Source organism: Lynx rufus, unplaced genomic scaffold (assembly GCF_022079265.1).
Source record: "Lynx rufus isolate CCGP_SWC_20201006 ecotype Redwood Valley unplaced genomic scaffold, mLynRuf1.p SCAF_32, whole genome shotgun sequence".
Classification (NCBI taxonomy): Eukaryota; Metazoa; Chordata; class Mammalia; order Carnivora; family Felidae; genus Lynx; species Lynx rufus.
The window spans coordinates 1,975,785-2,047,873 of NW_025814848.1; positions in this window are offsets into that span (position 1 = coordinate 1,975,785).

Here is a 72,089-nt window from a genome sequence, read left to right on the forward strand (position 1 = left end):
AGGTTTCTAACGTTTTTAACTTAAAAAAATTAAATACGGAGAGCATTTGTTCTAAAATCTCTTAAAATTTAAATAAGACAAGAACACTACAAAACAAGATATAAAGGATGGAAACTTTTTAAAATCCAATTTTCAATGAGAAAAGGGATTGGTACATCAAAAGAAAGTCTTGCCTTAACAATTCACAGTGGCATAAAGAATAAAGGAGACAATTTATGAATGCAGAAAAATATGTCAGAGACAAAGTGATCATGTGTGGCTGGAATTCACAGGAGAAGAAGGAAATATAAACAATTAAGAAAGATGACAGGTATAGAGAAGAAATAATAGGGAAAAACAAAAATAAATATAAAGACGATAATATAGATAGAAACTGGTGAGAATGTTAAGACAATGAGAGTCTACAGGGGCGCCTGGGTGGCGCAGTCGGTTAAGCGTCCGACTTCAGCCAGGTCACGATCTCGCGGTCCGCGAGTTCGAGCCCCGCGTCGGGCTCTGGGCTGATGGCTCAGAGCCTGCTTCCGATTCTGTGTCTCCCTCTCTCTCTGCCCCTCCCCCGTTCATGCTCTGTCTCTCTCTGTCCCAAAAATAAATAAAACGTTGAAAAAAAAAAATTTTTAAAAAAGACAATGAGAGTCTACCTAGAAAGTTCAGGAGAATCCACTGAAAAACTACCTTTACAATAAATGGTCTGGGACAAGATGAAAATATAAATATCATACGTCAGCAAACAACAATTATAAAATATAATGGTAAGAATATAAACAAAAGAATATAAAATAAAATACCTAGAAAGTAACAAAACAGTAGACCACTTTTGATAAGAAAATTAGCAATATTACTAAAGATATACAGGTAGCCTGAATTACTAGAAATATTATGTCCGTGGCACAGAGTCAACATGGCAAAGATGTCCAATCTCCAAAGTTAATTAATAAATACCGCACGATTACAGGCAAAGCTTTAACAAGAGTTTTTCATAGAACCTGACAAAATGATACTAAAATGTATATAATGCAATATTTGCACAAGAAGAGCCAAGGCTGTTGTGGAAAATAATGAATGGAGAGCTTTCCCTTTAAGATACAGAAACATATTTTACATTTCAAGTTACTAAAACAGTGTACGATTTGTATTAAATAAACAATATAGAAACGAAGTATGGAAATGAAGATGTATACTCTTCCATGAAGTTGTAAGGGACTGTGTCTGAATGTGTCCCCACAAAATTCATACCCTGAAATCTTGATGTCCAACATGATAGTTTTGGGGGGTAGTAGGCCTTTGAGAGGTGATAAGGTCCTGAAGGTGGATCCTGAGTGTTGGGATTAGTGCCCTTCTGAAAGAGACCCAGGGAGCTCCCTTGCCCCTTCCATCCTGTGAGGACACAATGAGAAGTCTGCATCCCGGCCCTCACCAGAACCCTGGAACCCTGCCTGAACCAGGACTTACAGCCTCCAGATGGTGAGAAATAAATCCCTGCTATTTATCAGCCCCCCAGTCTGTAGTAGTTTGTTAGAGCAGTCCAAATGGGCTAAGACAGCGAGTGAAATGCTCATAAAGAAGACCCTAAAACAAAGCCCAGCAAAGACTGATAGATGCTCTCCATCACAAGGAAATAATGTTTTATGTCCTTAAAAGCAAAGTTAAAAGATAAAGACCTGTAGAATATATTTCCTACATATATAACCTAGGAAGAATCTGGTGAAAAACAATAAAATTATTTATTTGTTTGTTTGTTTGTTTATTTATTTGTTTATAAAATATTTTTTTTTAGAGACAACCCCTCAAAAACAAAAACAAGGTAACAAAGGAGGAAATAAAATACCTGATAGTAATGAATACTCCTTGACCTTCACTAGTATTATGGAATATGCAAACAAAACCAGACTTAATATTTGCGTTCGTTAGGCTGGTGAAATTTATAGTTTTACGCCACTGTTGGAAAGTGTGAGGAAATGTATATCCTTGTGCTCTTGTGGTTGATTGCCATTTTAGGCAGACCTTGAAAGGAATAAGAAAAAAAAAAAACACCTGTCAATCTGGATTCTACACCCTGAGACTTCACTCAGTCCCAGAGGCATACTTAGGTGTGTTACAAAAAAAATGAGAAGACCTGAAAAACATTAGAGTGTTAGCACAGATTACATTGTTGCAATTTATTGGAATGATCTCAATATACAGTGCAACTCTCCAATTTGAGTTGAAGATCATTCTTTTTGGTCTTAAATGTAATGTGGTTGCCATAGAAACTATTTTTTAAAAGAAATTCCTTAAAAGAGCACCTGTGTCGATAAGCATACATCTGAAATATGTAAGTTCTGACAACTCAATGCACTCTAATTTCTTGTACGTTAATTCTTGCAATTCACCTAAATGATAAAGATGAATAATTTGCCTCATAACTGTATGACTTTGGGCCAAAATGTCTCCAATTTATGCACAACTACACTTTTCATGATTTTCTGGGAAAACAAAACAAAAATTCAGAACGGATACTTTTCAAAATGATAATTTTTTTTTCTGTAAATAGCAGGGAAGGGAAAGGAAAGAGACTGCAGATTTGAAGGAAGACAGAGGCTGCAAGGAAACCTTGATTATTGAAAGTATTTTAAAGAAATTGAAAATCTACCTGGTCCTCAGATATAAAAAGCAATGAAGATTGAGCTGTTTCACTGACATTTCCTTGTGGGATCGCAGGGGATTGTAATGACTCACTCTTCTTTGCTATGCCAGTCTCTCTTTCCAGCACAAGGCTTCATTAAGGTTAAAACAAATGTAAAAGCAAAATGCAAGGCTAGTGTTAGTGTGGTACCGGCATATTTCGGTGACCTGTCATAGTGACATAAACCCCGATGTGCCCAACTGGAAGCTTCACTGGCAGTGTGTCTAAGGATAGGGACTTCGGGAAGAATCTATATAGAAATGAAATTGGAAGTCTCTCTAATGTTACCTGACAGCATGTAGACTGACCTTCGCAAGCATAAAGGATGCCTGAGTAACCAGGCACAGAGAAATATAATTGGCAAAGTAAGGGATTTTAATAGAGTGTATAAAAGTGTGTGTGGAGACAGATAGGTACTGTCTCTTCTATACAATTTTCTGGTAATGGTAATTGTATGCGTGTTAAACGAAAGCATGGGTGATTCCAATGCAGCCTTTAGAGAACAGCGGCAAAATTAAATAGAGAATGATCATCAAATACTATTTGTGTGTGCGTCCAGGTAAATTTCTCACATATGAAAGTTGTCAGGTTGAAAGTCGAGATTTATCCTGAGAACTGGAACAAGCTGAGGCTACTGGAAATATATTCCTGATTCTGCTGTAGGAAGGTAGCACAGTGTTCTCTTCAAGGGGCATGCTGTGTATATGCGTGTGTGTGTGCGTGCGTGTGCACGTACATGTGTGTGCAAGAGAAGAAGGAATGGCTGGATCAGGAATGAAAACCAGAAATACTGTTGTTGTGCATTTTTCATATTGCACATCAGTACTGGCTCCTAAATTTCTCCATAAGGGGGACCTGAGGGAGGAAGTTTTCTTTGTAGAACTTTACTTGAAGCTGCATATCAGGTGTCTTAAATCGCATGTTTATTTAGGGTGGTTTGAGGTACTAATTAAGGTTTCATTATCGAAAGGGCACCTGGGTGGCTCAGTAGGTTCAAGTGTTTGACCTTTGATTTTGGTTCAGGCGGTAATCTTATGATTCATGAGATTGAGCCCTGCATCGGGCTCTGTTCTGACACTGCGGAGCCTGCTTGGGGTTCTCTCTCTCCCTCTCTCTCTGCCGTGCCACCCCCCCCCACACCCTCCCACCCCCGCTTGTGCACCTGCACACGCGGACACGCGCGTGCTCTCTCTCAAAATAAATAAACATTTACAAAAGATTTCCTAGTAGCTAAAGCCCCTCAAGGCTCTCCCTTGCATATTCATCACTGCTGATGTTGTGACATTCCTCAATACTTAATCCTAATGTGATGCAAATGACCATGAGATTATGAGGACAGAGCAGGACATTATGATTTTATTTTTTTTTAATTTTTTTTAACGTTTATTTATTTTTGAGACAGAGAGAGACAGAGCATGAACGGGGGAGGGTCAGAGAGAGGGAGACACAGAATCTGAAACAGGCTCCAGGATCTGAGCTGTCAGCACAGAGCCCGACGCGGGGCTCGAACTCACGGACCGTGAAATCATGACCTGAGCCGAAGCCGGCCGCTCAACCTCAACCGACTGAGCCACCCAGGCGCCCCAGGACATTATGATTTTAAATTACTCCTTTGTTCTCAGTACTCTTCTCTTTCCATTATAGAATCTCTAACCTGTACCTGTTCTCACCCCCAAGCTGAAAGCAATGAACGATGCAGACAAAGTCGTCTTGTACTATTTAGTTGTGTTCACTAATATAGTTAGAAAGATAACAGTGACTAGATTATCTGGCATGTAGGCAGTGAGTAGGTGGAAAAGTTATTTTGCAGGGTTTTGAGTTTTTAATTTCTCCCTTCATGTCCCTTGCACATGGCAGGCCACCTGTGCCCAGCAGAACTCAAGAACAATGGCAAAGTAACCGATTTACCACTTGCTACCTGTATGACTTTAGATGAGTTATTTAACTTGCATTTCCTCACCTGTAAGTCAGGATCCTAGTAAGATCTTTCTTATAGGATATCATAAACATTAATTGAAAATACAGAAGTGACATATAAAGAAAACCTGATAAAAAGGAAGCACTCGGGGCGCCTGGGTGGCGCAGTCGGTTAAGCGTCCGACTTCAGCCAGGTCACGATCTCGCGGTCCGTGAGTTCGAGCCCCGCGTCAGGCTCTGGGCTGATGGCTCAGAGCCTGGAGCCTGTTTCCGATTCTGTGTCTCCCTCTCTCTCTGCCCCTCCCCCGTTCATGCTCTGTCTCGCTCTGTCCCAAAAATAAATAAACGTTGAAAAAAAAAATTAAAAAAAAAAATAAAAAAAAAAAGGAAGCACTCAATAAATGCCAGCCATTGTTCTTCTTATTACAGAGTAATGGCTTAAAAAAAAAAAACCTGCCAGAGTGGGGCGCCTGGGTGGTTCAGTCAGTTGGGTGACCCAATTCGCCCAGGTCATGATTTCACGGATCGTGATTTTGAGCCCCACATCAGGCTCTGTGCTGACAGCTCAGAGGCTGAAGCCTGCCTCGGATGCTCTGCCCCTTCCCCGCTCAGGTTCTAACTCTCTGTCTCTCTCTCTCAAAAATAAACACTAAAAAAAATTTTTAAACAAAAAATCTGCCAGAGCTATACACACACATGGTCATGCTAACTGTTCAGGCAGCCTTTTGGGAGATGCCTAAACTTATCCAGTGAGATGCTTTTATGTATTTGCAATGAGACATCGTTATAGGACTTTGAATTCTTCATTTTGAATAGCTTTGAAAGCCTACAGAATTTGTTTTGAACATTCTGGACCATGGCAATTCAATAAAAAGCATGATTTCTGTTGCATTTTTACTCCTCCGAAAATGAAAAATGGAGTATACTAAGTGGCAGACAAAATGGGAGGTCTATTGAACGAGTAAGGACCTTTCCCAGCCTGCCATCATGGCGATTTTAAGTTCGAGCCCAGATTGATATAAAATGGTCTGCTACAATGCCCCTTTTCTGATAAAAATCAAAGGAATAATTACTCGTATTTTATGGCTCATACAGAGCCAATGATTCATTTCCAATGAAGTTTGAAAAGTATGTTGATTCTGAAAATAGAGTCATTTTTACAAGACCTGGATCACCCCCAGGTTCCGATCTGGGTACCTGGGATGGTCCCATTGTCATATAAGACAGGGAGTGGATCTATAGGGATAAAGACCAAACTTTGTTCCCTTTACATCTGTAAGTCCAGTAGTAAGCACAACCCTGGCATATAGTTAAGCAAAGACTTGACCGTGACTAGGACACTTAAATAAACCATGTGAGTAAGCCTAGAATAGCATGGGAAAATGGATAGAGGAAAAAAGACTTACAGGAAATGATTTCCTAGAAGTCTACTAGAAGCCACATGACTAAATAAAGACATTGAGATATCCTCTCCTAAGAATGTCATCATAGATCTGTATAGAGGCCAGAAATGGAAGTGATGAGGAAATTCAGCTATCTAGAACTCCGATTAATAAAAAAAATAAATGTATATTTTTTCATGCAGGTTTTGAGCTATAATTTACAGAGTAAATTTCACCCTTCCTAGGTGTACAGTCTATGGACATTGGCAAGCACAAACAATCATGTTACCACCACCAAAATCAAGATACAGAACATTTCCATATCCACAAATATTCCCTTGTGCCCCTTAGCTGTCAATCCCGCTTCTCACACCACAGTCCCTGGTAAACATGGATGAACTTTCTATTTTTGAAGATTGCATATGTCAGCATGTCTTTTAAATCAAATACATTCTGTGGCCTTTGAGTCTGGCTTGGTTCATTTATCATCATGTATCTAAGAGCATCATTGGTGTTGCACGACTGGTTGTTCAGTCCTGCTCTTTGTTTGTTTGTTTTATTTTAATTAAACGTTTGAAAAGGTTGTACATTTCCAAAGAGTTGTATATAATGATATCAGTGTTCTATTACTTTTAGTTGTGTGCAATTCTTACTTCCATTTAACTTCTTTTACCTCTCCCACTTATAAATATCATTGTCTTAAGTATCAGATGACATTATAACTCTTGTATTAACCATCACATACAGTCTTTAAAAACTCATGAGGATAAGGATAGTCTATTGCATTTACCAGTTTTTCTGCCCTTTCCTACTGGCTTCCACCTGATTCTCCAAGATTTCTTCCTTAACATTTCTTTTCTGTCTAAAGAACTTATGTTAGCCATTCTTTACAAGTAGGCCTCTCAGTGACAAATAATTTTAGTTTTACTTCATCTGACAATGTCTTTACTTCCCTATTATTCCTGAAGGACAGTTTCACCTGATATAGAATCCATGGTTGACGTTTCTTTTATCATTTGAAAAATGTGCTACTTCCTTCTGACCTCCAAGGTTTCAGATGAGAAATCTGCTGTCATTTGAACTGGTGTTCCCTATAGATAATGTGTCTTTTCTCTCTGTTGCTAAGATTTTTTCCTTCATCTTTAGTTTTCAGTAATCACAATGTATCTTTGCATGGATTTCTCTGAGTTTATCCTATTTTGGATTCATTCAGCTTCTTTGTGGTGTGGGTTTATCTTTCATCACATTTAGGATATATTCAGCCATTATTTTTTCAAACACCATTTCAGCCCCATTCTCTTTCTCTTCTCCTATTGGACACAGATGACACAAAGGTTGGATCTTTTGTTATTGTCTCATAGGTCCCTCAGCTCTGCTTATTAATTGTTTTTCAGTCTATTTTCTCTCTGTTTTCAGAGTTCTTCCCAGGATGGATGTTTGTTGTGGCAGGACCCCTCTTGTCAGTTTCCCAAGATGGGCATTTTTCTCTGGCTGGAAAATCTCAGCTGAGTGGAGATGTTGAGTGCTTCCCCTGTGCACTTCTTGGCAGTGAAGCTTCTGGCTGAAACCTCTCGCTGATCCTGCTGTGGTCTCCTGGTCTTGTCACCAGACTCCCATTCGATCCGGTGGATGGCTGGTCATACATTGGACACATTCTGTGCTTACTTGCAGGTCAGAATCACCAGATCTGAACCATGTTCTTCTTGTTGGATAGGGTGGGGATGCTAAGAAGAATGACCCCTGTGTTTCTCCTCCTGTCTTGGTATTTCTAACTAATTCACCTTCCTCTTTCTGTTTTTCAGAGTTCTAATTTGATTATCTTTTGTGTTATGTCTCTTGCATGTAGATATACTTACTGGATGGAGAAGGGAAAGTTGAGTCTACATCAACTTCTCTGGTCAGATGGTTCCACTCTTTTTTATTGATTAATTGTGTGCCATTATATGGCTATACTAACTTGGTGTTTTGTTTATTTGTTTTTTGGTTTTGTTTTTTACCATTCACAAGTTGAAGATTATTTGAGCTGTTTCCAGTTTAGGGAGATGATTTTTTAAAGCCCTTAAGATATTCACATACATTTAACCTTGTGGATATTCATTATTCATTACTCTTTAGTAAATACCTAGGAGTGAGATTATTGTGACAAAAGTGCAAACTTAGCTCAATAAGAAAAATGCTGAAGAAGGTTCTGGGAAGATGTCAGAATAAGAAGCACCAGAAAGCTGTCTCCCCACCTTGACAATAACTGTACTGGCAGCATCTGTCTGTGGTAACTATTTCAGAAATTGCACCTACTTGAAGGCTTCCAGCTTCCAGAGAAGGCTTGGATGGTAAGTCATGGTTAGTTTGAGTCAATTTCAGTTCTTAGTACAGCATCAGCTATCACTTACCACTCCTAGGTCCCTGGCAGCCAGCTGTTCATGTGTTCTGGGAGCAATGTACACACACCTCGCAGAAGCCAATGGAACAAAAAGGACCTTGCCCTCCACATATTGGGGATTTGCGCTCTGTGTTTGTTTGTTTGTTTTTTTTTTTTATTGATTGAGTGATTGATTGATGCCTGTGATCACAGAGGTGCAGATGCAGAGATGGGTAGCCATCATTTCACAATCCCCCATCCTATTGTTGAAAGCCTTACATTTGGCTGAAGTGACTTCTAGAGAATTTAAAGGGCTGACACATTTTTTTTCTCCTCATTTTTCTTTTTTTCTCTGTTGGGACCTTGACTTTTAAGGACTGGAACATTCAAAAGCAACTGGGAAAAATAGAAAATCATTGTTCATGCCCAAAAGGTTGGGGAAAAAAGTGAACAGAGCCTAAGGGTCTGTGGGGTACCATTAAGTGGGTCAAAATATGTACTGTGGGAGTCCCCTAAGAAGACAGAAAGAGACAGAAAGATTATTTGAACAAAGCATCTCAAATTTGATGAAATAAATGAACATAAACATCTAAAGAGCTCAACAAACTCCACATTGGGTGTATTTATTTATTTATTATTATTTTTAAATTTTTGTTTAATGTTTATTTTTGACAGAGAGAGAGACAGAGCATGAGCAGGGGAGGAGCAGAGAAAGAGGGAGACACAGAATCCGAAGCAGGCTCCGGGCTCCAAGCTGTCAGCACAGAGCCCGACGCGGGGCTCGAACTCGCAGACCGCGAGATCATGACCTGAGCCGAAGTTGGACGCTCAACCGACTGAGCCACCCAGATGCCCCACATTGGGTGTATTTAAAGAGACCCACACAAAGACGCATTATAGTTAGACTGTCAAAAGACAAAGAGAGTTTTGAAAGCAGCAAGAGAGAAGCAACCCGTCACATACAAGGGATTCTCAGTAAGATTATCAGTAGACATCTCACCAGAAATCTTGGAGGCCAGAAAGAAATGGGCTGATATTTTCAAAGTGCTTAAAGAAAAACGTCAACTAAAAAGTCTTTATCTGGCAAAACTGATCTTTGAAAGTGAGGAAGGTATGAGGATATTTTCAGATAAACAAAAGCTAAGGAAGTCTTACTACTAGATCTGTCCTGAAAGAAAGTCTAAAGGGAGTTTTACCACTTGAAACGAAAGGGCACTGAACAGTAACTGAAAGTCATATGAAGAAGCAAAGATTGCTGGGTAAGGTAATTACTTGGGCAATTATGAAAGTCAGCATATTTGTAATATAGTTTTGGTTTATTACTCCACTTTTTCCTTTCCAAATGATTTAACGAACTAATGCAACAAAATATTAATCTGTGTTTTGAGGCACACAATTTATAGAGACGTACTTCTGTGACATTAATAACTAAAAAAAAGGTGCAGATTTTTCTATGTTATTGAAGTTAAGCTGGAATCAACTCAGAGTGTGATAACTTTGGATGTTAAACACAATTCCCACTGCAATTGAAAAGAAAATAGCTGAAGAATATACACAAAAGGAAATTAAAACAGAAATAAAATATTTCACTCTAAAAATGTCAACTAAATACAAGGAAGACAATAATGCAGAAAATAAGGGGCAAAAAAGGTATTTAGAAAACAAATAGCAAAATGATGGAAGTGAAGTCTCTGCTTATTAGTAATTTCGTTAAATGTATGTGGATTAAAGTTTTGAATGAAAAGACTAAGATTTGCTGAATGGGAGTGGGGGTTCAAAATAAAACAAAACATGGTTGAACTGTATACTGTCTACAGGAAACTCATATTAGATCCAAAGACAAACACAGGTTGAAAGCGAAGGGATAGAAGATATTTCATGTAAATAGTGACAAAAAGAAACCAGGGCGACTATACTAATACCAGACAAAATAGACTTTAAATTTTTTTTTTCAACGTTTATTTATTTTTGGGACAGAGAGAGACAGAGCATGAACGGGCGAGGGGCAGAGAGAGAGGGAGACACAGCATCGGAAACAGGCTCCAGGCTCTGAGCCATCAGCCCAGAGCCCGACGCGGGGCTCAAACCCACGGACCGCGAGATCGTGACCTGGCTGAAGTCGGACGCTTAACCGACTGCGCCACCCAGGCACCCCAGACAAAATAGACTTTAAATAAAAAGGGTTATAAGAGACAAAGAGGGTATATTAACAAACGTTTCAATACAGCAAGAAATATAGCAATTTAGACATTTTTGCACATAATAACAGAACCAAAACACATGAAGAAAAAATTGAAAAAACTGAAAGGAGAAATAGTTCTACAACACTAGTTGGAGACTTTAATACCACAATCTCAATGAATAGAACCTAACAAATAGAATAGAAGAAAAGTCAGAAATAGAGAACTTGGACAACGTAATAAATATACTAAATCTAACAGACCTTTCAAGGACACCATACTCAACGACAACAGAGTAAACATTCTTCTCAAGTGCACATGGGGCATTCTCCAAGACAGATGACGTGTTACGCCACAAATTGAGTCTACTATAAAACAAACAAACAAACACATAAACAAAACAGAAAACAGTAAGTGTTGACAAGGATATGAAGAAAATAGAACAGTTGTACACTGGTGGTATGAATGAAAAATGGTGCTGTCACCATGGAAAATGGGATGATCCTTCCTCAGAAAACTAAAAATATACTTAGTATGTTATCCACTTCTGAATATGTACCCACAATAACTGAAAACAGGATCTCAAAGAGATTTTGGACACCTATGTTTACAGAGGAATTATCCACAATATCCTAAAGGTGGAAACAACCCAAGTTCCATCAAAGGATGCACAGATAAGGACAATATGCTGTATATACACAACAGGATACCATTCAGACTCAAAGAAGAAAATTTTAATACAACTACAATATTAATGAAATTTGAGGGTATATAAAATATAAAAATATTTTATAATTTCACTTTTATGAGGTTCATCAATTGGTCACATCATGGAGACGGAAAGTAGAATGTTGGTTTCCAGGGCATATGGGGAGAAAGGCATGGGCAGTTATTGCTCAGTGGGTGTAGTTTCTGTACAGCAAGATGGGAAGAGTTTGGAAGATGGATGGCAGTGAAGGCTGCACAATATGAATGTACTTACTACCACTCAACTATAAGTTTAAAAAATGGTTCAGATGGTAAATTTCATGTTTTGTGTTCTTAACCACAATTTTCGAAGTAAAAGTAAAGCAAATTAAGGGACCGCCAAACTATTTCTCAAAATTTATATCCCATTGTTAATTCTACAAGAAATTGATGAGTCCACGTTGCCTCACTTCATTGCTAGTATTTGATGTTATAAGAGGTTAAATTTTTGTTTTAACCATTCAAATATTTAGAAATATCTCAGTGTAGCTTTACTTTGCATTTCCATGATGACAAACAAGTTTGAATGACTTTTCATATCTCACTTTCCATTCATGTCTTTTCTTTGGCTAAGTATGCACGTCCATACGTTTTGCCAATTTTTTCTTTTATTTTTAAGTTTATTTATTCATTTTGAGAGAGACAGAGAGGACGAGTGGGGGAGGAGCAGAGAGAGAGGGAGAAAGAGAATCCCAAGCAGGTTCCACCCTGTCAGCGCCCGATTCAGGGCTCAAATTTACGAAATGAGAGATCATGACCTGAGCTGAAACCAAGAGTCTGACACCCAACCAACTGAGCCACCTGGGTGCTCCATATTTTGCCAATTTTTAAAATTTGCTTTATTAATGAATTGTAAGAGTCCTTTATGTATTTTAGAGACCAGTCCTTTGTAAAACATATGCTATACATATGTTGTCTCCAAGTCTGTAGATTATCTTTGAAATTAACAGTGTTTCTCAAGGCACAGAAGTTTTAATTTTGACGATGTACAATTTATCAATTTTTCTTTTGTGATTTGAGCATTTTGTGTTGTATCTAATAAATGTCTTTACTTAAATCAGTGTTGCAAAGATTTGATAGTACTTTGGCTGCTTTTAGGGGGGATTCCCTTCAGAAATTCTATGCTTTCAGTTTTACGATTAGGTCATGGTCCATTTTGGGGTAATTTTTGTAGCTGGTATCAGGTAGTAGTTATTGTTTTCTAAAGATGCCCAATTGCTTTGGTATTATTTCTTGTAAAATTTGACCATTTGCACATAATTGTCAATACAGTTATATCTAAATCTACCACCTTGCAAGTTGTCTTTCCCTTTTCCATTCTTTTAGTTATTTATTTTATTTTTAAACATTTCTTTTTTTAAGTTTATTTATTTTGAGAAAGAGAGAGAGAGAGAGGGAGAGAAACTCTCAAGCAGGCTCTGCACTGTCACACGGCTTGAATTCACAAACCGTGAGATCATGACCTGAGCCCAAAGCAAGAGTTAGACGCTTAACTAACTGAGCTACCCAGGTGCCTCACTTTTTAAAAGTTTCTTTTGGATCACTTGAGTGCTTTTGTGTTTCCGTTGTGTCTCTACAATGGATTTGTTAGTTCTGCCTCTTTTTCTAATATCTTTGTGTTGCCATAGGGTTTTCAATATATATTTTATTTTACCGTGGTTTACATTTCTAAAACATTAACCAATGTATATAAAACTTAAGAAATTTATAACAGTGTATGTATATGTTCTCATTTATGTTATTTTTTTAAGTAGGCTACGTGCCCAGCATGGGGCTCAAACTCACAACCCTGAGATCAAGAGTTCGATGCTCCAAAGACTGAGCCAGCCAGGCTCCCCTATGCTATTTTTGAAATACATTTTGCCCTCTCAAATACCCTGAAAGTTTATCATTAATATTTTTGCATAAGGGGCACCTGGGTGGCTCAGTCGGTGGAATGTCCAACTTCAGCTCAGGTCATCATCTCGTGGTTTGTGGGTTCCATCCCTGCATCGGGCTCTGTGCTGACAGCTTAGAGTCCGGAGCCCGCTTCAGGTTCTGTCTCTCCCCCCTCTCTCTGTCCCTCCCTTGCTGGCACTCTGTGTCTCTCTGTCTCTGAATAATAAATAAATGTAAAAAAAATTAAAATCATATTTTTGCTTAAGACATCTATTTATTACAGTCATTTAAAAATAAGAGAAAAAATTATATTTACCTTCATATTTATCATTTCAAGAGTTCTTTATTTGCTTTTGTATACGTCCCTTTCCTGACTGGCATTGTTTTTGTTCTACCAGAAGATCTTTTAGTGAAAATATACTGGCAGTAGGGCTCCTCGGGTTTAGTGTTTCTGAAAACGTCTTTATTTCATATTCAATTTTGAGAGAAATTTTTGTTCTGCATAGAATTAGGGGTGGTGAGCGTTTTTCTTTTTGTTTTACCTCTCTAAGACAATTGGTGTTTTCAGAGACGGTGGAGCCAAAGGGATTTTCCTCCCTGACTCTCCCTGGGGCAGCTTACCAACAACCATGAACACAACCCACAACCACAGCATCAAGAATGGAGAATGCTTCCCCACTAGTTTGGAGGGAGAAATCTTCCCAAAACCTCTCTGAAGAATTCCGAAGAAAGTTTCCAGTACATTGCCCATATTTTCCTATTGTCTACCCTACAAAGATCTGGGGCATTTCTAATAATCGGTGGGGCCCAAACTGGGTTAATCAAAGCCAGATAATATGACCGATACACAATGAAACTGGTTCCCCTTCCTAGTAAGTCCTGTTTCCCTTGACAGCCATTTAATAACCTGTGCCCTCTACAAAAATATAGGCAAATGATGGAAGGTAATGAGGCCCGCCATAACATGATCATTCACCTGTTAGGCTTAATGAAGCTTATGCTATATTCCTCCAAGTTCTGCAGAGTCTAAAGCTTAGCTGATTTATTTAATCAGGACCCTGATACATAATACTGCTATTTTCTCCTGATAACTGCCAGCCACAGATTTAGCTTGATGAACTTCAGTGCCTCTAAACAATGCATAAAAAGTACAAGGAACCGGTTAAGGGGTGCCCAAAGTGTCCTTTCTAAGGTAGTTCACGGTCATTATTGGGGGAGGAGCGGGGGGGAGGGGCATCGATAATAGAGAGCAATCATTACCATCCTCCTTTTTATCTTTCCAGGCTACTGTCTCTGCTATGAGCACTGCTATACAAGTTGTACTTACTCTTAATTTAGTGCTCAAAATCATTTTTTATCCATCTCATTAGACAGCAACTCAAGAAAAGTGGTCTCACTAGCTTTTTTTCCCCTTTATTTTTTTGAGACTTAGATAATCAAGACAATTCCTTGATTCAAACTCGTTGCTTGCAATATGGTTTGTGCAAAAACTTTACACTTGCATTACCACACAGATAACCATGAATCAGAGTGAATGAGGGCTCTTTTGCAAACCATCTAGAATGTCTCCTGTCAGTAGGGATCGATTCTTTGTGTCTTGCACAAATGTGAAAATATAAGAGTCTAAACAACGTAATTTAGCTCCAAGCTCATCCTTAGCCCCACCAATAGGACTGGCTCTTTGCACATTATTTGTAATCTTGCATTTATACACCTCAAACTGAATTAAAATCCACCCTTCGTATCCCCCTGCCTTCTTCCAAACCTATTAACATCAGTTATATAGTAAATAAATACAGTAAAGTGAAAGAAAAACCATTTTTGCTTTCTGCTTTGTCTTCTAGAAGCAACTCTTTTGGTATTAACGCTTCCCAACTCATCCCAATTGTGTGGGTTTTTTTTTTTTTAATTTTTAAAACGTTTATTTATTTATTTTGAGAAAGAGAGAATAAGCAAGGGAGGGGAAGAGAGAGAGACAGAGACAGAGTATCTCAAGCAGACTCCACACTGCCAGCCCAGAGCCCCAGTGCAGAGTCTGACGCGGGGCTCGAACTCATGAACTGTGAGATCATGACGGGAGCCAAAACCAGGAGTTGGACGCTTAGCAGACTAAGCCACCCAGGCGCCCCCGTCCCAACTGTTAAGGAAAGAACACACGTCATAAATCAAACGTGTTTGGTGCCTTCTTGTTTAGAACCAACAGGGAGAGGTGTTGAAATTGAAGGCAGGATATTAACCAGGATAAACTTCATAATTTTAGAGGCTTTGAGATTGAATAGACTATGACTGAAAGATACAGAAATGCTTACTCCTAATGCTCTTATACTCACCCATTATCATGCTTATCTCTGTGGAACAAGTCAAGGAAAGACAAAGGAACGCCCTGGCTCACCCAGACTTTCACTGTAATAGGGTCTCAATATAAATTAGGCGCTAATAAATTATCTATAGGTGCCAGGCATCTTTCCTCAACGTTCTTATTCATGACTCCTTATACCATGCTTTAAAGCTTTTTACGTCGAAAAACCACTGTGGTTACGTCTGGACTTCACCTTGAACTCTAGTCCCTTACACACCCATCCCCATCCCCTCCCCCCCCCCCGCCAGATATTTCTACTGTCCTTCCCTCCACAGCTGGATTGGAATCAGCATCCATCGGTACAACTACACTTTTACTTATATCTCCAACAACTTTGTCCCACTGTACTATCGGGATCCACCAGGAAAAACTCATTCCTAGAATTATTGTACCGTAACCCACCATTCCCGTTTACCTGGAACTGATTGGTTTCCCAGGACACAGGACTATCAGTGTTAAAACTAGGAAAGTGACGAGCAAATCAAGATAGCTGGTCACCTTGAAACCAATTTTCCAGCCACTTGCCTTCTTTTATTCGTTACCCGTTTTTTCCTTCTGGTTTCGGTTCACTCTTGGGAGTTCTCTCTGTTCCTCATTCTCCGTGGCAAATCTGATAGACTTCAATTAATTATGTCCTTCCTGGGGGCTACCCAGCCTCCGTGGGCCTTCTCTTGATGTACTTTGGGGACACAAGTATAGCTTTACATTTCTTAACAGTGTAATTAAATTTAAAATTTAGTTAGTTTCTGATTTATTTGCCTCCAGTCAGATACATGTGCCAGTAACTACATTCTTCGCAACTAGAAATAACTTTTGAGCTTTACTTTTTCTCTTGCTCCCAAGCCTTTCTCTCTCAGTTTAATATCAATTATCTTGAGACCATCTGAAATTAGGCTTTGAGCAGGGAAAGACACCCAGGGATGAATCTCTATGAATAACTTATAAATTCTAAGAAACATTTATCGTCCCGGCCATTTCTTTTCTGTATTGTCTCCTCTTGTTGGGATCAGAAGGGAGCTGAATTTTCAGACCTTTTAAAGCCCCAATGGTTTTGATTAATTTTGTTTTACTTGTTCTCTCAAGCAATTTTTGCCTAAGCGCACCTCATTCTTTTGAGATCTTGCTAAAAGCAGAAATTAAGAGTTATACTGTATTTGACGCTTTCCAATCTCTTCCTCCAGACCACACCACAATAGGCATATGGGCTGCTTTCCAAATTTTTATAAGTGACATTTTATCAAATGTTTTGCCACTGCACACAAAATATAGCCTTTCCTCATAGTTTTCCTTCTGAACACTAACATGATTCTATTATGGCCATACTTTACGTCAAGGTGCCCCTTTTTTACTCTCCCAGGTAATTTAAGAGTTAAGTAGAGTGAACGAGGTAATTAAGTTAATAAATTAAGGTAAGTGGGGTGGGGGGAGGTGCGTACTTGGGTGGCTTAGTCAGTTAAGCCTCTGACTTCAGCTCAGGTCATGATCTCACCGTCCTGAGTTTGGGCCCCGCATCGGGCTCTGTGCTGACGGCTCGGAGCCTGGAGCCTGCTTCGGATTCTGTGTCTCCCTCTCTCTCTCTCTGCCCCTCCCCCTCTCACACTCTGTCTGTCTCTGAAAAATGAATAAATCTTAAAAAAAATTAAAACAAAAAAAAACAGAAAAAGAAAATTAAGTGGAAAAGGACCTATCATATTGTCGCCTGTAGTCCATGGTCATACTAGGCATGCCATCCATCTAATAACAGAGGAAGAAGTGTGGACGGAAAGACCACTCTGTGACTTCCTTAGCCTAGACGTGATTCACATCACTTCTGTATAGCCTACTGCTGAGAAGTGAATGTGTCATGAATGTATTGGGGTGGGGGCAGGGGTTCCCCGACGGGCCACTGCTTCCGAACTCTACCCCTGGAAGTCAAAGCACGGCCAGCCTCCCAACTGCTTGGCTCAGGAATGTTTCACCTTTCCCCTGTGCTCTGTGGGCCCGTCAGAGAAGCAATCTTCATTCTTACTAAATCTGAGTTCTGACCTTGCGTAGTTTATCAACCTCTCCCCGTCAACTTAGATTCGGCCATCTTCTTCTGGAGCATTCCCTCCACTGCACCAAGAGCGAGGTTTCTAAACTAAAGCACAAATATTAAGACATTCCCCTTTTGACGTCTTCCAAAGTTTCCCCATTACCTTCACACCTTCTCACGGTTTGTATGCCTTGCACCTGCTAACTTCTCAAAGCTCCTCTCAACTCTCTTGCAAACTCGTCCCTCTAGATTTCTCCAATCACCTTCCGATCCTAGCACTGAAAGCACCCAGCTGTGTATTCACGTCCGAGCCATTTCTTCTGCCCGGTTCTCCCCATTTCCTCCCAAATGGTTTGCTTGGATAACCATTACAGTGCCTACCTGATAGGTCTCACTTTTCTGGGTTTTGTCTAATTTGAGGATAGTTGGCACACGGTGTTACATTAGGTTCAGGTGTGCAATGTAGTCTATATGTTATCCTGTGCTCACCGCAAGTGTGGCTACAATCTGTCACCATCCTCTGTCACAATACCATTGACTCTGTTCTCTGTGCCGTACCCTGTATCCCCATGACTTACTCATTCCATAACTGGAAGCCCGTACCTCCCATCTGTCACCATACACCTCCATTTTAATACCACTGACTATATGTCCCATGCTGATAGGTCGCACTTTTACCGTTACCTCCTCGGGCGGGCCTCGAACCCCAATCCTCAGGTGCTCGTTAAATATTCTTATTTTTGTCTCACAGTATCTTCCTCCCTCAGACTAACATTTACCTGAGTTATAGTGTTATGGTTGCCTGATCACTTTTCTGTATACATTCCCTTCTGATACCAGACTTCAAAACTCCTTCCCTTGTGTTTGTATCTGTTGCACCCAGTAACCTTTCTTGTACCTGGTGGAGCTCTGAAAACATTTGGCCCATTGACTCAAATTTAACTTGTGTGACACGAAGTCCGGGAACAGTGGCTCACATTATTGGCCAGTCACGAATAGAAGAAAATGGTTAGGCAAAGTCAGATTTTGTACATGTGTAAATGGAAGTTGGTAGGCTGAATTTCATATGAGAGATCTTTCAGGAACATTATCAATATGAATCAAACACTTTTAGAAGCAAATGCAAATTGAGAAAGCCACATAAATATTTTGCGAGAGAAAGGCACAGTCTACCTTGGCATCAGGAAACTAAATGTACCTGGTACAAAATGCTTTGCTAGTCAGGAAACTATAGGGAAAAAATATGTAATGTTTTAGATATTATTGATGTGTGTGTTTTGACACTTTATCCATTTAAATCCAAAATTGCTTTTTGGTGGGGGGCAATACTTCCCCAATCTACCCCAGTAAGTGCAGGCAAATGTAGTGTCACTGATTTTAGGAAGAATAAAGAATAAGGTAAATCATACTAACTAGAATTATATTTCACCCTTGTGTAAAATAAAATCTTTTTTTGACCAGAAAAATTAAATAAGTAAAACATATTTATGTAATTATATATATTTAATTAAATGTACTTAATTATAAGTTAAAATATATTGCATATTTCTTTGCAACTTACAAGATGACAGAATAACTCAAGAATAGACAAAAACTGTTTTCACACTGGTTTTACTCTGCTGGAATTAAGAGACATTTTTAGAGTCACACATACCGAACAAATCATTTTATTGTTTAATAATCCAGCTCTTCGAAATTGAAAACATATTTAAATTTCAATGAAACAAATGTTATTTGCTCCTAACATGTGTCTGACAGGCACGAGGACGTAAATTCCAAGAGAGATGAGTCTCTGGCTCCAGAGCGGGACTGGAAGGAAAACAAAAGTGAAGAGTTGTTCGCAGACCATTTCCATACAACGTGGAGAGCACTGATGGAAGGTATGGATGCCCATTGACTCATTTTATCCTTGCCATCTAAGAAGCAAACGTTGACTCTGGCACTGTGTTTAATCACTATTGTAAAGAAAAAGAAACTGGACCTCAGGGCCACCCGGGTGGCTCAGTCAGTTGAGAGCACGACTCTTGGTTTTGCTCAGGTCATGATCTCACGATTCGTGAGTTCGAGCCCCGCATCCGGCTCTCCCCTGCCGGCGCAGAGCCCACTTGGGATCCGCTGCCCCCCTCTCTCTGCCCCTCCTCCACTCGCACTCTCTTTCAAAAAATAAAAATAAACACTAAAAAAAAAAAAAAGAAACTGAACCTCAGACCGTGTGTAGCCAATGTCATATTGGATTGTGTCTTATCCTAATGACTTCATTTGAACATAATCAGCTCTTTGAAGATTCTGTCTCCAAATAAGCCACATTCTGAGATACTAGGAGTCAAACTTCAACATAACAATTCTGGGGGTTGAGGAGGGGACACGGTTTAGCCCATAACAGGGGTTAGATATTTAAAAGCCCTATGGATTTTTATTGCCTTTAAGAATCGTCCTGAAGCTCCCACCAGATACGCTAAAAAAAAGTTTACTATATAATTACCCTGTATATACTTGACTGCCTCATTTTTTCTTTCTTTATGTCCCTTTATTTCTTTCAATGCTCTTTTACAAAGTCGGTAGAGATGTTTGCAATTTTCGCTTGCGGAGTCATTTCAGTTTGTATCTTGGACCTTTGACGTTATGGGATGCTGGGTCTCGTTTATAGTCTATAGAGAATGTCAGCATTTTTGTGGGCCGCGGTTGAAATGTCAGCTCTGCTTCCAAAGCCATTGCAGCGATATCCGTTCTGTTGCTGGCCTCTGAGAAATGGTCAGCAAGCCAGGATGCACCTACAGCAGTTCATAAACCTGCCTCCAGGGCGGTTCTCCCGAGCTGCTCCCCTTCTAGGACTTATAACGTCAGCGATTACCCCTTCCCGAGGCTCCCTTTTCAATTCTGCCAGAAACTCACCACTTCCATGGTTGTGCCATCTCTGGGCCCTGCAGGGAGGGGGACGCATGGAGAGGAATACAGGCCATAGGGTCTGACGCTTCCGTCCCAGAGACGCAGCTCTACCCCACCAAGGAAGGCTCCCTTCCCGGGAATTTTGATTCCTGCAACTTCGTTCCTGAAGCTCTTGCCCTGCCATCGCCTCTGCCTGCGACAGCCCAGGGACTGAGACATGAACAAAGCGAGACAATGGAAGGAAGAAAATCCTGGAGGATTCCCCCCATTCTTTCTTGAGACTTAGAAATTTCCTTTTCCGTTCCAGGAGCAGGAACTAGAAGGTGTGCCCAGCATCTCTCCCACCGGCCCTGCATGGTCACGTCTGGGTTTAGACTCTGTTTTGTCCACGCCGGGGGATACTAGAAAGGAAGTCGTATGCCCATCATCCCCGTTGGGCTGTACCTGCGTTCTGGTGACCCCCGGTTCACCTGGCCACACGCACCACTCAGCTTTCTCCACAGCAGGCTTTATAGTCGATTTCGGTGACAATTAAGCATTATTGTTGTTATTCTTTATCATCGTTGGTGAAGCTTTTGAAAATGATTCTATTTACCTACACGTCTCTCCCGACTCCCAGAGTGGTGCATCTAACTACGCTTCCTTTTTTTTTTTTAATTTTTTTTTTTTAACGTTTATTTATTTTTGAGACAGAGAGAGACAGAGCATGAACGGGGGAGGGGCAGAGAGAGAGGGAGATACAAAATCGGAAGCAGGCTCCAGGCTCTGAGCCATCAGCCCAGAGCCCGACGCGGGGCTCGAACTCACGGACCGCGAGATCGTGACCTGAGCTGAAGTCGGACGCTTAACCGACTGAGCCACGCAGGCGCCCCTAACTACGCTTTCTAAATAGTTCTTCCTGACACGGGCATGTAGGAGTTACTAAATGTTTGGTAGAAGTATGGATTAATGAGTAAATGTGGGGATTCCTATAGCATGGGCTCGTCAACTTCCCCATAAATCCATCCAACTCAGAAATCTGGACATTCATGCTTCTCTCTCATTCCTTCCCCCATTTGAAAATGATTCTGTTTGCTATTTGATATTTTCACTTTCGTGGATTATGTGCCCATGCTTTCACAGTTTTTCTGTTTTCTCCCTATTTATTTGAAGAGCTCTTTCTGTTTTGTGTAACAAAAAACAACACTTTGTCACATATATCAAACCCCTGCTTTTTTCTTTTTTTTAAATGTTTATTTATTTTGAGGGAAAGAGAGAGGGCAGAAGGAGAGAGGGGCAGAGAGAGAGGGAGAAAGAGAAAGAATGACAAGCAGGGTCTGCACTGTCAGCCCAGAGCCCAACATGGGGCTCGAACCCATGAACCACGAGATCATGAGCTGAGCCGAAATCAAGAGTTGGATGCTTAACTGACTGAGCCACCCCGGCGCCCCACTCCTGTTCTTTCCAAAGACCGAGACCTGCTAACTCTGCTTCGGCTCCTGTTCGTTATTGATTTATTCATGAATTTCCATCTGTTAAAATAAAAAACAAACCGAGGCAAGTCGTAAAAATTCCCTGAACAAATAAAACCAGTTGAGCCATACAAACGAAGCTTAATTTAGCTTATTTTGCAAGCCTAACTCGATGGGAATCCTTTATCGCTCTGCCTCTGGAAATCATAAGCACAACTTGAACTGTTTTCTAAGGCTGATGTGAGGTAACCACTGACCAATTCCCTATCATGTAAGAAAACTCTGGTATTATAACCAATCCCTGTGAAGAATAAACAGTCGCTGCTCTCTCACTATATAAGCTGCTTTATAACTCTACACCCCTGAGCCTCGTTCCAAGTTTCAGTTTGAGTGCTCCCAGTTTGCCAACTGTCTTTCTGGTGTGTGCACAATAAACTTGCCCTGATTACTGCTGTGATGATGATTCATTGGTTTTACTTCTGTTTTTTATGAACTTGTGACACATGCATAGTTCTTCCCATTCTTTGTCTTTTATCACTATTGGTGTCACCTTCCTCTCTCACGTCACGTCCTTTGGCATGAAAACAGGCTGTGTTATACTGGCATGAGAAATCTGCTTTTACGTTCCCTTCTCCCTCAGGGAATCTCCCCATTCCTCTGGCCCCCTTGCAGAAAGGAAGACTGAAAGGGTCTGTAGATGTCTACCTAACGCTTCCCATTCACTGCTGTCATACTCGAATCTTCCTTCCACCGTAATGACACTTGTCAAGGTTAAACACCACCTACATGTTGCAAAACGCAATGGTCACTTTTCATCTCTCCCAACCCCTTCAAAACTCCTTCCTTTGGATTTCTGCACATTTCCGTCACTTGCTGCTCCCAGAAGGATGGTTTCCCTCCACCCTCTTCTTCCTGATGCTCAGTGTTGGACTCTTTCCTGGCTACATCCTCCCCATGCTCCTCTTCTCTTTCCATGTTCATGGTTACAATGCTCAGCAAACGAGGAGCAGAGATGGCCTTCGTCAACCTGGTAGAAACTATCTCCAAAAGTCCTATGGATCCCATCATTCAGACTGGTGAGAGACCAATTACTTTTCCCCTAAGATCTGACGTAGGTGTGGTTGTCCACATGTAACTCCTATTCAACAAATTTGTGGAATGTCTGGGATGCGTAGTAAGGCAAAAGGAGGAAGCAAAAGGCACGTGGACTGGGAAGAAAGAAACAAAAGCATCCTGTTTGCAGACAACATGATTGCTGTGTTAGATATTCACAAAGAACCCCGGAGAAAGAACTAGAACTAAGATCACGCAGATCGTAAGGTAAGTTTTCAAAGAGCACACAAGCAATGAACAATTTGAAATCACAAAAATTTAATTGCCATTGAAAATGGACCAAACACCATGAAATCATTTTATATAAGTTTTTTGAAATGTGCGTAAGATCTGTATGCTGAAAACTACAAAATAATGACAAAAAAAAATCAAGGAAAATCTAAATAAATGGAGAGGAGCGTCACATTGGTTGATTAAAAGACTCGATATCATATCAGCATCCGTCTTCAAAAACTTATCTATAGATTCAGCTTGATTTGAGATAAATATTAGAGAAAGTTTTTCTATAGATTAACAGGATGATCCTAAACCTTATACAGAAATGAAAAGAAACTAGAATAGCCAATTTTGAAAACGAAGAAAGTTGAAGAACTTATAATAGCATCTAAGTTAAATATTTACTATAAAGTTAAACTAACCAACCGACACAGTGTGTTTGGTAAAAATATTACCTATTGGGTCTATGGGACAGGAAAGAGAGTCCAGGAATAGGACCATAGAGACCATCACTTGATTTTTAGGTAAAGATGCAAAGATAATTCAATGCAGAAAGGACAGTCTTTTCTAAGAATGGTGCTAGAATATTTGGGTATCTACAAGAAAATAAAAAAGTTGATCCATATCTTGCATCCAATAAAAATGTAACTCAAAATGGATCGTAAATAGACACGTGAAACTAGAAGAAAATCTTGGTGATTTTTAGCTAGGCAGAGATTTCTTAGACATGGCCCCAGAAAAATGGCCCATCTAAGACAATATTGATTAATTGAACCTCATCAAAATTAAAAACTTACACCTTTGAAAACCACTCATAAAAAAAAAAAAGAAAAGAAAAGCACTCTTAGAGAATACACGCCCACCGACCGGCAGAAAATATTCTCAAATTACATATTTGAAAAAGAGCTTGTATCCTAAATATATAAAGAACTCTCAAAATGCAATAGTAAGCAAACAACTCCTTTTTTAAATGACCAAAATATTTGAGCAGGAACTTCCAAAAGATGACAAATGGATGTCAAACAAACATATTGAAACATGCCCTACAGCTCTTGTTATTAGGGAAAAGAAAATTAAAATGACAAGAAACCACTACACATTTATTAGAATGGCAGATAAAAATTAATAAAACCAAGTACTGACAAGAGCAAATGAAATTCTTATACATTGCTGATGAAAATGCAAAACGGCACACCTAGTAAGAGAAACACAAACAAAAAAAAAAAATTGTAAGGTCAAGAGAGGTGTAGAGTTTGAAGAAGGAAGAATGAATCCACCAGCTCAAAGGCTACTGAGAAATCATGTGAGACAGAGTGGGAAGTGAAAATTGGATTTTGCAAAATAAATTATTACTCAAGATTCTCCAGATAAACACAATCGACACAGAACCAACAGTCTCTCCCTCCCTCTCTCTCTCTCTCTCCCTCTCAAATTTGTTTTACTCATTATGGAGGCTGAGAAGTTCGATGGTCAGCCATCTGCAAGCTGAAAACCCAAAAAATCCAATGGTGTAACTCCAATCTTGTTGAAAGACCCCAGAACCAAGGGAGTTGAAGAGTTCCAAGGGCAGAACACAGATGTCTCAGCTCAACAGGCAGGCAGAAAGGAGGTTGGCAGGAAAGTGAGATGGCTTAGTTCACAGTGGAGAGGTAAACACAAGTCCAGGTAATGATTTCATTTTCATGAGCCAGCGTACAGACCTATATCTATATCTATATATATGTTATGCAAGGTGTATATGTCTATAGAGTGTGTAGATGTATATGTGAAGCGAAATGTAGTGAAAAATAGCAAATGATGTTCTTCTGACACAGTGTACATAACAACATGCTTTGAGAAGTGTATCATTCCTTTTTTTTTATTAAAAATTTTTTAACATTTTTATTTCTGAGAGACGGAGAGAGACAGAGAACAAGCTGGGGAGGGGCCGAGAGAGGGAGACACAGACTCCGAAGCAGGCTCCAGGCCCCGAGCCATCAGCACAGAGCCCAAAGCAGGGCTCGAACCCACGAACCGTGAGATCATGACCTGACTGACGTCGGATGCTCAACCGACTGAGCCACCCAGGTGCCCCTGAAAAGTGTGTCCTTTCTTAAAGTTCATCATCTTTGAACCTCTACAGTGAGGAGAACAAATATATCCCTGAGAAAAGCCATACGTATTTGAGGAGTTATCTCATTTATGGTCTCTGCTGTTCATGGACAAATGGGATAACAATCCTATTTTTTTTCCTTTTTTATTTTTCCTTCCAGGATAGCAAACAGGTTTTAAGGCATGTTTTAAAATTTTGCTCCTATGAGAAAGCAAAAAAAAAATAAAATAAGCAAACAAAAAATAAAGCGCCTAAGATAAATTACAAAAGCAAGAGGGATTGGCAGGATTTGACGTGGATGCATTTTCCCTATTTTAAAACTAAACTTTAATGCGAAAATCTTAGTGGAACAAGTTCAATGCAATATTTGAAATTCCCAATATATAGAACTCACAAAACATAGGCCTTTCCTGTAACTAATTAAATAAGCAGCTATTTTTAACCATTCACACAAGGCACTTGTCAACTTTCCTTCCCAGGGATTCAGGTATCCATGGCTCCCGCTCAGCAAATGTGTCCTTTCTCCTGTGCCTGTCTGATATGTGTCACTCAGCACAGAACACAGTCCCCTTGTTATCCATGAGCAGGGGGCACGTGTACAAATAATTTCTCAGGAAGAATATACTTTAGAACAGTATGCACCATTCTGCTTACTCAACGGACACTCGATTCTATTAAAAATCTTAGGGGCACCTGGGTGGCTCAGTCCGCTGGGTGTCTGACTTCAGCTCAGATCATGATCTCCTAGTTCGTGGGTTCGAACCCTGCATCCAGCTCTGTGCTGACAACTCAGAGCCTGAAGCCTGCTTCAGATTCTCTCTCTCTCTCTCTCTCTCTCTCTCTGCCCCTCCCCTGCTCATGCTCTGTCTCTCTCTGTCTCTCAAAAAATAAATAAATGTGAAAAAAATTGTTTAAAAATCTCAGACAACCTCAGAGTCTTAAATAGTGGAGTAACTACCCGATGAATTTCTTTTTTCTTCGGTACAGTGGAAAAGAACCAAGCTGATGCACACAGAGAGAGGTGAATTGTCATCCGTAATTCCCTTTATGAAATTATTTATTCTCTCTTTGTAGTTCTAGCAGTCAGACTAGACTAGAAGCTAGAAGCTAAAGACACAATTATTTATCTGAATCTTTTCTTCAGTGGGCTTGGGAAAGAAAAAGTGAAAGGAGACAGGAAGTGAACATGTCACATCCGTTCATTCTGTCATGATCCACTCCAGCCACTTCTCCTGTGTACACCTGCAACACTGAGGCAGTATTCACATATTGTTGGAACCATCAGAAGTGCGGCTCAGAAAGCTTCTGTTTCTCCTACTGAATATGGCCCGGAAGTTCCTTACACCCCAAATTCTTATTTTGTGATTTTCCTAAAAAGAAGGAATTGGAGGGGTGACCAGAGCCTCCGACTTCGGCTCAGGTCGTGATCTCAGGGTCCGTGAGTTCGAGCCCCGCATTGGGTCCTCTGCTGTCAGCACAGAGCCCGCTTCAGATCCTCTGTCTCCCTCTCTCCTGCCCCTCCCCTGCTTGCTGTCTCTCTCTGTCTCTCTCATGCTCTCTCTCGGTCTCAAAAATAAACATTAAGAGAAAACTTTAAAAAAAAAAAGAAGCAATTGGCAGATTTTACACTTTCAACATTCTTATTCTGTAATTTCCCTTGAGGAAAAAGGCAATGTGAGAATTTATCCTGTTCTCTACCATAGGCAGACAAATTAACATTTACTGTTACCTCAAGATTTTTGCATTAAATGCTAAAATCCCCATGATTCCTCCCCCACCTATACCCCAAAACATGTGCTTTCATACTTGAAAATGAGTGCTTCTCTGGTGGCTTCCAGAAGCAGAACTTTCACGGGAAAAGCACTACACATTTATCATATTAAATGTTGACTTTAGAAAAGAAGTATATTGACAAATGCGGAGTTACATCAAAATAATTATTTTCTCTGTTGCATTGATTCTATCCTGGTAAGTAACCAGATTATTTAGAGTAAAGATTTCTGTGTGATCTCTGTGTTTTAGTATAACGATATTTATTAATCATTATTTACCCTATTGCAAATTGGAATGAAGTAAGTGCCCAGTGATAATGGATTGACCTGATTTATTTTAGGACAGTTACAGATGGAATAACACGCATTGGTTGAAAAATCTTCGCCATGAGAAGATTATTCAGTTACATGAGAAATATTTAAATTTTTTTGATGTCTATTCATTTTTGAGAGACAGAGAGAGAAGAGCATGAGCGGGGGAGGGGCAGAGAGAAAGAGAGAGAGAGAGAGAGAGAGAGGGACACACAGAATCCAAAGCGGGCTCCGGGCTCCGAGCTGTCAGCGCAGAGCCCGACGCGGGCCTTGAACTCACAGACCGCGAGATCATGACCTGAGCCGAAGTCCCACGCTTAACCGACGGAGCCACTCAGGCGCCTCTACATGAGAACTATTTAAAATATTACTTTAAAGCATGATTAAAATTGTACCTAGAGAATGAAGCCTATGCAAGTGTGCCTGTGTGAATGTGCATGCACACACTCACACACACACACACATGTAGAGAATTACTGCAATCTCTCCATGCTCGGACAGTGAGAAATCATCAGATGTTTTCTGGCAAGATTAGTCAAGATCAGGTGTGCACTTTAGCAGGAGCAATGTGACATCACGGCAAAGGACTTATTACAGGGACCGTGGCTGGGGCAAGAGAGAAATTAGGAGGTTACTGCCGTGGACAAGCTTTGGGGGCAGGGGGTCAGGATCTGAGCTAAAGCAGGAGGGGAGTGGAGGCGGCAGAAAAAGAAAGGAGTAAAACGTTACCCAGGAGGCTCAGTTGGTTAAGTGCCCGACCTTTGATTTCAGCCCAGGTCATGATCTCCCAGTTCATGGTTCAAACCCCCCCCACCACGCGACTCTGCTCTGACAGCGGGGAGCCCGCTTGAGATTCTCTCCTCCTCTCTCTCTCTCTCTCTCAAAAACCAAATAAATGAACATTACAAAAAACTTTTTTAAAACGAAAGGAGTGAAAGGAGAAAGTGGCAAGGTCCCTGTCCCTATAGATGGCGAGAGGCTCGCTATCTATATTCTTTGTGTGTCTGCAGGTGTGAACTACCTTGAGGGGCACGCTAGCTGCTTGGATGCCTGTCTGAAATCTCACAGAAACAACTGCCAGACTTCAGCTCCCGGGAGGGAGGTATCTAAGGGGCTCCTCGAAGCAGGCACGCTGTCCTCTCTCCGGCTCTGTCCCCCCAGCCTCTGGTGCGGCACAGGGCCTCAGCAGACAGGCGATCGATGCTGCTCATTTATAACTGGCGGGAAGAATGCAGGCCGGGTGCCGGGCTCCTGTCCCAAACACGCAGGGTGTCTTTGAATCTTCCACAGTCCGCTTCCCCTGGTCTCTTTTGCCAGGGTTCAGACGCATATCACTTCTGTGTTTGACTACCGAAGGTGCAGTATTTGCAATCGGGTACATCGAGCCAAACCCTAAGACAGCTCACAGCATTTAAAATTGGGACAAACATGCTGTGGGCCTCAGGGAAGCAAGGGATTTCCCCAAAGAACCTATTAGTTGCCCAGAATCCAATAGTGGTCAGGAACGGTAGCTAAATTTCCACTGGTTCCTTCCTGCGAACACTTCACGAAGAACAATTGCCTCCCAAGTAAGGAGGAGGTAATCAATATCAGTCTCTCTCCCCGACCAGTGCCGGGTCTATGAAAGTTCACAGTGGTCGAGTTTGACAGAACATTTCACCTTGTCTGACTTAAAAGTTATTGAGTTTGATTTGTACCCTGAGACACAGTATTAGAAACGCTTTGGTTGCTACGGCGCTTGCTAAAAATAGAGATGAAATCAGATGCCGGAATCAAGAACCTAGCAGTGTAGCTGGACCAGGTGAGTCCGCTCAACCTGACAGTGAGGGCACAGCACAGACGTCTAGAACGGAGGGCAACGAAGGGGGGGCCCGGGAAACTGGGCCTCGAAGAGACCGCAAAGGCCCTTACGTTTAAAGAAAATCCAGGGACGTTGGAGCCCCATCTGAATAAATGACCGTGTTTCTGACCTAAAGGAAAACTTGTGTAATGGGCCTTTTATTAGCTTTAGGCAACAGATATACAGAAAACCACATTCATTTTTCACTTTAAAGTAGCGTTTTTTACAAAACTTTCGAAGGAGCCTGGGTGGCTCAGTCATACAAGCGGTTGATTCTCGATTTCGGCTCAGGTCACTGCTCGTGAGTTCGAGCCCCGCTTGGGATTCTGTCTCCTTCTCTCTCTGCCCCTCCCCAGCTCACTCCCTATTATTTTTTTAAAAAAAATAAATAAAAAGAAACTTTAAAAAAATAAAAGAGGGGTACCTGGGTGGTTGGTTAAGTTGGTGAAGGGTCCGACCCTTGGTTTCGGCTTGGGACATAATCTCGCGGTTTCATGAGTTCCAGCCCCATGCTGGGCTCTGTTGCTGTCAGCTCGGATCCTGCTTGGGATTCTCTGCCTCTTTCTCTCTCTGCCCCTCACCCCACTCACACTGTCTCTGTCTTCCTCAAATAAATAAGTCTTTTAAATAATTAAAAATAAAATAAAACGTTCATTTACGTTGTCTCCATAAAATAAAATAGCATAGCTTCTTATTACTTATTTAATCAATAATCTATTTTCATACACCGGCTTATTTTAAATATTTCGTTATTTAAAAAAGTAAGACCAAACAGGCTTATAGACAATTATTGGAATATGTCTATGACTGTTTCCAGAGTGTAAACACCTGGAAGTTAAATTATGAAATAGAAACACTTTTAAGAATAAATATTCGCGGGGCGCCTGGGTGGCTTGGTCGGTTAAGCGTCCGACTTCGGCTCAGGTCATGATCTCACGGTCCATGAGTTCGAGCCCCGTGTCGGGCTCTGTGCTGACAGCTCAGAGCCTGGAGCCTGTTTCGGATTCTGTGTCTCCCTCTCTCTCTGCTCCTCCCCTGTTCATGCTCTGTCTCTCTCTGTCTCAAAAATAAATAAACGTTAAAAAAATTAAAAAAAAAAAGAATAAATATTCGCCCTCAATGTATGGCAGAGGGCAGAGAGAAGTCCCTGGAGTAAACAGACATGGTCCCAAATTCTAGTTATGCTATTTGTCTGCTGTGCGAACGTCAGCCGGTTACTTTTTTTTTTTTATATGGGTATTGGACAAAATAGTTCTGCCTTATAGGATTGTTAGACAAAATAAATAATACATATTTCTTCTTCAAAAGCCAAACATGGAATAAAGACTCAATAAATATAAGATTGTTTCCATTCTTGAATAAAATGATGTCCTTTATGAAATGTGCAATGATCCCCAGATTTGACCTGGATTCCCACGTTTTTTATGTAATAGGAGATTCTTTTTGAGAGTTTAAAATGGTTCTTACACAGAATGCAGCTAAGGATACATTGATTTCGCTGATTCATTTTGGTACGTGTTCTGTTTTCTAAGTTAGCTTAAAGTCTTTAGCTTGGTAGCTAAGAAGGTAAACGTACCATATATACAGCAATAACACAATTTCTCCAAGTATATTTGAAAAGAATAAGGAATATGGAGTTCTAGAGATACTGATTTCTTGATTCCAAGCTTTCCAGAAATGATATAAATAAACTTCTGACAGCTGGCGTTGTACTATGGAGAGAGGAGAGGGCGTATCACGGTATAACAACCTCAAAGTTTCTTCCAAAGCTTTGATCTGGGAGTGTGAGCACAAGTAACGCATAGTTAGTTGTGGTTATTTTCACGCGTCACCCAAGACCCTTGAATCTGTTCTGCAACAGCACTGGCCAGGGGCTTAGAGATGTGAATCCCGAATCCCTGTTATAATCATGTGTCAGCCTCATTCAAGGATATAAGGGGAGAGAACATGGGACAAGTGAATTGTTTCAAATTTGATAAAAACTCTAGTATAAATGGTAAAAGGAAAAATCTAGTTCATCTTCCTCTCTGTATGTAACTAAATAAGGGTTTCATCTGACCTCTTGTTTCCAATAGTACTATTACTATTGGGAATCTATTTATCACGGGATTCTGTTTATGAAGCACCAACTTTGTGCCAGACAATTTAAATGTATTATTTTGCTCCGATACCAATTAGACAGCGATGAAAATACTGAGCATTATTACACTGCGCCCAACAATTTGCATTTGAGACTGAGGCTGACGATGAAGCGAGGGGAAGAGAGTGTGGGTTTAATATTTCGATGTTCTTTGTTACTCAAGAAAGATCATACCAGACTTTCCAGCTCAAACTAGCCAGTCTGATGAATGAGACATAGGACTCAGGAGACCAGTAGCCAGACCCCTGAGAATGTTCAATGGAAATATCCTGCAAATCACTCAGGAACCCACAGACCTCTGCCCCATTTCTGACGAAGTTGCCAATGCCATTAGAGTTTCACCTCTGCGGAGATCTTCAAATAAGGAACTAAACTTCCTACGCAGGCCTCCACAGCTAGAGCCTTGAACAAATTGCCCAACACGCCAAATTACTAATAGTGAGAAATCAAGTGTGCATGTGTGTGTAACATGCCTTTCCTTCTTCAAATCCAATGGTTTCCCATGCCCGTAGACATCTACACAATGGCAACCCCCGCCCCAGTGGAAACTACCCCGGGTGAGGTCGCCTGTGGCTTTCCTGTGGACGAATCCAGGGGACGCGTGTCAGCACTTATGTGACTTGTCAGTTGCATTCACCGCAACTGCCTCCTTCCTCTTCCTTGAGATACTCTCTCCTGACACTTAGGAGACCACAAGTCACCGGAGTTTCCTTATCCCCCCCTGGCAGCTCTTATCCAGCCTTCAGGGATACGCTTTCGAATAAACATTACCTGAACCAATCAAAAACACCCATCTCTGCACAATCTCGCCCTGGGAATATTGCAGCCAACAATTAAATTCTAAACACCTTCCTTTATTCACCACCATGTACCGCCATGAATCATTCAGGAGCCAACTTCCTCATGTGCAAGCAGCAAATGAACATACTTGAGTCAACATTATTCTGAGGTGTCCATTAAGAGGACTCCATTACGTGTCCCTCATCCCCAATTATCCCCCTATCTATCATCTAGATTTGGAAGACTCACAACCTTAATAAAGCATGGCCTGCTGTGGATTTACAGCAGGTTTGTGTCCCATGACCGCTCTCTCATCCCGGTGTCATCGGAGCCACCGTTAGACCAGACTGTGTGTTGTGTACAACATCTCTGAGTGCAGACTTAAAGGCTGTCATCAGTGAATGGACTTATTTTTTAATCTCTGAGGAAGAAATCTGGAGATGGGTGCAAAATATGACACTCTTCAGAACCCGAAAGAAAGCTCCTAGGAAGTTAAATCCTTTAAGGGAAGCCAGCTCTTGGCATCCTCTGAGCTCATAGCACACAATCTCTCCTCATGTTGGCATCTCTCTCTAAGCACCGCTTTCCTGCAGCTCCCCCCAGAGAAGCAGCCACGTTCTTTTTCAGGACCCGCCAAGGACTCAGAGGGTGAGCCACCTCAGGATTCCTCTCCCTGCTACCCTCCGAGAGTACATTTTCCCAAGTCCCAGGCACTCAGAGGGGGAATGTGACGAGGATTCTATGCTGACTGCTAATGGCCCAGTCTTCACTCAGTTGTCCCAGGGAGCTGGCTGTGTGGCTGTGAGCCCCACGCCCCCACGAGCGAGGTGGGGGTGTCTCTTCATGCGGGGTCTCCAGGGAGTATTTCACCAGCTTGCGTTGCACAGAGGCCTGTGTTTTTCCTCAAAAACTTTTCAAGGTTTAACTCTCCCACCAGTTTGCTACTACACATACACTCCTGTCAGAGACCGTGCAAGTTAAGTTCATAATGCGGGAAAACCCAATTCACTCACAGTCACATAACTTGAAAGCGTTCAGGTTCTCTCCACTTCTGTGTGGTGCCCCTTTGCACTGGCCAGGACTGAGGAAGAAGTCACATGCCTCCAGGAAGGTGTTGCCTTAGCCTCACAAGGGAAGCTCCATGTGACCCGTCTAGTGAGTTCTTTCAAAATGTTGGTCAAGGTCCCTAAGACTTCAGGCTCTCTCTCTATGTAAAGTCTGTCAGCTACATAAGTGAAATCTTAGATTTATGATGGTTTAATGTCTGTGGTGCCCACTTATTTGTGAGAACCACGAAGACACAGGTTGTGTCCATTTGCTCTGGTACATTGTCTGTGCATAGAAATGCTGGGTGCATAGTAGACCCTCAACAATTCATAAGTTCACGGTGACCTCTACAAGCCTTTAGATGATGCACATGTTAACCTGAGAAGTAGGCTTTGAAGCCCATCTATAATAATTGATTATTCTAGGGAGTTTATTTACAACTACAGGCTAATACTTGTACCTGGCTTTAAAAAAAAAAAGAGTCACTGTGTTAATCAGCTTTTTCTTGTCAGCCATGCGTGCCCAGCATGAAGCAAGAGATCTAGAACCAAGTGTCAGAGTACATGTTTGGACATCTGGGAAATGCTCCTACTGCAAAGTTCTACTGGCAGTCCCAGAAGTATGGAAAAGAGCTATCCAGCAATGGCTGTAGTTAAATGATCACAGTGTCACAAACTCGGGAGATAATACTCACTGATAATAATGTTTCAGAATCACTCTCAAGCCAGGAGTAAATGATGATTAGTGAGACAGTGCTTGAGGTCTCACTCTGCAGGAAGTGGCCTTGAAGCATCGCTTAAACGTCCCTTTTGCAGCCAACCGCTTAAAAATGAACCTCTAACTTTGAGAAGGAGAGAAATCACCAGGACGTCCAACTAGACTCCAAACAAGGCAGGTTAAAGATTATCCTACGTGGGAGGGTCCTGGACAGGCTTGGGAAGACACTAAACACCAACTAGTTTTCTACTTATCTTGGTAACTGCACACCATCGCTAAGCGATGCCACTCAGATAAAAGGACAAGGCCATTGCCAGTGGGACCAATATATCATACTTCATTCCACACACACGTAATCCCGGAGCATTTAGGAATTCCGTAGTTTAGACAGTGAAACCCATTGTTCAAATGAAAATCATATGCAATATTGACAGGGGATGAGGAATTGTCATTCTTGTATGCCGGGGGTTCTGGTACTATATTCCAGGAAGTCTTAAAATTCCAAATAGATAACCACTCCATGCGGGTAAAACAGGGGAGGTCAAGAATATGGTGTGACCTCTTTCAACTTTATCCAGAAGTTTCCTCAAGGGTCCAGTTAATCATAAAATCACTCCAATGACAATGTTCAGTGTATTTGCCCGACATTTTTAGTGGTGTATGTATTAATTTTAAATAAGAGCTCTGGAACACCATGCTAGCAAGTTTAAAGCAACATCTGCATCAGTCTTAAGCATCAAGACAGGGAGGTGTCAAAGCACTGAACTGCGGTTTGTATCTTAGGTATCTCTTGTCACTGGTAGTTATACGAACCTTTAGGGGAACAAAGGCTATTTTTTCAAGTTTATTTATTTATTTATTTATTTTGAGAGAGAGAGAGAGAGAGAGAAAGAGAGAGAGAGAGGGAGACAGAATGCCAAGCAGGTTCTGTGCTATCAGCAAAGAGCCCAACGTGGGCTTGGATCCCACCAACCATGAGATCATGACCCAAGCTGTAATCAAGAGTTGGACACACAACTGACTGAGCCACCCAGGTGCCCCACAGCTATTCATTATTGTAATGTGTCAACAACAAGATAAATAGAGAAGCAGTGACACTTGATACAAAGTGGCTGCCAAACGGAGTCACCAGTAACAAAGCCCTGAGACTGGAAGGCCTGGGCCCTGAAGACTTGTTTTCCATGAGGTGTTCTTACTGGACCTACCATGTGCCCAAAACGAACCCCAGTAGCCACCTCAGCAGGGCCCTGTTGAAGTGGGCACCTGATCCCAAGAAGCCAAACCAAAAAGGGTCACTAGATCACAATCTCAGAAAATACGACCATTGAATATGGAGTCCAGCCTCTGAAATGTTACCTCACATACGTATCACCTGGGCTCTTGTTGTACTGTGGCGTCTGCTAGAGCAGATCTGGAGTGAGCCTGGAGGCCTGGATTTCTGCATCTCTAACAATTCCCCAGGAGCACTGATGATGCCAACCCTGGCCCACACTTTTGAGCAGCAAATGTGCAGAGGGCTGGGAAACCCTCCTTCTGGTCAGCAGCCCTACGAAGTAAATTGCTCTTTGAAAGAAAAGCCTTTGGTCTGATTATTAAATAGAAAGGCAGAGCTATAAACTAGGGTACTTCTTTACAAAAACTTATTTAATGGGAATGCAATGGCAACATGGAAGCACTGCCTTCAGGCTCCGAAAAATCCCGATTCTCTTGGCCATCCCCATTAGCACCTTAGAATACAAAGGCACTGATATATAAGCCATTCCAGTATTATAATATCCGACTTGAATTAAAATCCACTTCATGTGAAAAGAAGGAGCAGGCGGTAAAAGGGCCATGCATTTGGGAAAGCGGCGACAACCCTTGGAAACGCAAGGACGATCATGTTGCTGAATCAGTTATATGTGTCGCCATTGAGGGAAACAGCCACCTTGATGGTGGCATTCAAAAGAGTAAGAGAGATATCACCCCAATCTGAAGCTTAGACATGAAAAGGAATGTACATCTAATAATAACAAGAGTAAAAAGTCACCCATAAGAAGGATGGAGTTTTCTCTGTAAAGGTGCTATGCTTGACTTGAGGTGAATTAAACTAACAGAGTCCATGCCCCCGAGAAGTTTACAATCTAAGATCAAAAAGGATAGAACTACTGCCTTTGCTGGCCAAAGAAATAAAGAGGTTAAATTCTCTGTCACAGAGAACATCTATGACACAGCTTAGGGGAATTTACAAGAAAGCAAAGCAAGATTGAATTGCTGTATGAAGAGATCAGTGGGTACGATTGTATTCCTCTCTCCTCTCACTCAGAAAATCATCGTTCCCTTTAATCTTCCTCTCTGATTCTGGCCAGCAAAGCTGGAGTACCTTGAAGGCAAGTGCTTTTTATCTACCAAGAAAAACCAGGGGGTGCTTTGGGAACCTTGGGTGGTCCTACGAAACACATCAGGATCGCATTACATTCAATCGCTTCAAAGATTAACTTGGGTGAAAGTATCAGGAACCTGCTCAACTACTGGACCATGACTCAAATGGTAGTAAATTCTGCAGTGTGCCCCTGCGGCAATGGGAAGGCGGAGAGGAACGAGTAGTAGCCATTGGCTGCTTCAGCTACAATACTTCCATACATGGCCTCAAAACAAAAGCTAGTTAGGTGAGTAGGCTAAGACGGACGGTGCATCATAAGAGTAATTGTTTAAACACCACTAATTAGATCATTTTATGGAGGCCCAGATTATTTCCAACCCCCAGTCAGTTCCAACAAAATTTAACAGGAAATACATGTACAGTGTAGGAAAACACATTTTATTTAGCTGACTGCTCTGGTTTTACCCTATATATACTTCTTTGAAACAATTTTTACAGAAAGAGACTTGTGACCACCATGTTCCTTTGTAAACTGGTGTTTGTTCTCCTGGAAACTGGAAAGTTTTCATTAGAAATGTAAAAATATTCTCGTAAAGAAAATGAATTGAATGGATCTCTTCTGTGTGCGGCCGTTTCTCTTATCTCTCCATGCCCAGTCTGGTAGAAACATTATTACCCAATTATGGCTCCGAGATTTCTCCCCTGACTCTCATAAAAGACTCCTAGTTTAAATTCAAACATTTTAATTTGATATGTCTCTGTATGTTTGTTTCATATATTAAAAGGCTTTAGGCTCAGTGTACAAATAATATTGGCATAACACCTCATATGTAAGCGTCTAATGCCCTTAAACTTGGTTTTAACAACCTTTTAAGGAAATAGCATTAAAAACGAATAGATGGAAAACAAAACGAATAGATGGGCTGCTCTGTGTTGTCCCCAGTTTCTTCCAGGCTCTTTGATCTGTGACTGTCACTTTAATTCTCAGGAGCCCATTTCTTCTCTGTCTAACCAGTGACTCTGATGGCTGTGTGCTTCTGGATTTGGACTCCATTGCTTATACCATTTAATTGGCTCTGTTGCGTCTGCCTTGCTTTGGGCTCATTTCTCTTCTTGACTTTGACTTCCATCATTGGAGAAGCTCAAGGACTCCTAATCGTCTATGCCTTGAGTTGACCATCGGCTTCCTCGGTTCTGTCCAATCTGTCTCCAGCCTTGACCTTATCCCATGTCAGGCATCTTGTCCTCCTTGTCACAATCTAGCCATGGTACGGACAAATGGAGGGCCTTGGTGTACATTTCTCAACAAGGAAATCACATGTCTCAGAGTCTGTAATTAAAAGCGATTGAATGGCAATGTGCAGGTTGTATTGGAGGCACACAGAGTGGAAGCAGGAAGTTCACTGCATACTTCATTGCTACTCTTTGGAAGTCCAGTATATCTGCTTCTCAAGTCTTAAGCACTGTTTCTACTAGCTCGGGATGGTGAACGAAGTTTTCCTTCATACACAGAAAACAAGAGGGTTAAAGTGGTTTGTTTCAAGCTAGTTCAGAAACTGGGATCATATAAAGTCAAAAACAATGGATTTCCACATGTTAACTTAGCATCAGGCAGTCATTAATGTAATTTGCTGGACTGCATTTAGATAAAGCCTAATAGATTCATGCAATGATCTCCAGTGCAGAGTACTGTAGGATTCAATCATTCTCTCTACCAACAGAACATGTTACTGCCATGTCAAATTACTCACCCTCTGCAGAGGATGAACTTCTCCAGGAGGCTTGAAAAGCATTTCTAGTTCTATATGGCACTGAATTTTTATCATAAAAAAGGTAAGGGAATTTTTTTTTACCTTCTTTTAGAAAAGTCTATTACAGTACTCAATGCTCTGATTAGAGGGATGGTAACTTAAATCTCTTGAATATAAAAAGGGAGGAAGACAGCCTTTGGCCATAATCACTGCCTCGCTGCTCTGGTTAAACAGGAAACTCAGACAGATTCCTCTCATCTTAGCTCTTGGCTCAGGAAAGAAAATCTTTGATCTCGTACACCTGCATCAGACTTCTGGGTATATTATGGACATTTTCACCTCACTATATAAACCAGAGAGGAGGTTTCCAGAAATGCAGAAAGATAACAGGGAATATTAAAGGAACTTTATAATTCATATCCGGGAAGGAGTCTGGCTAATAATTTAATTCCTATTTTTCTATCAATGTCGCAAGTACTTTCCCTCTTGCATATTACCCACGCAAATATCTCCTATCTCCTGCGATCTGTTTATGAATAATGTGACCACTTCTATTTAAAAATGATAGCTTCGGGGCACCTGGGTGGCTCAGTCGATTAGGCGTCCGTCTTCGGCTCAGGTCATGATCTCATGGTTCATGAGTTCGAGCCCCGAGTTGGGCTCTGTGCTGACAGCTTGGAGCCTGGAGCCTGCTTTGGAATCTGTGACTCCCCCTCTCTCTGTGTCCCCTCCCCAGCTCATGCTCTGTCTCTGTCTCTCAAAAAGTAAATAAATGTTAAAAAAAATTTTTTTAATGATAGCTTCAATTTTATTCCTTCAATATTGACTAATTTTTTTTTATTTTATGGTTTTTGAAAATGTGTCCTGGCTCCACCATTTATAAGTAAACATCAAAAATGTGAAGATAATTCAAAGCAGTATGCAAAAGGAAAGAGTTAAGGGTAATGTAGGAGTCTTGCAAAGTTTCCTCTTCATTAGGTAGGAAGATCTATAATAGGTTAATTACACATATCATGGTACCCATTTATCAATAGCCTTTTAGAAGATCTATCCTAGGGGCGCCTGGGTGGCGCAGTCGGTTAGCCGTCCGACTTCAGCCAGGTCACGATCTCGCGGTCCGTGAGTTCGAGCCCCGCGTCGGGCTCTGGGCTGATGGCTCAGAGCCTGGAGCCTGTTTCCGATTCTGTGTCTCCCTCTCTCTCTGCCCCTCCCCTGTTCATGCTCTGTCTCTCTCTGTCCCAAAAATAAATAAACGTTGAAAAAAAAATTAAAAAAAAAAAAGATCTATCCTAAAAAAGATTTTATCCACAGTAAAAATAAATAAATAAATAAATAAATAAATAAGTAAAATCAGTATATTGAAGGCAATAATGCATCTAATTAGTAGGACAGCTACCAACTTAATCCTACCTTAAGGTATATATTTTGGGGTGCCTGGGTGGCTCAGTCAGTTAAGTGTCCAACTTTGGCTCAGGTCATGATCTTATGGTTTGTAGGTTTGAGCCCCACGTCGAGCTCTATGCTGATGGCTCAGGGCCTGGAGCTTGCTTCAGATTCTGTGTCTCCCCTTTCTCTGCTCCTCCCTGCTCTAGCTCTGTCTCTGTCTCCCTCTGTCTCTCTCTGTCTCTCTGTCTCTCTCTCTCAAAGATGAATAAACGTTTTTTTTAATTAAAAAAAATTTTTTTAAAGATACATATTTTAATGAGTAGTCAGTATGTGCGAAAATGATTTCTGATGATGTGCAAACACCAAGTGTTCGGAGGGCAGGCATCCAGTCATATTTATCCTAGGTGCCCCAGATGCCCAACCTAACAGCACAAAGTCGAATGAATGTTGGTTATATGTTGAATGGATGAGTTAATTAATTAGTAATCATCTATATTCTGATTGAAGTGGACAAACGATTTAACTTGTAACTGGAGAGAAATCACTTTGTTACCTAGCTTAGGTTTCAATAAGTTATCCAAGTGAAACTGAAGAGAGTTTGAAAACGCTTTTAGGCTTTTAGTGCGTATGTGCTCAAAATCACAGCCCCAAGTGGCTTCTGCTATTTTACTTGGTGAGGGGACCACTTTCAAAGAAGCTATCAGAGCCTCCCGTTCTACTCAGTGACAGTCTTTATTTTTAGTGTGATCTCTGTCCCAATACCAAATTAGTACACGTACGCCCTATAAATAAGAACATACAGAAAAGCAACAGTGAGAAAATAAAAATCACTCACACTCCTATCAAGTCTCTGCATTTACTATGATAGTCTTAAAATGTGCCTTTTAGATAGCAAATGTGTATGCTGTGACATACTTCTTACAATATTCGAACTCAGTACCTAATATTCCACGACTACGTGTGCCGTTACTTTTAAAAAAATTCCTCTTGATAGATTCCAAGGTTATCTCAATGTTCTGATATGATAAATAAATTTTAAAATCTGAAAATATTTCTCAATATTTCTTTAGGGTATCTTTGTAATAAGCAAGAATTGCTTGGTCGACAATTTTAATAAACATTACCAAACTGTTCTACACAAAGTTTGCATCGACTTGCCATCTTCCTAAAAGTTCGTAACATTTCATTTTTCGCTTCACTGTCATCACCAATGTGTGGCATTCATTTTTATCATTCTCAATTTGACGAGTCATGTACAATGTAGTGAACATCAACGATGCCTGCATAAGTTCATCCCCTTTTTTTGTTTCTTCTACAGAGAAATGATTATCCATACCCTTAATCCATTGTTTCTATTGATGTGTGTTTCTTTCTGTTATTGATTCATGAGGGTGTTGAAAACATTAAAGGTATTAATATTTTGTTTGTCGTATGTACAGAAATTAGTTTTACCCTTAAAAATTTTTTGCAGCCCCAGAGTTTTAGGGTAGGTCATAAGTTTGGTAAAGTTTGTGCCCCACAAACATTTGGGCATTGTCCTGGTTATAACACATAGTCGGCTTTGCACCAATAAAATTCATGTTTGCAACTGATTTGAGATAACTGAGGACCCATCCCAAAATGCAAAGTGGCCTCTCGGGGCCATCCAAATAGGCACCTTAGTCATAAGAATGACCAATAAACTCCTATATAAGCATTTATTCATTTATTTAACAAAACGCACTGGACCACTGCTGTGTGCTGGGAATTATTCTAAATAAGAGGGATGTTTACAGTACTATTGTTGCTCTTTTGAACCTGACCCTATGCCAGACAAGTCTACACTATGCCCTACTAAATTACACAGGTATCAATAATCTACCAAGTAAATATGAGTGAAATTAGGAAACAAATAGAATTTCATCAGTGAAATTGGTGAGACATATATCATATGAATACATATAAGGTGTCTTGCTTTACTCTTTCCTGTGGGTGTGGCATGATACTTTCCTTCTGAGTTTCTGCCAATTATGCATTAAGAATGGGACAAGTGTCACAAAGTCACATCACAGAGGTTAAAGAAAAGGATTTATCAGAGACAAAAAGAAGGCTTTAGAGGCCAAAGGATACTGAGAGAAGAAAAGGTAGGCTTCTACTTCCCCATCATGCACAGAGAGACGAGCTGAGGCCAGGTGTCCCACTCTACGAACGGGCACAGCCCCGTGATGCCGTGCCTTTCTCTCAGGGAACCAAGGTGAGTTACCTGGTCAGTGGGACATGTCACAAACTGCCTGGCACTCAGGGGCCTGGAGGGGGATGCCAACTCTTATAGGAGTTATCTAGGAAAACCAGTCACTCAGCACCCAGGAAATATGGAGCCTGTAGGAAGGTGATCCATGGAAGCCTGGAGAGACAGCCCAGTGTTCCACCAGAGGCTAAGCTCACACCAGGACAGAACACCAGGGGAAGGAGGAATCCTCAGTCCTCGTTAGCTCATTGCCCAAGAAACCCAGAGGGAGCTTAGGTTTTTTGTTGTTTCTGCTTTTGGACCCTTGTATTCACGGCACTACGTATGACGATAGAGTGGTGACTTCAAGGATGGCAATGACGGTCAGGGTGGCAGACCACCCTTTCCATGAAGTCCACAGAAGATCTCCCATGCACAAGTCTTCTGTGCAGTGTGACTCGGGCCCTCCCGCCATCAAGAGTTCATTCAGTTTGGATCTGTGGAGGCTTGCAGCTACGGTGAAAGCTACACTGTGTGACTTCTGAAGCTAAGGCAATAGGTTTTCTGCCGGTCCTCATGAGACACCCCTTCTTGGTGGCCATTGACTACGCCCTGAGTAGGAGGGAGTCTATATGAACCATTTATGTGTAAACATTCCAGCAGACTGTCCTCGACTAAAGTGCCAGATGACAGCCAGTATCAACCTCCAAACATGTGACTGAACCTCAAAGTGACCTCAGCCCCACCACTGTCAGCTCTGCCCGAGAGACTAGCAAAAACCATCGATTAAAGTCTAGACAAGATCCGGAACCATAGGAGCTACTTATAAAATAATCATTGCGGGTAACGGGTGGCTCCGTGGGTTGAGCGTCCGACTTCAGCTCAGGTCATGATCCCCCAGTTCGTGGGTTCGAGCCCCACGTCCAACTCTGTGCTGACGGCTCAGAGCCTGGAGCCTGCTTTGGATTCTCTGCCCTTCCCCCGCTCATGTTTTATTTCTCTCTGTCTCTCAAAAATAAATAAATGTTAAAAAAATTCAAATAAAAAAATAAAATATTTATTGTTTTTTAAAGCCACTGTGTTGGAATCATTCATTATACAGCTATAGATAACCAGAACAGTCATATGTTTTTCTAGACCTCAACAGAAAGTTAAGTGAAAGTATCTTTAATTAACTATTTTGAGCTTCTTTTCAGTTACAATAAACATATTCTATAGTCCCAGGAGAAATTTAGAAAGATAATAACTGTTTCTTCCTTTATGAATAGCTATCATTCTGATTGAATTAAAAGATTCCAAGGAAAATGTATGTCCAACAACTGTATCAATTGGCATATTCGATGCATATTGATCAAAAGAATACCTGATTAAAGGAATAAAAATTCTTCATAATTTTCAAATCAATTAAGACACTTCACAGGGGTGCTTGGGTGGCTCAATCTGTTAAGCACCCAACTCTTGATTTCAACTCAGGTCATGATCTCACAGTCATGAGATCAAGCCCCACATCAGTCTCTGCACTGGGTGTGGATCCTGCTTAGGATTCTCTCTCTCCTTCTCCCTCTGCCTCTCTCTATCTTAAAGGAAAAAAAAAAGACATTTCACATTCAAAGTGAATTTTATTTATTTTTCTTGAAGTTTTATTTTATTTATTTTTGGAGGCAGGGGAGGAGCAGAGAGAGAGGAAGAGAGAGAATCCCAAGAAGGTTCTGCACTGTCAGCACAGAGCCCCACATGGGGCTCGAACTCACAAACCATGAGATTATGAGCTGAGCCAAAACCAAGAGTCAGATGCTTAACTAACTGAGCCACTCAGGTGCTCCTCAAAGTGAATTTTAAAATTTAACTATAATGGTGCTTTTGTGTCTGACCAGCATGGACACACAGAGGCTAGATGTTCCCTCCCCACTGACACAATTTTTAAAAACACGTGAAACCATGATTTTCGAGATGCAGAATGCCAGGCAATGAAAGAACGAAAGATAATGACCCCTAAGACATAGGAAACAAATGAGATGAACCCTGTAACCGCCATAGCTCAATGCCTTGAAAAGTTTGCAGGGCACAGCACAGGGAAGGGAAGCTAGGCAGAATCCAGTGGGTCACATGATGAAGTGACACAGAAGCTTTGGGAGAAGAAGCTGGCTGGAGTTTAAATGACTGAATATTAGAGATGAGAGAGAGAGAGAGAGAGAGAGAGAGAGAGAGAGAAAAGAGGCACACAGAGACCAGAGAAAAGGATAAGGACAGAGAGAGATCTACAGAGGGTCCCCTCAGGTATTTAGCAGAGTACTAATTAGTGCATGTCTGTGAAAATCTACCTGATGTTGAGGACAGAATCATCCAAATGGATTAAAGTGAACAGAAGAATATTACGGAAGGTACTGCATAGAGGGCAGTGGAGTTAAATATTATAGGCCGTCCTGCATTGTAAGTGAGATGAGAGCAGCATCTCTAGAATCCTAGAGGGAGCTTGTCCTCCTAGAAATCTATATCCAGAGAAAACTTTTGTCAAAAACGGAGAGAAAAATCAAGAAATTTGAGATACATTGTAAACACTATAGGGATGAGTAAAAAAGAACACAAAGAGTTATAGCTCTTATATAGCTCTTGTATGCCAACAAGAAGATAAAGCAGAATCATGAAAACATACTCAATCCAAAAGAAGAGGGAGAGAAGAAAAATAGAGGAAAATCGGAAAACCCAAAAACAGAAAAATCATAAACTTAAATGTAATTATATCAATAGTCACATAAAATGCAAAAGGTATAAACACTTCAATTACAAAGCAGGGATTGTCAGAGTGGATAAAAAAGCAAGACCCGACTATATGTTGCTTACAATAAATCCATTTTAGGTATAAAAATAAACTGGCTGAAAGGAAAGGAATGGAAAGAGACATATCAGGCTAATCCCAGTCAAAAGGAAATCTGACATGCTGTATGAATACCTGACAAAGATTTCAGATTAAAGAATACTACCAGGAAGAAAGAAGGCCACAGTATATCAATTACTCAAAAAAACACAGCAGTCCCTAAATATTTATTCACCTAATAACAGAATATATTCCACATGAACTCATGAAGAAAATTAAAGAGGAAGGAATTCTTCCCAACTCCTGTGAAGCCAGAAGCCAGATAAACCAGAAAAAGACATTATGAGATAAGAAAACGGCAGTCTAATCTCTCTCAGAACATAAATGCAGAAATTCTTAACAATACCTTTAACAAATTGATCAAACAATATAAAAAAAAGGAAAACATATTCTAAGTATGGTTCATCACATGAATGCAGAGTTGATTTAATGTTCAGAATATCTAAGAATGGAATTCTACATATTAAAAAACAAAAAAAAAGAGAGAACACACATTGTCACTGCAATATGTATGGTAATATGGGTACAGTATAGGATGAAAATCCAAGAGACTTTCCTGATGAGTACTCTCAGGAAAGTAGGAATAGAAAGGAACATTCTCTACCTGATACAGGACATCAACAAAAACTTGAACCAGCATCGTACTTGGTGGTTGAAGACTGACAAGGATATTCCTCTGAAAACCTACATTCCACATTGTACTGAGGTACTAGCTAGTGCAATCGGGCATGAAAAAGAGAAAATGTATCCACATTAGAAAAAAAAGAACAGAATGATCTTTAAATGTATATCACAAGGTCATCCACACAGGCAATCTGATAGAACCTATAAACAAAGTAGTAGATCTAATAAATAAGTTGATTAAGTTGCAGAGGAGAACAACAAAAAAAATCCATTGTATTTCCATAGAAGACCGATTAACAAATGGAAATCGAAATGTATGAAATAGCACATATCATGGCATTGAAGATAACACAATACTAAACAATGAATTTGGCAAAAAAATATGAAAGTTCTGAGCACCGAAAACTATAAAACCTGGCCGAGAAAATGTAAAGAAAGACTACATAGTACATTCCATGAATATAGCATGGAAGTTTCGATATTATTAAGATGTCAGTTCTTCCAAAAATGATCGATAGAATCAACTCAACTTCTGTCAAAATCCCAGAAGGATTTTTTTTTTTTTGGTCAAAACTGACACCAACCAAACAAAAAAACAATAAAAGTACTTAGGATGCCAACTCTTACTGCGCCTGCCTCGTACAGAAGGGGATTTTAGTGCTTGGGCTGTATTTTCGTTGCGGAGCATCGTTGCAAATGGAAAAGAATATGCACATCTTTGTTACAGAAAGTTGAGCGGTATGTGAAGTATAGCAATAAATGAGGCAATATTGCTGAAGAAAATATTTTCTTAATGTAAAGCCAGCATTTGAGGGAAGATAGGAAAGAGAAAAAATAGTAACTGTTTAGAAAGGCAAAAAAACCAACACGTACAAGGTCTGCGCACAAAGAAGGGAGGGTGTCAGTGAACCTAGCAATTGCTCTTACTATCTGGTTGGCTACAAAGCATTTTTATCTCTATTTTCTCTGTAATCTTAATAAACAACCAGACCGACTGTATGCAGGTATTCCAAGAGCAAAATGGCTTTTACTTGTTATGGTCTTTTTGTGAGTATAGCTAACCATGTGCCAGTCATTTAGAAGTTTAGAGGAACCCCGGGGGCGGGGGGTGGGAGGCTCCGTAAGTTGAGCAACCAACTCTTGAATTTGGCTCCGGTCCTGATCTCACGGTTCAAGGGTTCGAGCCCCGAATGGAGCTCTGCACCGATGGCACAGGGCCTGTCTGCTTGTGATCCTGTCTCTCCTTCTCTCTCTGCCCCTTCCTTGCTCATGTTCTCTTTCTCTCTCTTTCTCAAAAAATAAACTTAAAAAAAAAAAAGGTAAAAGGAATGTGAAAAAAGAAAAAAAAAGAAGATAGAGTTCCAACTGAATGTAGGGACAAGAGGGAGTTTTTTTGTTTTTTTTTTTTAATGTTTTCATTTATTTTTGAGAGACAGAGAGAGATAGTGGGGGAGGGGCAGAGAGAGAGGGAGACACAGAATCCGAAGCAGGTTCCAGGCTCTGAGCTGTCAGCACAGAGCCTGACGTGGAGCTCAAACTCACAGACTGTGAGATCATGACCTGACCCGAAGTCAGATGCTCAACTGACTGAGCCACCCAGGCGCCCCTCAGAAGGAGTTTTTAAAGGACAGGAGGGCGACCACCCTCCTTCATAGAACTGCCTCTCGGTTTTCCAGATCACTGCTCTTTTTGCCTGCCCTTTAAATATCCTGATCTAGGAGCCTGTGCATGCCACAGACTCTTTCTATACACACTCCCCTTATGCCACCTCCTCATTTCTACTTTTTAGGGTTTATTTTAATCTGCAGTAGTTGAGAAAACACAGGCCCTCAATAAATACCTGCAACCATTGCGTTGAATTCCCCAAATGAATAACAGGTTTGCCAGGTGACTAGAAGCTTTGTGTTCAAGTTCAGTATGAAAGGTTTGTGGTGAATTTGATCAAAATGGTTACATATTTTTTTTCCGCCTTCTTCAACTGGTGATTGGAAGAAGTATTTATGTTCTGAGCATTCTGGGAACTTGAAAGAGAGACGCTGAAGTGTGAAATGTTGGCAAAAGTGTTTCAAATAATTGCAGTGGCCCAGTCCTTGGCGTGAGACTCCTAGAAATGAGGACTCTGGAGATGTAAAAGCAAAGTGACGATAAGTGGTAGCAACAAGCATCTGAGGGGACGTGTCCCACGTGCCCGGAGCACATACAAGACTGACTTGGGGGTACGTTCCATGCCACCCTCTGGGGCAGTGTTATGCTGCCCTCCACCTGCTTGCAGCTCAGGTGCCCTACGAAACCTGAGCATGGATTTCTACCAAGACCACTCGAATGTCTGCAGGGAATACAACGATACGGATCCGGTGTGGGCTCAGGGTGAGAAAACGACTCTCTTCCTTCTTGCCTCCCCCCCAAAAGTGTTTTCTTCTCTCTCCCAGTTTTGATCATTAAGTCAATCTACTGGAAAATGAATATGTGTTCCATATTTCAAGTATAGAAAAATGACCTTTTTCAGTTGTTCACAGCTGCAACTGTGAGAAACCGAAATTAATATTGCTGCTAAATATGGCCATGAGCTGGAAAGAGGACGGCGCTTCTGTAGAAGGGGACAGATACCCTTTCCTGGAGAAGAAAAAGGCAGCTGCTCAATCCTTTCTTTCCCCAGAAGGGCAACACGGAATTTGAGCACCTACCTTTTTCACGCGGATCTCGATCATTGTCAATATTTGTCTGCGTACCTTGGAGGAGGCACTCTGTCCTGTACTCGCTGTGTTCCTGGAGAGTTGAATTGCCAGCCTGATCCCACACGACCCGGGAACTGAACCCCACTGCACACCTGGGGACCTGCCCTTTCCCGTTTAGCCAGGTTTCACCCATTTCCTGTCCTCCCTATGATGGCCTGGCTAAGCATGACCATTCAGGGAAAAGGGCTCACTCAACTTCACGCAGGAGAAGCAGGCTGAGCTGGAAAAATGGACAACTGACCATAGTTTGCATCCATATGTTTCTCTGCAATGTGAGGCAGGCCCGGAGGGGAGGGAAGGCGAAATATTTCCTCTGTCCCCAGAACAGAGCCCGACTCTCACCAAGTCCTTCTTGTGGGGTGATGCACGGAGCACGGTACCTCGATATCCTGATTCCAGAGTGTTCTGATCTCACGCCAGGACTGTACTCAGTCACATCATGGTGGCTCTGCTGAGTTTAGCTGAGCCTCTTGGGCTTCCCTTCCCTTTTCTGATCCGCAGCAGCCCTGCTCTGACCGGACAGACCTCCCGTCCCCCTTCTCATGCTGCATCGGTAGGTGCACCCTCTCCATGGAGAAGCCACCTGCACCCAGGCTGATCTGCCCCTACATGCGGGCTGTTTTCCAAACCGTGTGTACGTAAGGGTTAGTGTCAGGGCAAGAGCACCCCGACTGATGGGACCAATAGCCAGCAAGCACCATGTGGAGTGATTCTAATCATGAAGAAGAGCTTCCCCCAGCCCCCACATCTTCTGACACCCTGGACTTTCTCCTCCTGAACCCAGACGGCTCCACAACCCAGCAGTTGGGCAGGACATGCCTGGCCAGGTGTCTTGTCTCTAGAACCTTGTTCCTGAGTCACTGCCAACATTTTTCGGGATTCGTCTGAGCCTGTGCCTTCACGGTTGTCAAATGTTTGCATGACAGCAACACACAGACACTGCCTCTGCTCCCGGACTACCACCGAACCTTACCACAGCCCTCTCACCCTGAGGCCGCTGCTCTGTCACCATCCCCCCATGTCTCCCGTGGGGTTGCAGGGATTTCCTCCTCATCTTCACTGACCACTGTGTCTACTTTGGACCCTGTCTTCTCCCTCGCTCTTGTGGTTTTCTTTCCCTGTAGCTTCCGTGACATCGTTATGTCCCAATGATCTGACTGCCGTGGTGTTCCCGCTGCTCCTTGTTCGTGGGGACTCTCTTCTTTCTTCCCCTGAGTGTTCGTGTGCCCCATGCTGCCTTCCCATGACCCTGGCAGCCTCTTTTTCCTCCAAGGCTCCAACTTCATACTGCTCGATCAGAAATCTCAGTTTTCAGTCCAGAATTCCCTTTACGCCTTGGTTACATACGGCTGATTAAGCACGTCAATTTTGGATGTCTCCAGCACTCATCAGATTCATATTCCAAAATTAAGTCCCTAGTGTTTCTTCTCAGCCTTCCTGTTCTTCCTATGGCCCGTTCTCGATGAATGGCGACACCTTGACCCTGCGATCCGAACCACAACCCTAGATGCCTGTGTCTTACCTTATTCTATGAAGCCAGACATCAGCTGTGCCGCCGGGATTCTTTCCCTTTAAAATTTCTCTTAGAAGTCCTCACTCTGCCTTCTTTATTATTACAGATTAGGCTCCCTGAAGTAAAAGCTAAGACAAACATTTAAGTGCGAGTGCTTTGCTTTGGAGAGAATCCCAGTCAAATCAGGAAGGGAGAAAAGGGACGGAGGGAACAGCAGCCTATAAAGCATGGATTTCCAAACGTGCTACCCTTGTGAGTAACTAGAGTTTACTCCAAAAAAAAGACAAAAAGCCAAGTAAGCCAAGAGCCTTTCAGTGGGTCACTTTCCACCTTGGCATATAGATCAAATGCCTCATCCTGGCACGTGCAGGTACCATGACAAGCCGCTGCCTCCCTCCCCTGCCGCATCCCTGCGGGACCCCCACGCCCGGAGCTCACACATCGTAACCAATGTCCAGTTTCCTCAACTAACCAGGCTGCTTTTCCAAGGCCTTATATCTTTTCAGACTGTTTGTTGCATCTGCTTTGGCAGAGTGTAGACAAGGTTCAGCCCAACAGATGCCTCATCTATATGTTTTTCGTCAACCTAGAGGTAACATTTCAGAGATCCTAGAGATGTCCATTTGAGGAGCCATAATACTTGTCGATTTACTTGTCTGCCTCTCCCACTAGATGGCGACTCTTCAGTGGACGACCGGGGTGGGAGCATCTCCTCTCCAGCACAGGCCCTGACAAGGTCTGCACCATGCCTGATGTTTGTGAGCCTGGGGAGGCGGGGACCTGCCGAGCACCGCAGAGGCAACGTGATCTTATTTGATCTTAAAGCTTCTAGTGAGTGGTATGTGAATGTGTGTGAGTGTGGATACACAGAAGGAGGATAATTAAATGTCTGATGCAATTTAGCACGATTCCTTTCCTGTTATTGTTCTGGCTTTGCTCTCTGAATTGATAGCACGCATTTGGCCCAAACTCTGTGTTAAGCATTTCTGATGGTTTTGGCAGGTTTCCTGATGAGGTACCAGATGTCCAGCTTCTATCCATGGAGAAATTAGGGAGCGTATAGAAGTCACACCTTTTAAAATGGCAAAAGCCAGTATTTTGTCCCTGAAGAGAGGATTTTCAGTGAATGTGTATACTTACAAAGGGACAGAGAAACACTGCTTAAAAGTAGGACAAGTAACAAGTAGTTATTATACACCGAGATACAATATCGTTGACTGGAAAGGGAACATGCGGGCGACTTTCCTAAGTACGTCTCTAAGTACATCCCTGTCGGGCGGACGTATTTCTCACATTCTGTCCATCGCAAAGGTAGATACTTCCCTCCACCGAACAGTCAAATGGCATTTTTAGAACCACAGACTTTCAGTCGGTAAAAGACTTGGGCCAGGAGGGCAAAAAAGTGCCTGGACGCCGCCCCTCGCCCTGCCCCTCCTCACCAGCCCTGGGCCTCGTCGTCCCCCGGGATGAATCCCCCATGAATTCTTTTTTTTTTTTTTTCAACGTTTATTTATTTTTGGGACAGAGAGAGACAGAGCATGAACGGGCAAGGGGCAGAGAGAGAGGGAGACACAGAATCGGAAACAGGCTCCAGGCTCCGAGCCATCAGCCCAGAGCCCGACGCGGGGCTCGAACTCACGGACCGCGAGATCGTGACCTGGCTGAAGTCGGACGCTTAACCGACTGCGCCACCCAGGCGCCCCCACCATGAATTCTAATTATAGGAGAGGTATCACCACCAGCCGGAAGGAGATATTTTATTTTTATATCTGCTGCCAGTAGATTGCCATTCACACTGCTCGAGGAAAAAAATGTGTTTACAAATGTATCATTAAACAGCAGATCTTAAATTGCACCACTATTAGCTGGTAACTATTGACCATTGTCAGAGCAGCACTGCTGTCTGGGAAAGGTCAGGCCTTTCATTTGTGTGTTTTTCACGTGATGAATAACAAATAATGAACCGCAGAATTTACCCGCTGCTGAGACTGCTTTCTCATATCTGCAGACTAGTTGCTGGGTTTATACTTTCTTGGCTGGCAGCAGACGAATCGGTTCGTATTTAGTCCATTTTCTAATCCCAGAAAGGAGACCCTGATTGGGGGAATTAGCCCTCGGAAGACCAACCGCAAACAAATTATGTTCCGTGCTATTTCTTGCCCTTGGCCAAGAGCTGAAAGGTACGTTGGCTCCGATAACAGGAGTCCCGGTGATTGATGAACCCGAGAGGTGTCCAACGATAGCCTCTTCCGTGCCCACGCGCGTCAGGGCTCTACGTGGCCGGAAGGCTGAGAACAGAAAGGCTCCACTCGCTCCACTCGGCAGTTCACTGGCCGAAGACAGGTGTTCACTCAAAGCAGGAGAAGAGAAATAACCATCAGAACGTCCTACCACTGACTCTTCACCTCCAGCAAAGCATCACAACCCGGTCACAGGTCCAAGCGGAAACATCCTTGGCAGATAACCACCTGCTCGCTGGGCAAGCGCATGTGAGTTAGACCAGCGGCTTCCGGGAGCCACGCCAGGACACTGAGCCCTGCTTCCCAGCTCACAGACAGGCCGTGAGTTTGGATGTCGGCAATCAGGTTATAAGAGGGCACTCAATCTTCAGGAGGGCATGGGCTCCATGGCAAAACAAAACGTATCGTCTAAGGTTTCAGCAGAAGAGATCTTTGGAGAGGAAAATATAGGCGAAAATACGATGGTCTTGTTGCAAGAATTAAATGCAAATGTGTTCCGTGCTAAATGACCACTTAATTCCAGTTCTCCTCCTCCTCCTCCTCCTCCTTCTCTTTCTTCTCCTCCTCCTTCTCCTTCTTCTTCTTCTTCTCCTCCTCCTTCTTCTCCTCCTTCTCCTCCTCCTCCCCCTTCTCTTTCTTCTTCTTCTTCTTCTCCTCCTTCTCTTTCTTCTCCTTCTCCTTCTCCTCCTCCTTCTCCTTCTCCTCCTCCTCCTTCTCCTCCTCCTCCTTCTCCTCCTCCTCCTCCTCCTCTTCCTCCTCCCCCTCCTTCCTCTTAGTCTCAGTCTTCTGGCTGAGGAAGAAAAATTCATCATAAATGTGGAAAACGCATACAGTCAGAACTGGAATTGCAGATGCGTGTGTTAACGTGCGTGCCAGTGATGATACTAAGACATTTGCTGTCCAGAGTGGGAAAATCAAACCGGATTTGTACATAAACCCCACACAAAAGTCATTTTCTGGTAGATTAAAACATTGAAAGAAAGGCACATGGGTGGCTCAGTCAGTTAAGCGTCCAACTGCTGATTTCTGCTGAGATCATGATCTCATGGCTCGTGGGTTTGAGCACCACACTGGGTTGCATGCTGACAGCGTGGAGCCTGCTTGGGATTCTCTGTCTCCCTCCCTCTTTGCCCCTCCCTCCCTCATGCTTTTTCTCTGTCTCAAAAATAAACCAATAAACTTTAAAGTATATACATATTAAAAGAAAAAGAAAAACCTCAAAATACGGGAAGAAGTTATAGGATGTATCTTTATAAGTTGGGAAAATATTTGTTAAATATTTTACAACAAACCATGGTGAGATATCACTTTACACCGATAGAATGGTTAAAATCAAAAACACAAGAAATAACCAGTGTTGGCAAGGACATAGAGAAAAAGAACTCTTGTGCAGTGTTCATGGGAATGTAAATTGGTGAAGCCACTGTGGAAAACAGTATGGAGTTTCCTCAAAAGCTTAAAAATAGGAATATCGTGGGGCGCCTGGGTGGCGCAGTCAGTTAAGCGTCCGACTTCAGCCAGGTCACGATCTCGCGGTCCGCGAGTTCGAGCCCCGCGTCAGGCTCTGGGCTGATGGCTCGGAGCCTGGAGCCTGTTTCCGATTCTGTGTCTCCCTCTCTCTCTGCCCCTTGCCCGTTCATGCTCTGTCTCTCTCTGTCCCAAAAATAAATAAACGTTGAAAAAAAAATTAAAAAAAAAAATAGGAATATCGTATCACCCAGTAATTCCACTACTGGGTATTTACAAAAACACTAATTCAAAAAGGTATTTGCATCCCAGTGTTTATTGCAGCATCATTTACACTAGCCAAGAAATGGAAGCAACCCAAGTGTCCGTCGATAGATGAGTGAATAAAGAAGATGTGGTGTATATAGACAATGGACTATTACTAGGCCATAAAAGATGAAATCTTGCCATTTGCAACATGGATGGACCTAGAGGATATTATGCTAAGTGAAATAAGTCAGACAGAGAAAGACGAATAACACACTTTTTCACTCACATGTGGAATTTAAGAAAACAAAGAAAGAAAGGGAAAAAGAGACAAACAAAACACCCTTAGCTACAGAAAATAATTTGGTGGCACCAAAGGGGAGGACGGTGGGGGGATGGGTGAGATAGGTGAAGGGAATAAAAAGTACATGTACTGTGATAAGCACCAAGAAATGTACAGAATTCTTAAATCATTATATTGTACACCTGAAATTAATTTTCAAAATATTACACACAGAGACTGATAAATTCGGCTTCATGAATACTAAAAAGTATGTTTGTATCTAAATACACCCTAAGAAGGTAAAAAGATAGCCCTCACTTTTAGAGGAGATATTGACACTCTGTACATACGACTGACGAGCGAAAAGTACCCTCTACGTTGTAAACAGCAGTACAATAGGTCAATAAGAAAAGATATGCAGCACAATAGACAAAGGAGTGGAAAATACCAGTCAACACAAATAGGCAGTTCACGGGAAAGGAAACCAACTGAAATATAAACTAAACATATGAAGAAAAATGTCAACGTCAAAAGTAACTCTCTTTGCAAGATGGTAATTCATTTCTCACAAATTAAAATATTAAATGTTATCAAGAATGTGGAGGAAAACTATTTGCATAATTGATGGTCATACAAATTTATACAATTACATTGGAGATTTGCTTGGCAATATTCACTTACGTTGAAGATCACAAATGCCGGGTAGCCCAAGAAATCTGTTCCTTAATCTTAGTATTTTAGGAAAATCATTTTACATATTCACAAACGAGCACGTACGGCGAATGTTCGTGCGCACTTTCTCCCACGGAAATGACAAAAATGCTAACAAAAGAAAGGGCGCACATTTTGTGGTATTTTCACAAAATGGAATAGTATTCCATACTTAAAGTATATGAACAACGGATCTGTATCAACGCATGTCTCCCGGTGATTGAACAAAAAGTTTGTATCAATTTTACAATGTTGTAAAATATACACAGTGACATCATAGACTGTTTGATGACATATGCATTTTGAAATAAAACTATAAAGTGTGTAGATATGATAAACATCAAATTCCAAAAGTTATTTTTCCCAGAGGAAAGGGATCAGAGAAGATGATCAGGAGGGTATATCCTTGGAAGTGGAGGCTTGGGCCATATTGACGATATTTAATTTTTGAAGGTAGAAATTCGATTCTTCTGTCCACTGTTTTATATGTATGTTTCATAATAAAATTTTAACAGTGATAAAAGAAGATGGCAGCTACACTTGAGGTGAGGACAGCGTAACTTACAGACTTGTTGAATCGCTTTGTTGTACACCTGAAGCTCATGTAACATTGGCAGCCGCACCTTCAATAGAAAAGAGGTGAAAAGTTATAAAGAAAATGAACGAAACTTTTCCTCAAAGCAAACACATATCTCTTGACATCTGATAATGAAAATCAATGCAAAGCAATCTGTTAAAATATGTTGCCCAGGCTTGGAATAAGCATCGTTTCCTAGAAGCAAACCAGGTTTCCAGGGGAATAAAAAAGGCATTCATGGACAATGGCTTCATTTGACCTGTAGGAGGAGATCTCTTGTCACTAGCCCAATGTCCCACCCATTTTTTTCCCCCAAATGCCTTGACTTCTCATTGTTCCATGAATGTTCTCGTATTGCCTTGCATGATGAAAAGAAAAATAAACTTCCCCTTATTTGAGAACATCTTGTATGTACGTGAGAGATCCCATATATGATCTGCAAGTCTATTGTAGCTGTATGTTCTGATCTATGACATTCCAAATGCCAAGCTCCACGTTTCATAACTTTAGAGCCAATGACAATGATACGTGTAGAGAGGTGAAGCTAAGGATTTTCTTTTCTTTTTTTTTAATGTTTATGTATTTGTTTTGAGAAAGAGACAGAGCACATGCCCATGTGGGGGAGCAGCAGAGAGAGAGGGAGAGAGAGAATTTCGAGCAGGCTCTGCACTGTCAGCACAGAGCCCAACACGGGGCTCGATCTCGCGAGCCGTGAGACCGTGACCTGAGCCGAAATCAAGAGTCAGACGCTTAACTGACTGAACCACCCAGGTGCCCTGAAGACGTGAATTTTCGAATAAAGCCACCTTGTGCATAACCGCCCTTGACACGGTCGTCATAACGGCAATAGCATATAGCATAATAGAAGTACACGCTAAGGGCTTCCTAGGCGCCCTTAGGACCTATGTGTTTGGGGTCGATCCACAGTTACCACATTCATACCGTGGACAAGAAATAAATCCCGTTACGATAGGGAACCGAGACCTGGGTGTCGCTGCTTCCGTGGCAAACCTGGCTACTCCACGTGAGCGTGTGGGTGAACACACACTCACACACGTTCACACACACACGCGCCCATGTGTACACAGATGTGCGCACACACACACGTTCACATGCACACACACATGCACACGTGACGTAAAGCGAAGTGTGCATCGGGCAAAGTTTCAGGGAAGAGGCAACGTTTTGTCTGCGGTTTGAAGGAATTGCCCAATATTCACTCCTCTCCACTTAAATTTAACATCTGCTCTTGTCTCCTGACCCTGACTTGGCTCTTCCTTCTGCTTGGATCGCCCCTCCCCAGGGTCCCAAGCCCGGGTCGAAGCCCGTGCTCCCTCCTGGTGTCCCCAAGCCCCGATGGCCACGTGCCCTGGGCCACGTGGGAGGTCATAAAGCCAGGACACCACACCCGTTCGGATGAGGAAAATGAAAAGCCTGATTCTGTTCCGCACGTGGGACAAACACTAACAGGGGTCAACACGAGCACATCTTTCGTAAACTAGAACAAGATATCCTGCATTTATTGCCAATCTCTCCGTGTGCTGTTGTTTACTAAACCGTAACCGTGGTTTCTAGTATTACTCAAGATGCAAGAACCCACTTCCTCCGGCTCCCGGTGTGCCCCACAGACAGCACACGCCACCATTTTGTCACCTCCAAGCGAGCTCGACGACTCGGGGGAGGCCTGGAATGCGAGGAGGCTGGTGATGCTTCCCTGCACTCCACTCGGTTTAGGTCAGCTGGCCTGGCTGTGGCAGAGTGCTCTGCCCACGCGAGCAGGGGGACAGGTGCTCTCGTGAAACTGTACGCAGAGGGGACAACAAGCTTGTGATAGAACCCTCTGGCACTCAAGCGTTGCTCATGGAACTGTGAAGGCACATTCGATTTCTCCTCGAGCATCTTGAGAAAAGCAGTGCCCACCAGAGCCAGCACGGTAACATTGGTTGAGGGTCAACGGCCACCAACCGCCGAGGTCCGAAATATCATCCAGCACAGTTAGCAGGATTTGGACAACACGGCCTGCGAAGTCAGGAGCGGGCATGCAGCCCGTAGCATTCAAGGGAACGTCTCTGACCTATGTCTTTTCCCCGGAAGGGCATCTACCCCGACCAAATCTGTAACCCACCTGAAATGTGCCTTCAGACTTGGCCAGGTTTTGATTTTAAAATTTACTTATTTATTTATTTATTTAGAGAGACAGCATGTGAGCAGGGAAGGAGCAGAGAGAGAGAGAGAGAGACAGAGACAGAGAGACAGAATCCGAAGCAGGCTCCAGGCTCCGAGCTGTCAGCACAGAGCCCGACGCGGGGCTCAAACTCACGAACCGTCAGATCAGGACCCGAGCTGAAGTGGGACGCTCAACCCACTGAGCCACCCAGGCACCCCCGTAGGCCAGCTTTTGCCTTTAGATTTGACCACAGACCCCTCCCACTCCCATTCTCCGTAACCCGCAACTAGGGAGGAATTGATCTCTGAAAAATAACTTTCAGAGAACCGATGGAGGACACGAGTCAGATTGTGCTCTGCTGGGTCGGGAAGAGTACGCAGCAAATGAGAGTAGACTGGTCTTTGAAGAATGTTCTTGGCGTGCTTTATGGGTCCTCTCTCAACAGACGCTGTGTGTGGCGATAGCGGGTTTCTGGGGCTAACGCCCCAAGGCTGTGACTCCAAAAAGCAGTGACTAGAGCATGTAGGCATTCAGTAGGACTTTGATAAATGAATTAAGGATAGCGATGAGGCAGGTAGAAGCAGATAAAGGATCCAGAGACAAGTTTTCCATTTGTTGGCTTTTTGTAGGTGTTCCTTTTCAATACAGTAGATTTTCACACGATATGAAAAGACCTTATAACACACTTGCTAACAGCACAGGATTTTGAATCAGATGGGGCTCTATTTTGAATTTTTCACCCTTATTTGTGGCTTAGAGCCTTTGGCGAGTTACTTAGCCTCTCGGGCTCTCGATGCCATCACCGGTAAAGCGGGATTATCTCCTGAGGAAGAATTACGCACGGGTTTAAGCTCGGTCATGTGGTGCAGGGTTTACCTGATGGCATCTGGCACGCAGGGGAGCACCTCCAAGGTGCATGTGTTTGTGGGTTTTGAAAAGGAGGGGATTGTTCCACGATCGAAAAGGGAGGGATTGCATTTAAGGGCAGGGATGACAAATGTAGAACTTCCATAGTGGTCTGGGGTGAGTGGAGGGAGGGGGATTGGAGCGCGATGTGGGATCTCCACGGCACATCTCGAAGACCCGCTCGGGTTGCCATGAGGACCCTAAGTGCAATGGTGGGCCAGTCAGCAGACGCGAGGTTGAAGGAGGAAGACCCGATCCCAAAGGCCTCGTGGCCAGGTAACTTAGGGGGAAGAAGCTTTTTCTGACCAAATAGCTCTGTAAACGCTCCCGTCTTAGTCTCCCTGTGGTTTTGCACCTGCTTTCTCTGTCCCAACCTCCAGCAACAGCAGAAAAGGTGTCTTAAGCCACTTTGTTCACTGGAAAGGCGGTCGCGTGCCGTTAACATCGCACACGTGGCACTGGGTGTGTGAGGAAACCTGGCCCAGGCGTGTGTGGGCTCGTATGTGTGCACCTGTGTCTGAGCCCACAGGCGTCGCCCCGTGCAAAGAACTGCTTCCTGGCTGGGAAGAAAGGAAAATGCACGTGCAGACACGTCCCTGCCTCGCACACCTGCGCAGAAAGGCTAAGGCAGAGCAAAAGAGGCACAGCCCCGACTTGGTGGCGAATGATGTCTCCTTTTATTCTGCTAGTACGTTTCATGAAAATCTCATTTCAAGTCAGCACGATTCATTAATGCTGCAGCATAATTCCATTACGTACTTCCAGAACATTTGGACGGTCACACTCGGCTGAAAATTACTCGAAACACGGGGTCTCAAATGAAACGCGCATGCGACATCCCGCGCATCGTCCCCAGACTCGGCGATTTCTCATCGATTGCATTTACAGTATTGCCTTTTTCCCCTGTAGCTTCTCTTCTTAATATATTTTCTGACGCAAGCACCCCAGACGCCCTAAAAAAAAAGCAGAAAAAGAGATCGTAATAAATGGTGGTACAGGGTGATTCGGTAGTACCATCTAGAGTCTTTTGAGATCATGACAATCTTTCTAATAAGCAAAGCAGTCTTTTCCTGTCCCATAGATTTAGTGAGATTTGAGGGAATAATAACTGTCTTTTCTCCTTACACCTCCTCAGCTTAACCCTCAATCACTTGAACTTGTGGTAGGCCAAATACTTTCACGTTTGCATCTTATCCTTTTCCAGACACGTGTCTACTTTGCCAACAGGCCACTGAGATCTCCCTGAAGGGACTGGGGTACCAGAGGGCCTGTTTTTACCACGCAAAATTCAGTCCTCGGCATTTTTTTTATTATATAGTCTGGGGACAGGATATGTAAAACCATTGCATCAAATGGGATTTTATTAAATATAGGAAAATATTCAGCTGGACATCTAAGCAAATGCATCATAAGGAAAAGCTATGTTTTGAGTCCAGTCCGTTAAGCATCAGACTTAGGCTCAGGTCATGATCTCACGCTTTGTGGGTTCGAGCCCCGCGTCGGGCTCTGTGCTGACGGCTCGGAGCCCGGAGCCTGCTTCGGATTCCGTGTCTCCCTCTCTCTCTGCCCCTCCCCCGTTCGTGCTCTGTCTCTCTCTGTCTCAAAAATAAATAAACCTTAAAAAAAAATTAAAAAAAAAAAAAAAGAAGAGTAAAGGAAGGGAAGAAATACAAAGTGTCAATTCTTCCCACGTGCTTCCCCCGTTCCCTTAAAACCCACTTCTTTATCTCAGGCCAGTTGGCTGCCCCTGCGGTGTGCCTGCCTTTTTTATGAATATCTTCTTTATGCAGAGCGTTGCCCCAAACGATCAGTGGTCCCTGTTTCCTCTGAATTAATGCCATTGATAAGCGGTAAAAGGGAGAGATGCTGGCAATATACGATTATGCACGAACCGATGCAATTTCAGGGTCCGTTCCGCAGAAAGCCCTTGGGGAGAATCTGAGGAGTGGACCCCCGGGAAAAGGAAGGGGGCCTTTGCAGCCGCTCGGGCGCGCAACCCCGGGGCTCTGCTGCCACCTGCCGGCCGCGAGGGGAACCGCGCTCCTTACGACAGTTCTTGCTTTAGGTCCCAGCTGACCCTCAGCTCCCGGACCTGCCGATTGACCCCCTTTTGGTATTCTTGGCCAGTCCAGCTGCAGACGCGCCAGACACCGGCGGGAGCGCGGGGAACTGTATTCGGAACACAGTTCTGAACACAATCCCGGCAGGTTGTGCTTTCCCAGTACCTTGGTGCTTTGTACCCGGTAGGTTTCAGCAACGTCTACGCGACAGCCAGGCCGAATGAGGAGAGAGAAGGGGCGAGAACTTCGAGGGAACTTTCAGATTGTCGCCTTGCGATTCGTTCTCCGCCCCGATGCAGCGAATAAATGCACACGTGGCCTTTTGGTCGGAGCCTTATTTGGTTAAAACCCGAGGCGAAACAGCGGTGAGGGGCTCCCCCTTCCGGATCTCGAAGGTGCTGAAAATAAATTCGATGCGGTTCTTTTTTTCCTTCCCCCCCCCCAAATTGACTCGGTATTTGATTTCTCCCGGGAGACTGCCAGCTGCCCGGGGCCCTGGGTCGAGATGAGATACCTGTCGTGCATTAAGCTAATTTGGATTGTGAAAAAGGACAAGACCAGGAAGTCGATTGAGAGACCAGATACCCTGAGATGGGCCTGGGGGATAAGGAGGGAGAAATTAACTAGCGCCGCCTTAAGCATTTCACCGAAGGGGGCAGGGCTGTGGTTGCAGTGGTCAGGACGCTGGGCCCCAGGGAGCTGCGGCCACAGCCCCTGCCCTCCGCGTGTTGCTCGAATGGAAACAACGCACGTACCACAAGAGCACGGAAAACCTCAGGACGGTCTGCAAGGTGGTAGACTGAGTACAGTGGGGGTGGGGGTGGGGGGGAGCCGTTTCCTGAGCTGCATTTACAGCTGGAGCAGGAGGGGAAACGAGCATATTTGAGGTCTTCCGATGGAGCACGGGTATTTCAATGCAATGACCACTCGGTAGGGTGAGCTGGGAGAAGGAACCCTGGAGGGCTCCCCGGTAACACGGCTTTTCTCCGTGTGAAAGAGAAGTGAGTGGTAGGTGGTCCTCCAGGAAATAATGTTTTCAAAGTTTATACGTGCCTGCAGGTCACATCTTCCTCGTTTCCGGTCTTGGCCATGCGCCCCTCCAACAACAGATTTCACGGCTGGCTTCTTTACTCTCTTTATCTTGTTGGTAATTCCCTAGACTGTTGGGAACATAAATAAATAAATAAATAGATAGATAAATAAATAGATAGATAAATAAATAATAAATAAATAAATATTTGTACCGGGACAGAGTAGCTGCATTCCTTCTTTGTCCCCCCAATAAAACGAATTCAGTAAAACACAGCCAAAAATTCACATGCTTCTAAAATCAACGTCACAAACGTAAGTGGCACCAGAGGCACGTCTTCTGCCCGAGGACACGGATGAGACCCGATGACTGAATGTCCTGGGAGGCTGAGACACCAGGCCACGTGGACACTCGCGGGCACCGGCAAGGATGGAAGGATGTGGAGGGGAGCCAGTCGGCCGAAACCGCCCGGAGAAGCTGTCTGCACAGTGGATCGCGGGTGCGAGGAATGCCTTGAGCTTTCTTCCAGCGGAAGAGTTGAAGAGGAAAATGAAAGGGGGCAGGACTTCGTCATCAGGCCACCTTGTCCCGAGGGAATAATTAGGCACTTAACAAGGCTGCACCTTGGCGCAGGGGACCCTGCGATGAGGCGCAGCATTACGGTCCTGCCTGGCATCCGCGTGTCCACGAACAGGCAGGGGGTGGCTGGGAACTGCCCTGCCAGCGTCCATGCTCAGATATGGACTCTGTTGGCCGCAAAAGAACTCCCACAGTGCTGTCTACACCTTCCAGAAGGCAACAGGCTCAGATGTCTTTCTGTACCTCCCCAAAGCGGTTGCCTGACGTGCACACCACGGGCGAAACAAACCCCCTCCGCGCTCTTCCCCTGGGGGCCACAGGGTTAAAGGTGGCTCGGGGCAGGCAGGGTTGGAGAAGAGACCCCGCCTGGGTCCCCTCTGCAGGCCCCAGCACCTGCAGGCTCCGTCACCAACCCCAGGGGAGCGGCGACAGACCTGTCCCTCACCGCCACGTGGCCCCGGGAGCATCGTTTTGTCTCTCTGTGCCCGAGTCTCTCCACCTGTGGTGGGTCGATGATGGCAGGGTCCCTCGTAGGGCAGCTGTGAAGAGAAGAAGAGCTAAGACACAGAAAACATCTAGAAGTGCCGTTGACTGACGTCGTAACTGCTATTTATTTACGTTTGTCCAGCATCTGCCATACCCCAGGTACAAGACAACACCACTGTTAGTCCTTTTCTTTAAATGTGTATTTATTTTTGAGAGAGAGACAGAGCATGAGCGGGGGAGGGGCAGAGAGAGAGGGACACACAGAATCCCAAGCAGCTCCAGGCTCTGAGCTGTCAACCCAGAGCCCGACGCGGGGCTTGAACTCATGGACCGCGAGATCATGACCTGAGCCGAAGTCAGACGCTCAACCGACAGAGCCACCCAGGCACCCCTACATTTATTTATTTTTGAGAGACAGAGAGAGACAGGGCATGAGCAGGGGAGGGGCAGAGAGAGGGGGAGACACAGAATCTGCAGCAGGCTCCAGGTTGCGAGCTGTCGGTGCAGAGCCCGATGCAGGGCTCGAACCCACAGACCGTGAGATCATGACCTGAGCCGAAGCCGGACACTTTACCCCCTGAGGCCCCCAGGCGCCTTCAGTCTCCCACTCTTATTCCCAACAACAGCATGGTGAGTTTGATCTTGATTTCTCCATCTCGCAGATGAGGATGCAGGGCTGAGGGCAGTGAAAGCGCTCTGTCCAGGGTCGCACGGGACAGGTGACGGGTCCGTGTGTACGGTGAGGACTCGGGAGCCACCTGTGCTGTGCGATGCTGCCCGCACGGCAGTGCAACAATGTGGCGCCACGGAGGGCTTTCTTTTGAGAGCATAAGGCACGGCACCCGTGATTCCCGCCAAGGAGAGAGGACACTGGGCTGATTCCTGAAGGATGTGAGACGCAGAAAGGACGGTCCAGGCAGGGGGAGGCACTGGAGGAAGTGCCACGAGGCAGGGAAATGGGGCAGGTCTGGGAAGAGGAAGGGAGGTCAATGTTGGACTGATTGGGAAGGGGCCCCAGAGAGTGTGCAAGAAAAGAGTCGGGAAGGCCGTCTGAGGACAGATTTGGAGAGATCTGAAGGCCAGGCGGGGTTAGGATGTCAGACTCCCAGCCTCTGATCTTTCTTGTGCCGGGTCGGGGCGTGCTCAGGGCTGTGTTCTGGAAGCCGTGGATAGGATTCCCTGCAAGGAAGGCAGTGACCAGTTACCAGAATATCGCACCTGCAGGAAGTTTATGATTTGTGGTCCTAGGGGAAGGGGGCTGACCCACAGGCCTTGTGAATCCTCTCCCATGGACCACCTGACCTCCTGTGACCACTGCCCCCTCTCCCATGTGCTGGCACCCGCTCCCTCCCAAGAGGGGCTGTGAGCTGGAGACCCTATTCCTTACATTATCCCCCCGAAAGTAACAAGGAACAATGACAAGGACAGGGACTCACAGCTCAGCCTTGCCATCTGTGAGCCATGAAAGTTACTCAGCTTCTCAGAACCTCCTTTCCTCGGTAGTGAGGGGAAAACAACGTATCTAAGTGGCCAGGGGAATGCAGTCTTCTAGTGAGGACAATGAAGATAAAATGCCCGTGCTTTCTGCCATTGCTCTCCTTTGGACTCCTCCTTCTGTCTGTAGTATTTTCCTACGTAATTTATCAGAATTCTAAAACATGGCATGAGAGAATTGCATAAAGAAGAAAATGACAACTGAATATCCTCATTTCCAGGTATAACATAATTAGCCATTCAGGCTTTTGAACTACAGTGTGTTTCCCCATGAGTATGTTCAGTGTATTTACATATGTCTTTATTTTGAAACAGTCGTATAGATGAATTGCGTTCACTATTTTTTCACTTAGCATTATTATAACTGTCGTTTCCTACGTTATGAGAATATATGTAACCAATACCCAATAATTCCCCTGCTACAAAGAGGTGATACAATAAATGAAATTTTACATCATATTTGGCCCCATTTCTGATTCTTCTAGGCTGGAATGCCAGCCGTAAAAATACTGGAATAAATGTTAAGGATATCTGAACGATTGGGGCACCTGGGTGGCTCAGTGGGTTGAGCGACCGACTTCGGCTCAGGTCACGATCTCACGGTCGGTGAGTTTGAGCCCCGCCTCAGGCTCTGCGCTGACAGCTCGGAGCTTGGAGCCTGCTTCGGATTCTGTGTCTCCCTCGCTCTCTGACCCTCCCCCGTTCATGTTCTGTCTCTCTCTGTCTCAGAAATAAATAAACATTAAAAAAAGAAAAAGGAATATCTGAACGATTTTGATACATGACCCAAAGTACTTTAATAAAGGAATTTGAACTCGCATGGCAGTGTGGAGAAGGACTAACCCATTGTATTTATCAGCTGTCGTTATATTTTTAAGTCTTTGCTAATCTAATTGGGCTAAAATTGATCTGTGGGAAGAGAAGGGCAGCTGAGTTGTTTTCCAGGATAGAGACGAATAGTAGCAACACGGGAATATGGCACTGGAGCCTAGAAGAAAGTTCTGGGCTGCGCATGTCGATCTTGGAGATGCCAGGACACAGAACTGGGTTGAAGCCAGGAACCTCTGGCCATCGCACCCAGATTACGTGTTCAGTCATGTTCTTTAATTCCCCTAAAGCTGAACAAAACATGACAGAAAGTGTCAAAGAGCAGAAAAGGTACTATCGTTGGCAGTGGCCGCAATGCCACCGATGAGGCAAACATCAATAATACGGCATATCCAGAACATATTAGGCTCCAGGCTACTCCCGTGCAATATATTCACAGTAGCCCATCACACGTGGAGAGTGCTCTTAACAGTGCCATTGAATCAACAAGGGACGGACGGAGGCCCAAAGCCACTGTCCAGCTCGCAAGCGTAGGCGTGCAACTTGCTCCCAAGTTGTCTTGATCCAAAACATGTGCGCTTTTCTATCAAGTTAAGGCGCGTCCATAAAATAGTCATTGACCAAGGAGCATGTTGGCTGGAAAGGGCTAAAAAGAGAGCTAGCCCTGTCTTGTTCATTCAACCCAGTGCCTGTAATGGGTTTATGGACTTATACCTCCCGTGATTCTCTCCTCTAGAGGTGTAAGTATTGCACCTATAAGTACATATGAAATTAAATGTATAAAAATAAATGAATAATCCAATGAAAACTTCTACACGTATATGTGAAACCTACGAATATTAATATACATGAACATACGAGTACAGCACATGTTTATATCACACACGCATAACTATGACCTGATGTCACTTTTGTAAATTTCCACCTGTCATTGAAAATTGAACAGTAATATTCCCAGACCCGCATTTCATGAATTTCTGTGCAAGTTAAACACGTCAAAGGAAAATGGGAGTGACAGCTTCAGCCTCATACGTAAAGACCAGGTGTGTGCCACTCCATCCAGGTGACTAACATGAAGAAAAGACACTTATTCGTGGTACTTCACTCATTCCTGTCAAGAAGCCACGCAGAGTGCTTGCATGGTTTCTGGTCTGGAGCGCAGAAAACACGGAATTAACCACTCCCATCCCCACCCTCAGGAAAAAGCTGAGCACAATGAAAATCAACAGCTCTCTTTCTCTCTCTCAGAGAACTGCGGTCACAGGCGGCATGGAAATATTGGGGGGGGGGGACAGACACGCAGGAGCAGAGAACCACGACCTCCCCCAGCCCACACCTAGGAGTAGAAGCCACTTACAAGCGTCGAGCAGGAGCATGTAAACCGAACCCGATGGAAGGGTGGCCGTTTGGATGCTGAGAGTTTAAAACCTGAGTCTTGGGGCACCTGGGTGGCGCAGTCGGTTAAGCGTCCGACTTCAGCCAGGTCACGATCTCGCGGTCCGTGAGTTCGAGCCCCGCGTCGGGCTCTGGGCTGATGGCTCGGAGCCTGGAGCCTGTTTCCGATTCTGTGTCTGCCTCTCTCTCTGCCCCTCCCCCGTTCATGCTCTGTCTCTCTCTGTCCCAAAAATAAATAAACGTTGAAAAAAAAAATTTAAAAAAAAAAAAACCTGAGTCTTGGGGGCCCCACATTTTCCTGAGTTTCACCGCCAGAGGCCCCTGGTATCCTCAGAGTGAAGTTCAGTGAACAAACCCATGGTCCTCCCTCCAGGGGGGTGAGGGAAAGTGAGCATGTGGAAATAAGCCCAGGACTCTGGTCTCCTTCACAAGGTCTCCTTCACAAGGTCTCCTCTCAGGGGACACAGTTTTACCAGAGCCCTACTGCCTGGGGGTCTACTGAAACCTAGCTGATCCGGGAAAGGGAAATACTCAACTCAGTCTCACTGAGAGACTGGGGCCTCACCTCCAGACTAGAATGTTCCTCCTCCTACCTCTTACCTCCAATCAATGGGCTGCAGCACAGTAATGGGAATTGCAAGCCGCAGCCCCATTTCAGGAGGCGGGAGGGACACCCAAAGGAAACAAGGGAGACAAAACACACTGACTAAAGGAAACATTAACCTCAGACACGACAGCCACTGCGCATGGTAAACAGCTTCCAGCCACATAGACGTAAAACCTCACACCAAAGGTCTTTCTTGGTGCCTTTTACTCAATATATCATGTCTGGCTTTCAACAACAAAAGAATCACAAGGCATTCCGGAAAGCAAAAAACACAATCTAAAGAGACAAACCAAGAATCAGAACCAGACTCAGAAATTGCAGATATTTTGGAGTTATCAGACTGGGAATTCAAAGTAACTACAATTAATATCTTAGGGCCTCTAATATGTAAGAATATATAGGTATGTGGGGCGCCTGGGTGACTCAGTTGGTTAAGCGTCCAACTCTTGGTTTCAGCTCAGGTCATGATGTCGCAGTTTGTGAGTTCGAGCCCTGCATCAGGCTCTGTGCTGACAGTGCAGAGCTAGGGATTCTCTCTCCCTCTCTCTCTGCCCCTCCCCTGCTAATACTCTCTCTCTCACTCTCTCTCTCAATATAAATAAATAATTTTTAAAAAAATTTTAAAAAGAACATATGAGTATTTAAGCAAGGAGATGGAAACTAAGTGAAAATCAAAAGGAAATCCTAGACGACAAGAATGCTGTAACAGAAATGAGGAGTGCCTTTGATGACCTCATCAGTAGACTGGACATGGCTGAAGAAAGAACCAGCAAGCTTGAAGATATATATGTTCACAGAAATGACACAAACTGAAATGCAAAGAGATTTTAAAAATGAAAAATATGAACAGAAAATCTAAGAACAGTGGGCCAATTTCAAAAGGTGTAAAACACACATAATTGGAATAATAAGAAGGAGCAGGAGGGAGAAAGAAAGAAAGAAAGAAAGAAAGAAAGAAAGAAAGAAAGAAAGAAAGAAAGAAAAGGACAGACGGAGAGAGGGAGGAAGGAAGGAAGGAAGGAAGGAAGGAAGGAAGGAAGGAAGGAAGAAGGAGGAAGGACCACTAAAATAAGGAGAAATAAGTAAAATAAGTAAAAAAAAAAGTCAAATTGTCATGCTAAGAAAATGGAGAAAATGGAATCATATAAATACTCAGTTAAAGTTAGAGAAGGCAGAAAAAAAAGTGGAAGTCATTTAAAAAAAAAAAGAAAAAAGGCAATGACTAAAAAATTTCAAATATGGTAGGCATTAATTCAAATATGCCAATAATCATTCTTAAATGTGAGCGGTCTAAATATATAAATTAAAATACAGAGTCTTTCAAGGATACAAAAAAACCCACTTAAATATAAAGGCTCGATTTGGCTAAAAGTAAAGGGTTGGAGAAGTCTATACCATGCTAACACTAATCAAAGGAAAGCCGGAAAAGTTACATTAACTTCAGTCAAAGCAAACTTCAGAGCAAGAAAAATTATCAGAGAAAAATTGGAGCATCAATTCTCTAAAAAGACACAAAAATCTTTAATGTGGATGCTCCTAACACCAGAGCATCAAAATAGGTGAGTCAAAATTGCCAAGAGAAATAGACTGATCTACTATTATGGTTGAAGACTTCAGCACCCCTGTATGGGTAATGGACAGACTCAGCAACTCAGTCAGGATATAATTGAACTGAATAGGACCATCAATCAACTGGGTCTAGTTGACATTTCTAAATTACTTCACTCAACAATAGAGTATACATTCCCTTCTCCAGCCCACAGAGAACAGCCAACACTACAGAACACATTCTGGGTAATAAAACACATCTTGACAATTTTTTAAAAAATAGATATCATGAAGTAAGCTTTCAAACAATGATGGAATGAAGGTAGAAATCAGTAACAGGAAGATGGCTAGAAAATCCCACATATTTGAAGACTAGACCAATGCACATCTAAAAAACATGTTTGAGTCCAAGAAGTCTCAAAGGCAATAAATGTTTAGAACTAAGTGGAAATGAAAGTATAGCCAATACAAATTTGTAAAATGCAGAAAAAGCAGTCCTGAGAGGAAATGTACAGCAATGAAGGCATGAATTAGAAAAGTTGAATGACATAAACTAAGCTGTCTAAGTGTCCATCTTAGACAAAAATAAATAGAAATAAGTAAGACCTAAATAAACAAGATCCAAATAAATGGAAAGATATTCCATGTTCATGAATAGAAAGACTCACTATTGTTCTGCCCAACTTAATCTTGAAGAGTCAGTGAAACCCAAATCTAACCTCACTAAGTTGCTGGGTGAATATTGACAAACTGACTCTAAGGTTTATTCCAAGAGGCAAAAGAAATGGAAAATCCAACACAATATTGAAGGAGAAAATGAAAGTCAGAGAATTGACACTATCTGACTTCAGTCTCACCAAACTTCAAGCCTCAGTAATCAAGACAGAGTGCTACTGGTAAAATGATAGACAAACAGGTCAATGAAACAGAATAGAGAGACCAGAAATAGTCCCACACGAATATAGTCAACTGATCTTTTGACAAAGGAGCAATGACAATTCTTTGGAGAAAGGACAGTCTTTCAACAAATACTGCTGAAACATCAGGGTGTTCACATGAAAAAAATGAATCCAGACACTGACTTTACACTTCTTACAAAAAATAGCTCAAAATGGATTATAGACCTAAACATAAGACACAAAACTATAAAACTCCTAGAAAATATCATAAGAGAAAAAATAAAAGACCCCGAATTTCGTGCAATTTTAAATACAGCTTCACCCATAAAACATATTAATAGGTTGAACATCATTAAAATTAAAAACTTTTGTCTGGCGAGGGACTGTTAAGGGAATGAAGACAAGCCACAGATTGGGAGTAAACATTAACAACACACATATCTAAGAAAAGAACTTGTGTCCAAAACACACAAAATATACAAAGAACTCTTGAAACTCAACAGTAAAGAAACAAACAAACAAAAAAAGCAACTAAAAAGGGCGGGAGACTTTGACCAGACACCTCACCAAAGAAGACTTACAAAGAGCAAATTAGCATTTGACAAATATTCAACATCACATGTCATTTTGCGATTGCAAATCAAAATAGCGGTGAGATACAACTACGCACCTACTCGAATGGCTAAACTGGCCTAAATACGGGTAACGATGTGGATCAAGAACTCTCATCAGTGGTGATGGGAACGCCTAGTAGGGCAGTCTCTTTGGAAGACAGTCCATCAGTTTCTTGGAAAGCCAACTTAGCCCCACCGTATAATCCAGTAAACACACTTCTAGATATTTACCCGAGTGAAAAGTACGTTCACACCCAAACCTGCACATGACTCTGCAGAAGCATAATTGCCAGAGCGACCCGAATCAGACTCTGGACTTTAGTTACTAATAATGTATCGATATTGGTTCACGGATCATAACAAATGCGCAACATGAATGCAAGATGTTAATACTAGGGAACCTGAAGTCGGGGGAGAGAGAGAATACGGGAGTCCTCTTTAATTTATGATCGGTTTTTCTGTAAGCCTAAAACTTCTGTAAAAATAAAATTTATTGGGGCACCTGGGTGGCTCAGTCAGTTAAGTATCGGGCTTTGGCTCAGGTCATGATTTCATGGTTTGTGAGTTCAACCCCCACGTAGGGCTCTGTGCTGGCAACTCAGAGCCCAGAGCCTGCTTCAGATTCTCTCTCGCTGCCTCTCTCCCACTCGAGTTCTGTCTCTCTCTCTCAAAAAGATATAAACATTAAAATTTTTAATTTAAAAATAAATTGTATTATTTTTTAAATCCTTGCATTTTAAGCTAAAAGGAACCCACCCACCCAGCCACCCACGCATCCGTCCAGAAAAAGACAGAAGAAAACCCCATTCTCACAGAGTTTGCAAAAGAGAAAAATAAAGAGAATCCTGTCGTGTCAAGAAGGAAGAAGTGCATTTTACGAGGAGTCACAAGTGCAAAGGGCCAATTACTGCTTCAATTTAAAAAGGACCAAGGATCTTTAGGTCATTTGAATGACATGGGGAAATGGGTGAGATAAATGAGTACCACCTTTCTGTATAACTTCAATATTGTAATACTTAATCTCTTTCACGCGGCAAAGAAAAAAGTCTCTTCTTTGGAGGCTGCCTTCCCAATTACATGATTTACATCTGAGGCTTGTTAAATGAATACCAATAAGTCAATGCCAATCGTTAAATTAACAATATAGAAAAAGCCGAAATAATAAGACCAAGAACTACACATTTGTGTTTTGCTTTGAGATAATTATTCGATACGATTGTTTTTTAACCCAGTGACCAAAATTAGTGACCCATAACTTGGAACTTTCTTTTTTGTAATACTGGAATTGCTGTTAAGTATTTTTAAAGACCAAAGATAACATAAATACCACCGGCTGAAACAGGTAATCACTCTGAGTTCTGTTACCTAGAAATCCTCGTGAGGCCTCGAGTCTTAGGCGAGACAACATATAAGTACGTGTCAGTCAATAGGGAACAGTCTGCCTTTTCCTCAAGTTAACCAAGGTGAAAGGAAATACAGTGGTGCCTGGGTGACTCGATGAAGCATCTGACTCTTGACTTCGGCTCAGGCCATGATCGCACAGTTTGTGGGATCGAGCCCCACGTCGGGCTCTGTGCTGACAGCACGGAGCCTGCTTGGGATTCTTTCTCTCCCTGCCCCTCCTCCGCTCATGTGCACACATGCGCACACCCTCTCACTTTCTCTCTCAAAATAAAGAAATAAACTGTACAAAAATAAAAAAAGAAGAAAGGAAATACAAAATTCAGTGCAGAAGCAAAACGCCCTGGGCGAATTTACCCTGAACAGACTGATACCAGAAAGAGTATGTTAAAGATGTTTTAAGAACTTTCTCTCAAGTGGACAAAACAGGCAGCTATTTATTTCCTAAATTATATCCTTGCCTGGACAGGCTTTTTCTAAAGCCCTCAGGGAATCTTTTTTTGCTTATATTCAAGTCATACCACATATCTAAAGAAAAACAATTCTGGGATGTGTGATGTAACTACCAGTCACACGTACCTCTTCTTGAGTGGATCTACAAGTCTCTTCTGAGACAAGGTTTTGACAGTGTGAGGAAAGGGGATCATCCTTTTCCTAATTTCTTAAAAAGTCACAGAGCACTGGGAAGAGAGAGAAGGTGGTGAGTTTGCAGACATTCCTCTCCCCCTGCCCAAACTCTGGCTTTCTTGTGGGGGACAAATGGAACATACAGATGGCAAACTCCACATCACGCTCTCAAGGCCAGCGAAACTATGTCATACAGCAGCACTCTCTGTTAAGCATGTAATAATCCAGCGACAAATTGCCTGGATTATCTGGTACTATCTCTCGCTCTGAACGTACTCTGTCAGGATATGCAATGATGACAGAGATTATCTTTAAAGGATGGAAGCAAGAAGATCATCTGGATCTACAAGATAATGTTCCCTCAATTCCATTTCCTTGCGGATGAATTGATTTTCAGTTCCCGAATTACAAGGGAAGAAGACGAATGGGGGTATTAGCTCGCTGTCCTTGGAGAATGAACTCACCAGGCGGCAGCTGTTCTCTGTAGACAGTGAGCTGTCCGCATGCGCCACGTGTGGGCTGGGGTGTTTCCTGGACGAGACGTGTTCAAATGGTAACACTGAGGAGCGGAGCTCTGCCCCCGTCACCTGCTCCAAAGGGCTTCC